Genomic DNA, 72,089 nt, shown 5'->3' with positions numbered 1-72,089 from the left:
AATAAATGAACGTCACAACGGTATTGTAAATTTGAATACGCTTATTTCGCTGTCTGAGTTTACTTGATCACAGATTGAATTAGACTGCATGGTTATAGGGTCAAAGGCACTGATTAATTATTAATAAATGTATAGCAAGTTTAATTCATTTAAATTTTGTTGACTATCTTTTGTTTCATATTTTATAAGCGTTTTTATAAGATAGCTAAGGTAGTGGCTTTGTTTAGTTTTGTTTTAAAACGAGAACTCTAATAATAAATGAGCTATTTTAACTTAAAACGAAACACACATCAGACTATTCATATGCCTATGTTTCTACAAGATGAAAGTGCAGAAAAGATCTCTGATATTAAATGGACAGACCCTAGTTTCAACCCGTGGAAATTAACACTACGTTTAGTTAATCTACAAACCTGTAACACATTTGGATAAAATTAAAATTGTAGTGAAAGATGAGTTTGACTTTGAAATAGTGAAATACCCTCTAAAATAGACTAAAACTCTCGAGTCCATAACTAATACTTCTCAGACGCATGTGCGTTTTTTAAAATATGAGAAATGCATTTTGTGATATTAAAAACACCAGGATGACTAAAAACACTTCGAATGTACGGAAATGGATAATTTAGACAGTAAAGTATGATTTCAGTTATCAAAAACGGCTCTAATAGAAGAAAAAAAATTGCCTTATTGTTTAAAAACTAGGGTAATCCCTTTAAGGAGAACTTTTTAGCGACAAAATAATATTCACCCGATATTTTTGGATTCTTCCAGTATCCTCCAATGATTCAAATATCGTTCAGTATTCTGTGTTGCGATGGCAATCGAAACAAATAAAGACGTATCGTGTTTCTTCTCTAAAAGTGTATACCATATGTCAGACAACGTTGTACGGTTATTGTCAAATATTCCTCTTCGTTCTGACTGTGTTTTGACTGACTGAGAGCAATTTCTCAAACCATTGGTGTTCAGTTGTTGATCCGCAGAGACAAGATACTAATGGCCTACAACGCGGGCCATTAGTGAAACACGCGAGAACAAATATCTAATGATAACAATGTCACTAAGTCGTGACAAACGACTTCAGATTGTTTACGATCACATATCTTACGACTACACAATAACAGACACGCACACACACAATGCGCCATAGCTCAACCTCTTGTCATCTGAAGTTGGTGTTAATGTCTTAACAGTCAATACCTTCAATGCTGGAACATGCGTCTGGAGAAATATGGACCAAAACAATTGACCGTCAGACGATTGACCAGTAGGCTGATAACCGTACGGTTAACCTTTGATTTTTCTTTTAAGTCTTGAAACAAATCACAATTTACAGACATACCACATAAACAATTTGCACAGTAATTTTCCAATGTGTACACAAATATTAGTTCAACACCCTGCCTATCAATTTAAGATCATTTCGTATAAATAGTTGACACAGACACCAGACACTCTCAAAGCATCATTCAGAAAGAGATACCATTTTGCTGAATACTGATAATCTACTGAATCTCAACATGATGCTGATTATTCTAGTAGGTCTTGTTGTCTCAACATACGCTTCAAGTAAGTTTTTCTACAAAACAATTACAATGACCAAATATTGATACAAATATTTACTTTATAAACAAGAAAATGTATGAAATTTAATAATGAAAAACAAACTTATAATACTTTTGAATGCATGTCACATTTTGTTTACAAACTCGGGACAGTCCCTTTTAGTTGATGGATATGCCCGTGTTGTGCTATGGTGTTCTACTAATAGACCGACATCCAAAAGAAACTATACTGAGAAACATTGATTTAAATTCCTTTGTAACTTGGATAAAGGAAACGAAATGGTGGTTAAATATGTTTGTGCTTTTATGGAATGAAATTGTCACAACATGCCAAAAAGTCTGTTCTCATGAATATATATATATATGTATATATTTAAACAAGCAACATATTTTGGTTTTTCTTCAGTAGTTTCTCCGAGTTTTGGTATAGATTCTTTTGGACGGCAGTATATTTTGTATGTAGTATTGCAACGACTATACAGGGCTTTTTGGGGTTGAGGGGGGTGGGGGGGGGCCTCGTTTTCATTTTCAATTTTAACATTATTCAGCAACTTCCAGATATTGTTGGAGAACTGACGATAATCGTGTTCAAGATTGCCTGGTTATATCAATAGGGTCTACCGGAATAACGTATGAATCAGATTCTCTGAAGAATTGGTTATTGATATATTCTATATCACAATTTTAAAAATACAAAGTATCAGCTGGAATGAATCGAACTTACCGCACCGATTCACATGGAACTTAACAGCACGCGACCTTAACAACTCGGACAACCAGGTCTTCCACTCAAAAACGGCAGCCCAATTAATCATAGTTAAGAAAGCGTGCTGGGAGACACTCGGTTGAAAACGAATGTAGCAATTTTTATTAATATACAGTAATTGTTTAATTGCAAAGACGATTAATAGCGCACTCGGGAACTAATAGTCTACCACCGGAAACGTCGACCCAGTAATTATAATATTTAAAACCACAGTGTCATCTGGCAGGATTCGAACCCACTGCATTATTTATTATTAGTATTTATTAAGGGTCTATGGATGTTAGCTTTTTTAATGCTTCATAATTGTTTGAGTATTGATGGGCATTACATGTATGTTTCTTTTCGTTTTTTCATTTCAGCACCCACCAACTGTTTAGATGGTCCAGATAACGGTAGGTACTGTTCGAACTGCTGAATTATAAAAATGTCAACTCTCACGACCAACGTTTAATATACTCGTTTATTTTAAAATATATAATAACTATTCACAATGATTATATTTGTGTTTCACAATAATGGAACGTACCATACGGCATGCAGCCAAATAAGCGTTAGAAGGATTATTATTTAAATTATGTTGTATTAATAATGTACACTAATATATATATATATATAGCATATAGTAATCACCTTTTAGAATTAAGTAACTTTGCCAATTAGATGTAAATTAATCGAGGTCACAGCACTACGTTTATTGACATTTAAGCAACCGTACTAAGGTGACGCTCTATAATTGACGTGTGCATTCATAGTAATCACACAAAAACATTCGAATAAAAACTTTACACTGAAAACTGTCCAGCGTTCTGAAAACAAAAAACGTTAAGCACTAGTTTATTTTTATGTAAGGATATCCATAATGATGTTGAATTCAGGTTTGACGTAATTTCCATTCAAAAAGACACCACGTCACATATTCTTACGGCATTTGAATATCGCGTAATACCTAACTGGAATTAAAGTTGCTTATACAGTTTACAAAAACATGTTGTATCAAGCTTGATATTATATGATAAAGAGATTATTACACTGTGTTTCGGTATCGATAATAAAATATATTAGGAATAAAAACAATGTATTATGCTCGCCAGAGGCTTGCATAATACATTTTTTATTCCAAATATAGGGGTTTATAGAGGTGTCCGATTTACTGGGGTGTTAAGAAATAGCAATTGCAACCATTTTTATTTTTACTGTTGATTTAACAATCGTGACATTGTATTTAAAAAGCAACGGTATACTTGTTGAGCTTTTACGAACACATAACACAAACATATTTGGAACATATTACATGTACGTATGTACATATAACATTTTGAAAACTTAAGAAATGTTTGGGGTTTTGTTTTAACAGTTAAGCTTATCAAGGTACTAGTGTTCCATTGTTATCTGCCGAATTGTACATCGTTGACTATTGTAGCCTATGTTAAAAATTCCATATCTTGGACATGTTTTAAGGACCTTTCATCTTTAATAATTCAGTCCCAAGTGCGTTATGTATTGCAATTTGTACCTCTGAAACCGGACGATCAGACCGGTGTCGGTCATTATTGCGCCACTAATCGTTTCTTTATTGTCTCTTCGCTATCTTCTGCCAGATTACTTCGCTGCTATATATAAGATAAGACATTACTTTATATATAATAATACAAATGAATATTTAATGTGTTTATTTGTTATCTTAAAATTGACTGACATGAAAACATATATATGTCTGGTGTGTTATTTTGGCATGTTTAGTTCTTATTTACCAGTAAGACAGAACTAACACATATCTGTATCTGCTTGGGTGTTTCTAGGATGTGACATCGGTGGCCAGTGCCTTGCAACAGCGGCCGCGGGGGTGTCTAAGTGTGTATGTTACCAAGGTTACCAACAGTCACTTATCACCAGCAAGTGCATTGGTAAGAGCAGATATTTCTCCTTTACCATTTCTAGTAAAAAAGTTTATTTCATGAACAACAATTTTCAACTTCTTTATGCTGTTAATATCTAAAGTTATTTTTATAACACACATTTCACTCTAGTGTGTACCAAAATGATGCTTCTTTTGATCTTGCTATCGGTAGACATCGACGGAAATTATTGTAAAAATTAAATAAAATTAAAATATTATTTAATATAATAATATACCGTAATAAATAAATGATTAGCAAAATTAATTCAATATGCTGAATATATATGGAGATATTACATGTATTTTGGGGAACATTTTTCATAATAATTATCACACAAAGATGGAATACATTCCACTTGTAATACAGACCAAAAATACATTGGTTAAATTTAATGAAACTAGCTATATTGACATTCACACCTGGCCTCGGGGCCTGATCTTTTGTTATACAAATAGTCTTAGATATGGATAGCAGAAAGAAGATGCATTCAAAACATACATAGGCTTGTTTAACATTGAAATGACTAAACTTCGTGCCTTTTAGATGAATTCTATTTGAAAACTGTTAGGGTTTGAGTTTGTTTTCGTGTCTATGTAAAGAAATCAAGTAACGTGAAAATAGTTGTCCTCGTGGTCTAGGGACGTAGCCCAATGGTAAAGCGCTCGCTTGATGCGCAGTCTGTCTAGGATTGATCCCCGTCGGTGGGCCCATTGGACTATTTCTCGTTTCAGCCAGTTCACCACGACTGGTATATCAAAGTCCGTGGTATGTGCTATCCTATCTGTGGGATAGTGCATATAAAAGATGTGTTGCTACTAAAGGTAAAATGGGACAATGTGGCGGGTTTACTCCCTAAAACTATACGTCAAAATAACCAAATGTTAGACAACCAATAGCTCATGATTAATACATCAATGTCTCTAGTAGTGTTGTTAAACAAAACAAAATTTGGGTTTCGTGGACTAGTGCAGTTAACGAATTTAAGAATACAACGCAAATATAATACATACTATGCATATGAAGTGAATTTTTGACACTACCTGTTCGATTCACGAATTTAAGTACAGGTACACAACGAAATGTGTATTTTATCAAAACCACGAAATTTTAAGCTCACAAAAATAAAAGGATTTCTTAGTTTTGAATAAGAATTAAATATATTATTAGTAAAAAAACAACCTTAGGCTTTAAAGAATTGAAGAGGAAATATAGAATTTGATAATCTGGTTTCTGTTCCAGATGTAAACGAGTGCCTGAGCACGACGTCTCCGCTGTGTCAGTACGGCTACTGTCGCAACCTGGTCGGCTCGTACCGGTGTAGGTGTTTCCAACAGTACGGCTTCGTCGTCAGTCCCGACGGCAAGGCGTGTATCAAACGTAAGTACCTTTTGGTGTATGCTGACATCGAGTGGTCTCTCGCCACAGCTGGAGTTAAATTTAGGTGATTGTTGTCTTTGTTGTGTGCTTTAATATTTCAGGGTTTTTTTTTTTTTTAAACATTGCATATTCTATAACGTTACTCTTCTACCAATTCCTTGCTTTGGATATATTTCCCGACGAGACAACTGTCCTTGAATCTTCGGTGGATGTCATCACGTCTTTAACCGTTGACTGGTTGATTTTTTTTGTGTGAATTCTTAAGCGAGTTTGGTTGTTGGGGTTTTTTTTATCTTTTTTTCTGAGGTTTTTTTTTGGGGGGAGTGAGCTAGTTAAATTTAGGATATACACTACTATATAGATAGATAGATAGATAGATAGATAGATAGATAGATAGATTTTTTAAGCGAGTTTGGTTGTTTTTGGTTTTTTCTATCTTTTTTTCTTTCTTTTTTTTTTTTGGGGGGGGGGTTTCGGGGGGAGGGTGGGAGTGAGCTAGTTAGATCTAGGATATACACTATTATATATAGATAGATAGATAGATAGATAGATAGATAGATAGATAGATAGATAAAATACGACTATTTCTACGATACGTTGTTCAGTTAGTTAATAATATATTGTTAAACGTTTTACAGTTAGTGAATAAAATAACAAAAGGTTATTCCCTTTAATACTGATGTCATAATATTCGTATGTTTTATGTTAATTGTTTGAGGGTGTGGGGGTAAGAGGTTTTGTGCGGATCTTTTTCTCACAACACGACATTCGTAAGTAAATGCATAAATTAAACATCATCGACTATAATTGAAATAGCTTAGTTACAAAAAGACGAATGAATAAAACATATACATAATACATGTATTTTGTTACCAAAGAAATAACAACAAAAAACACACCCCAAAAAGAAGAAGAAACCCACAATAATACTAGTAATATTGCTTCTGACATTATGATATTTGTTTGTGTTTTATTCCTTCAGCTTACCAAGTCCAGCCATGGTATCAACGATACTTCATGCTCTCCATGCTGGGCGGAGGGTTGTAAGACAAACGTAACTTTCCGGTGTGGATACGTGACATGATCTTCGCGTTCTCATCAGATAGATGTCAGAAGAAATATCGCATCGATTAGGATTTTTTTAAATATAATTTCGTTAATAAAACGGTATGAACAATTATCACTGACTTTATTTTTTATATACAAAGGTTAGTATTATCATCCTAGCAGTCATCCATTAGACTAAGTCCCATAGAACTTTTGGCGGTAAAAGTTATGATACTGTCAGAAATAGCCTTTGGAGAGATATAAACTTGAATATGCTAATAATGTGTTTGTTGTTAAACGGATTGTCCCAAGTTTGCTACCACAGTAAGTTTGTTTGTTTTGTTTAACGACACCACAAGAGTACATTGATTTATTAATCATCGGCTATTGAATGTCAAACATTTGGTAATTTTGACATATTAGTCTTAAGGAGGAAACCCGCTACATGTTTCCATTAGTAGCAAGGGATTTTTTACATGCACAATCCCACAGACAGGATAGCTCATACCACGGCCTTTGATATACCACTCGTGGTGCACTGACTGGAACGAGAAATACCCCAATGAGCCCACCGACGGGCATCGATCCCAAACCGACCGCGCATCAAGCGAACGCTTTACCACTGGGCTATGTCCCGCCCCCACTACCTTACTAAGATGTTTATGGCTAATAAAGTTTGTTTTGTTTAACGACACCACTAGAGCACTGACTTATTAATCACCAGCTATTGGATGTCAAACATTTGGTTATTTTGACGTACAGTCTTAGAGTTAAAGTTTGTTTTGTTTAACGACACCACTAGGGCACTGATTTATTAATTATCGGCTATTGGATGTCAAACATTTGGTTATTTTGACGTACAGTCTTAGAGTTAAAGTTTGTTTTGTTTAACGACACCACATTGATTTATTAATTATCGGCTATTGGATGTCAAACATTTGGTTATTTTGACGTACAGTCTTAGAGTTAAAGTTTGTTTTGTTTAACGACACCACTAGGGCACTGATTTATTAATTATCGGCTATTGGATGTCAAACATTTGGTTATTTTGACGTACAGTCTTAGAGTTAAAGTTTGTTTTGTTTAACGACACCACATTGATTTATTAATTATCGGTTACTGAGATAGAGTCTTAAGAGTGGAAATCTGCTACATTCTTTTCCATTAGTAGCAAGGGATTTTTTATATGCATCATCCCATAAACAGGATAGCACATACTATGGTCTTTGATATACCAGTCGTGGTGCACTGGCTGGAACGAGAAATAGCTCAATGGGTCCACACACGGGAATCAATCCTAGACGGACCGCGCGCGCATCAGGCGAACGCTTTGCCACCGGGCTACGTCCTGCTCCCTTTTCGGCTAATAAGGCCTTCATTAAAGGGACATTCCTGAGTTTGATACAATTTTTAAGATGTTATTGACTAACAGACTTTTTAACGACTGTAATTACATATCAGCTATATTTTTCTGCATAAAATATTAGTGGCTGTATATTAAACGTGTTTCTGATCGTTCTAATATTTGTACTAGGTTAAATTTCATTTTATTTTCTAAAATATTGTTTTTTCGTACGTACGAAATTATTTGAAGACAAAATCTATTTTGGGCTTCTTATAAATACTAATACGACCAGAAACACATTGAATATACAGACACTTATATTCTAAACAACAAAATATATAATATGTAAGTTTAATCGTATAAACATCTTACAATGCAGCAAACTCAGGAATGTCACTTTAACGACCAAAAGGGGCGGGACGTAGCCCAATGATAAAGCGCATTGATGCGCGATCGGTTTAGGAACGATCCCCGTCGGTGGGCTCATTGGGATATTTCTCTTTGCAGCCAGTGCCCCACCACTGATATATCAAAGGCTGTGTTATGTGCTGTCCTCTCTGTGGGATGGTGCATATAAAAGGTCCTTTGCTACTAATGGAAATATGTAGCGGGTTTCCTCTATATGACTGTGTCAAAATGTTTGACATCCAATAGCCGATAATTAATAAATCATTAATAAATGTGCTCTAGTGGTGTCGTTAAACAAAACAAACTTTTAACAACCAAAATTACATATTAAATAGATATTCTTATTCCGAACATCAGTGCCTGTAAACACAGCGTGTTTCGTATCGTCCTGATGTTTGTAGTAGCTTAATACTTGTTTTAATTTCCTAATATAAATATTTTCGTACATACAAAATTATTGGGAGACAAAAATCTAATTTGGATTATTACAAACATTAGAACAACCAAAAAACACATTGACCATACAGAGACAAATATTCTAAACAAAAACATCCTACTAGTCGATAACATGTTACAATAGCAGCAAATTTAGAACAGTCTCTTTAAAATGTTTGTCAAATATACTGGCCAAAGGTCATACTAAAAAACTATTTTGGGCTGAATTAGCAAACGCTAGCTTTTGTCTTACTTGCATGTAACTACACGCATTTACACTCGTTAAACGTAAGTAATTAAACACTAATTACGGTTTAAACGGCGTGCGGTCACCGACCATCTGGCACGAGGGTAATCAGGGTCAGATGAGAACCAGCTAATCAGATGGCGGGAAGCTGCGATGTCCTGGCATTGGTAACATCTTGGACACTGTAGACGCAGCCAATCGGAGGCCTGGTATACGGCGTGGTAACTACATGTAAGATAGCACGACTGCCGCGCTTAGTCTTGTGGTATTTAGCGCTAGCATAGAATGAAGAATATTTAATCTTAGAATGAAGAATATTTAATCTCAGTTTACTTTATTTTTAATTTTTAATCAACATGGTGGATGATTTAGAATTTAGTGAATGGGCACATTCATTGGGGCTTAAGGCAGAAAGCCTTGATAAGCTTGAGCAGATTGGTTGCGCTGAATTTCGCGTAATACAGTACATGACGGATACGATGATAGACAGTGTCGGTTTGACCATGGGACAAGCCATTTTACTAAAGGTGGGCGTTAAGGCATTTTGCAAGAAGACACCACCTTCAAGTGGAGATCCGCTCTGGACAACATGGAAGCTATGTCTCGAATGGCAACGGGGTTGACGTTCGACCAAGTCCAACAACAGCAACAACCTTCTCAAATCGGACAGACACCAGTAATGAACACATCAGCAGTTGGCAGAATGGATCAAGATCCCACCGTGTTCCTTCGAATGGATAAAGGTGAGAAACCTTTAGAAATTATAGACTTCATCAAGCCATCAATCACCATAAAAAAATTAACAAATTCTTTCAATCCAAAACGGCTCTAGAATTGTTCTTGAGGCAGGACCCAAACGACCCCGCCCAGAATCGGTGACGCTAGAACAATGGGGGGCCGCCAACACAAGAATTATGTATGCCTTGAAAAACGAGGGGAAATTATCTGGTCTTGAGATGGACAATTACATGGCATATACAGTAAAAATATTCGAGCTCGCCGAACGCTTTGAATGGCCCTCTGTGTTACTGTATGACAGAGAATACAGATATCTGCAGGTGAATTATAAATTTCCCTGGGGTGCAGATTCCCAACATCTGTCTACAATAATATTGCGGAACAAGATGTCGACGCATGCACGTGTGGGAGGTTGTTTACGACCACAATACGCGATCGGTAATCAGTACAACAGGCGGTTCCAACAGACTGATGAGCCGTGCCTGCAGTACAATATGGGTACCGGCTGTACGTTTGGTGGACGGTGTAAATTTAGACACGTGTGTTTAATTTGCAAGGTGGCAGGACACCCTCAACATCAGCACAACACTGGAAATGCCGAGCCAAAACACGCATTAACCCCGCGGATCCAGCATTAAATGTCTGTCAATTACGTAATTGTTTAGATGTGTGGGACACAGAACTCGAGAACGATGCAGATAAGGATTTTATTATTGAGGGTGAAACATATTATAGTGAGTGCCCTGGGAGCCATACCAAAACCTGGCACAACAGAAATACGCATTATTCATGACTGTTCAAGACCTCTAGGAAATGCTGTCAATGATTATGTCACAATAGAAAAACAAACTTTCCAAACAGTTGAACAAGCTACTAAAGAAATAAAACAAAACTCTTTTATGGCAAAAGTCGATTTAAAAGCAGCATACCGTTCAGTTCCGATACACCGAGAATGTTATTCTGCAACAGGTTTAAAATGGAAGTTTTCAGGCGACTGTCATACCACCTATATGTATGACATTCGTCTACCCTTTGGCAGCAGTGCGTCACCTGGAATATTCCATCGTATCACCCAGTCTGTACGACGCATGATGATCAAAAAAGGATATACAGGATCTGTATGCTATCTGGACGATTTTCTTTTAATTTGCGAAACGTACAACGAATGTCAAGAAGCCTTAAACATCCTCCTAGCCCTCCTTCGCAAACTGGGTTTCTGATAAATTGGAGAAAAGTTGTTGGTCCCACCCAATGTATAACTTTCCTTGGCATTGTTCTCGACTCTAAAACCCTCACTATGGAGTTACCTGGCGCAAAAATTGAGGATCTTCAGCAGTTGCTCAGTGACTTCTTTAACAAGAAAAGAGCAACAAAAAGGCAACTACAGAGTTTGGCAGGAAAACTCAACTTTGCAGGCAACGTGGTCCGCGGGGGGAGAACATTCCTTCGGCGCATTCTCGACGCTATCTCAAATATGCAGCAACCTCATCACAAGGCAATTTTAAGTGATGAATTTCGGCGCGATATTACTTGGTGGGAAAAGTTTTTAAAACGTTTTAATGGGAAGAGTTTTTTCCTGGACAATAAAGCGGTAATAACAGTGCACACGGATTCTTGTTTGGAGGGATGTGGTGGAACATATAATAACGACTGGTTTTACGTAAACTTTCACAAAGATTTGCCAGTAGCTTCCACACTCCATATAAACAATAAGGAAATCCTAGCAGTACTGTTCTCGGCCCGAAGGTGGGGCCACCTGTGGCGCAATAAGCGGGTGATAATATACACAGACAGTGTTACTGCAAGAGCGGCAATAAATAAAGGAACTTCAAAGAACCCTAATACCATGCATGCTCTAAGGGAGTTATTTTGGTTGTCATCGTTAAACAACTTTTATCTAAAAGCTATACATATCCAGGGAAAACTGAATAGACTTAATATCTAGCATACATAGCCCAACAAACGTGTTCAGTTGGTGTAGCCAGTTAGTAGGGCTGTCGCATGTTCAGCCAATAACACCAGTGCATTTATTATACAATCACATGTCCTCTTCTACTCCGAGTTTTCTCCTTTCACAGGTGATCAAGTGTTTTGGAGAAAGCATTGGATAGCGAACTCGCAAACTTCAGAGCTTCTGCCTTCTCGAATAATACCAAAAAGACATACGGCACCTATCGACGGGCGTACTATAAGTTTTGCTGTCTATTAGGGTATGAACCAGTGCCGGCGTCACCGGTACTCGTGGCTAGATATGCCACCTTTCTAGCTCGAACACTGAAGTTTTCCTCTATCAAACAATATCTTAATATTATTCAACACATTCATAAGGAATGCGGGTTTCCTAGCCCACTGCAAGATAACTATATTTTGAAAAACGACCTTATCGGGCATCAAACGACAAAAGGGTGATGCGGTGTCTAGAAAACTACCTATTACCCCAGCTATTTTGTGCCAAATTTATGAAAGGCTTGATATGCAATGTTTGGATGATGCTATGTTCTGGGCAGTGTGTCTCACGGCGTTTTATGCACTGCTACGGAAATCTAACTTACTACCGGAAAAGTCCGAAGATTTTAATCAATTACGCCACCCAACCAGGGCGGACTTTACCTTTTATCACTGGGGAGCTGTTATGTCAGTGCGCTTAACAAAGACTATACAGTTTAAGGAACGGGTCCTCTCTATACCCTCCCCTATTTGCCGAGTCACCCCCTGTGTGCGGTATCTGCGCTGATGCGAGCCTTCTCTTTGGCCAACGTACCAAACAGTCATGTTCCAGCTTTCTTAAGCCACACGTCCACTGGAATTAGTCCCTTACTATATAGTTCCTTCTTGGGCAAACTTAAGAAGGTATTAACGGATATTGGATATCCAGGGGATCAGTACACCGGGCATTCATTTCGCAGGGGTGGGGCAACTTGGGCCCATTCAAGCTGGACTGCCTACTGAATGGATCAAAATGTTAGGTGATTGGAAAAGCGATGCCTATCTGGCCTACGTGGAGGTGCCGTTCCAGTCCCGACTCGCCGCTATGACTGTTTTAGTTAAATCTCTACCTTCAATGCCATAGAATAACAGTTTAGATATACACAAAAACTATGACCTACAACGTAATAAGTATTCTAAAGTACCCCTACTGGCTACTTGTTTGTGGGTAGATTGGGAGCTTAGATTCCTACGGCATCTTTTTGATGGGCAGTATAATGCAATGGGCTTTTATGCCGGGAATAAAGCAACCAGTTTACCCATGAACATCTTGTTGTTGTTATTACTGCATTAGACAAACATAGTTTAAATCTGCATTTAAGAAAAACTGGATTTTTATGGCTGTCAGAACTGCAAGTGTATATCCCTCCCAACACAATAAAGATCTGCATCTCTTACCTAAATTGTTCAATACTGGGATAGGTTCAGGTAAATGTCATTTTAGTGTATTTAAACATGTTTACTCAATTTTGTTTGGACATATTCACGATAAACCGGCCTCGGTGGCGTCGTGGCAGGCCATCGGTCTACTGGCTGGTAGGTACTGGGTTCGGATCCCAGTCGAGGTATGGGATTTTTAATCCAGATACCGACTCCAAACCCTGAGTGAGTGCTCCGCAAGGCTCAATGGGTAGGTGTAAACCACTTGCACCGACCAGTGATCCATAACTGGTTCAACAAAGGCCATGGTTTGTGCTATCCTGCCTGTGGGAAGCGCAAATAAAAGATCCCTTGCTGCTAATCGGAAGAGTAGCCCATATAGTGGCGACAGCGGGTTTCCTCTCAAAATCTGTGTGGTCCTTAACCATATGACTGACGCCATATAACCGTAAATAAAATGTGTTGAGTGCGTCGTTAAATAAAACATTTCTTTCTTTCTTTTTTCACGATAATATTTAGTGACGGACGTACGTACCAAAATGATGTACCAGAGGCGGATATTGGGGGGGAGGGGGCATTTTTTTTACGATCTCCCTCCAAACAACCCCCAAAGTTCCCTTGGCCATCCACTTCATGGCTGACCCGTTCATGGAATTGCCCTTTAAAAGACTTGCATTATATATTAAGTGTATGAAACAAGAGCTGTTCACTGACGAAGATGAAGCTATCGTTGATCTGTGTGGTACTTCTCGGTGTTTGCTTGTGTGCTCAGAAGCTCACATAGGCTGGTGTTGGCGTCTGGGCTGGGGTCATCATGGTGGACGCAATAGACAGTGCCAGAACAGGTAAACTCACTTTTCAAATATATTCTATTTTTTCAAACGTGATTATCCTGTTTCTAACGCAAGAGACGAATATGTTGTAGACAGTGACAGAAGAAGTATAACACCGTTTAAATCTATACTATTGTCTTTTCAAAGTTTTAATTAGCAGCAGGCGTCAGTTGGGTGCTATACAAACTCTGTATCTTCTGTGAACGTGGCGATTGTTTTGAAATCTAGCAGCCAGATGTATCACACATGTTGCTATCTTCCATCTCACATCAAACTGTGATTCTGTGATGTTTCTCAGCGTGTGTGAATTGGTTTTAATTGCATTTTACAAGACATCCCGTATATAAGTGTATCAGTAAGACCGGTTGACAATCTACAACAAACGCTGTTCACCGACGAAGATGAAGCTATCGTTCATATTTGTGGTACTTCTCGGCGTTTGCCTCGTGTGCTCGGAAGCTCATGGAGGACGCAACAGACACTGCCAGAACAGGTATAATCTCTTTTTCAAATCTATACTATAGTCTTTTCAAACTTGATTGTCCTGTTTTTAACGCAGGAGACAAAAGAGGTTGTATAAAGTGACAGAAGGGGTAAAATCAATTTTCAAATCTATACCATTGCCTTTTCATACTTCATACTCCCGTTTCTAAAGTAGGACACAAAGGGGTTGTATAGAGTGACAGAGAAGGTAAATTGGAAAGAATAATATAGATTTGAGATGCAAACTATATGGCATGTTGTTTGCTAATGCAGGCAACATACAATTAGTAGGGAGTTCCATACACGGAAACATAGCATCCAAATTTGACTCTTATACTAATAATTAGTAGTTTTTCACGTTCCAACTAGTGCATCTCGCACTGGTCAAAGGCCGTGGTATGTGCTTTCATGTCTGTGGGAAAGTGCATATAAAAGATCCCTTGCTTCAAATGGAAAACTGTAGCGAGTTTACTCTGATGACTATGTGTCAAAATTACCAAACGTTTGACATCCAGTAGCCGATGATTAATTAATCAATGTGTTCTAGTTGTGTGAATGGTGATCACAATGCTCAATGTCGGTGTCTTTATTTTTATTTTTATTTGATGGAAATGACGTCAAACTCTAATGCCGTTGTTTTGGATGTCGCTGGACAGACTTCAGTGTAAATTTGCTATTGAAATGTTTTTATTTTATGACCATGTATGCGCACGTCAGTTATTGGAGTGTCACCGTAGAACGTTTGTTTAAATGTCAATAAATGTAGTGTTGTAACCTTGGTCACAACCAAATTTTATTAAAATGTTTATTAAAATATTGCGTATATATTTTACTCACAGTGGGGCAGATATTTTTGTGCGCAGTATAATACCAAGGTTGTGTGGTTGTTTTGTTTTGATCCGCACGTGCATTACATGCACTGTGTGTGCAGTCCGTACTGTTAATTGATAAAAACAGCATTCTCTTGGTAATCTGTCAGTTGGAACCAGAGTTAACTACAATCTTTACACGTGTCGGTATGCTGATATTTTATAGTGCAGAAATGTAGGAACGTGGTGTGGACAGCTGGGGTGAGTACTGGTTTTTGTAAATATATTTTGGTTAAAATACACTTCATGATCAATTTGCTTAGGTTTCGATTCTATAGTTGCCGTTTCCCTAGTTAACCTATACTCACGTTCTTTTTTCTCTTTCAAATGCTTGTTCCTCACGTTGCTTTGCCTGCTGCTCTTTAACACATTCCCTAAACGATTTACTCTCGTGCCATAGTAGCTCTCCTTGCTCCATTAAAAGAATTTAAACACTCCATGATAGTTTAGCTATTTGTATAATGTAGTACTAATTATATAAAGTAGCCCTTTCCCATCAGAAAGATTCACCAGTGCCTGTTTAACACAAATGCCTAAAATAATGATACTAATCTCCCTACACACTTACATAAAATTAAACAATGTGATGAAGACTGCACGATACTTTTCTACAACAGTAAATACATATATACTCGCCAAATACAAAAACAACCAAGACACAGCAACCTTTATAGAGATGAGGAATCGGCGCTGAACATCAGGCTCCATATTCATAAACGTACTTGAGTCAATGTATGATACTTATCTATGTACTTTAAGTATGTATTTAGGTATCATACATCGACTTAAGTATGTTTATTAATACGGAATCTGGGGTTTAACTTAAATGCGACTTGCTCAAATCCCTTCAACTAACAATCAGAATGACAACAATACATGTTTGTAAAAGAGTATACAGGTAGAAATAACTAATCCAATCCCACTTCTGACACATCAGGACTGACCGAGGGCTTGAATTACTACACTATCTCAATCTACTACACTATCTCAATCTTCTAAACAAATCTGAATCTTTTAAACAAAACTGACAACAAAGTAAAATAAAAATCTAAAAGTGTAAATCAATGAATTGCGATTCTACTTTTATAACAAACAGTGATCAAATAACAAATTTAAATTTGTCAGTTAAATTAAATCTGTTTCAGTCTCCGAACAGTTAACTAAACCGTCCCATCCGACGTAGATGGCTTCCGGTTCTGTCCTGCATCAAAGGTAGGTTTATATCGGCAACGATAACAGGATCTCCCGTGGTTACTTCAGATTCCTATACTATCCAGTCCTTAGTCATTGCCATTACGCTAGCTAGTTGTGGTTCACATCTCGTGACGTCGGTCACCTCGAGCCTTCCATATTAATCAAACATAAAACCTATAACAACAAATGGGCCAACATAAAACATGGTACTTATTACCCCGTCGTCGCATAAACATGTACTTATTACCCCGTCGTCGCACCTTATGTGTCGACAAAACCAAGACCCTTTTGGACAACAGTCTATGACTTAATGTAAAGTGCACCTCAAATTGAAATATCACATTTCACCATAACTCTTTAAGTCTCTACAGACTAATATCCCTGTGCACATACAAACTATTCAATAGGCACCCCAATGGCTAGCGCTATCGCTACCCCAAAACTAACCACAATCTAACATCATTACAATAATCAAGTCACTAGTGGTACCCTAAATACTAAATCGGTACATTCGCATTTCCAAACCATCAACTTAACACTTCGCCAAAACATTCCAATAATTATTCATTTATAATACTTAATATTCTAGCTTACAACATAAGAGACCAAATATACAGTGTTTGAAATTAATAATGTACAATATATTCCCAAAGACTATACAACATTACTATTGATAATTACATTTTCCTACTTCTGACCATCTCTAAAATACTACAAAATATACATGTTGCAGTTCCGACTATATTATATATTTTAAAATGTATTTTAACCAAAATATAATATATTTACAAAAACCAGTACTCACCCCAGCTGTTCACACCACGTTCCTACATTTCTGCTCTATAAAATGTCAGCATACCGACACGTGTAAAACGTGTAGCTAACTCTGGGTCCAACTGCCAGATTACCAAGAGAATGCTGTTTTTATCAATTAACAGTACGGACTGCACACATAGTGCATGTAATGCACGTGCGGATCAAAGCAAAACAACCATACAACCTTGGTATTATACTGCGCACAAAAATATCTGCACCACTGTGAGTAAAATATATACACAATATTTTAATAAACATTTTAATAAAATTTGGTTGTGACTACCTCGATTAATTTACATCTAATTTGCAAAGTTACCAAATTCTGAAAGTATGTGATCTGAAAAATAGCACATAGGCATATAGATAGATATAGATAGATAGATGCAGATAGACACAGACAGACATGTAGATATAGATATATACATGTAGATAGAAAGATATAGATAGATAGATATGACCTCATATTTAATAACTGGTCCCTCCGATATGCCCCTACCCCCCCCCCCCCTCCCAGTTACAGGCATATTCCGACGTATACGACCTGATAGTTGTACGTAGCCCAGTGTTTGAACGATCGCCTCAATTTGCACTCCAGTGCTATTAGCCTGACTGTATGCCTCGCTGTACATAGGTTGCTTAGTACCATACCAAAGAAGAGTTCCGTGTCAAAGTTCGAGGTGCACCGTAGGTTGCATAGTACCATACCAAAGAAGAGAGTTCCGTGTCAGAGTTCGAGGTGCACCGTCAAATATTTACGGAGTAAAAGCAGATGTGGGTGTGATTGGTAGTAATATGTGATATTGATTATTTGTGCAAATACTATTATCCATTGACAATAAATAAATACTTTTATTTGTTATACAGTTGTTGTGCAGTATATACCAGAGGTTGAAACTAATGCGGGGTACCCCCAAAAACGTAACTGCAATTTTCAGCAAAAATGACGGTTGCTGTTAAAAACATTAATTAAATCTCTTATATGGTTGATACGCTGCTTATATCAGGTCTATTAGAACCTGTGAGGGAAATATTTAAGAAACTGCAGTTTGACGTACACGTATAATATAAGTTGTAGAATCATCTCTCGGGGTATATGGCTTTTTATGTACCCTCTGTGTGTTCTTTTACCCCGAGCCGAACGAATTTATCTTGCCGACATGTTAAACCATATAGCCAAATAATCAAAACAACGCCAAACAATAATTGTTAACAATTTATTAACGGAGCCGTACCACGCGGACGCGAACGAAACCACTTGCCAGTGACGAAAAATAGTTCCATGGATAAACGAGTTTTTAACTTCAAATGTTTGTAATATAGTGAAAATAAAATTAATTATGTATACTTGATTGATTATAAGTGTTATTTATAATCTAATTATTGCTTTAGCATTAACTGGGGTGGCTGGAAACTGTTGGAAATTACAGACGGGGTATAAGAGAATTTGGCTCCGCCCACAGGGGTATAAGGGATTTGTCCAACGGCAAACAACCAATGAGATTAAAGAATTTTACATGAAGGCGAGATAAGTAATTCTATTTTATTTTGTTTGTAGAATTAACAGGATGAAAGAGGAACTAGAATGTTTGAAGACCCGGCTCAATGACTGTAAATCACAAAGTATGGGTTTTTTTGTTTTCTTTTTAAAGTGTAAATATCGAAGTGGTCTCTCTCTCTCTCTCTCTCTCTCTCTCTCTCTCTCTCTCTCTCTCTCTCTCTCTCTCTCTCTCTCTCTCTCTGTCTCTGTCTCTGTCTCTGTCTCTGTCTCTCTGTCTCTCTCTCTGTCTCTCTCTCTGTCTCTGTATGTTTGTCTGTCTCTATCTCTATCTCTATCTGTCTCTCTCTGTCTCTCTCTATCTCTCACCGGCCTCGATGGCGTCGTGGCAGGCCATCGGTATACAGGCTGGTAGGTACTGGGTTCGGATCCCAGTCGAGGCATGGGATTTTTAATCCAGATACCGACTCCAAACCCTGAGTGAGTGATCCGCAAGGCTCAATGGGTAGGTGTAAACCACTTGCACCGACCAGTGATCCATAACTGGTTCAACAAAGGCCATGGTTTGTGCTATCCTGCCTGTGGGAAGCGCAAATAAAAGATCCCTTGCTGCTAATCGGAAGAGTAGCCCATGTAGTGATGACAGCGGGTTTCCTCTCAAAATCTGTGTGGTCCTTAACCATATGTCTGACGCCTTATAACCGTAAATAAAATGTGTTGAGTGCGTCGTTAAATAAAAACACTTCTCTCTCTCTCTCTCTCTCTCTCTCTCTCTCTCTCTCTCTCTCTCTCTCTCTCTCTCTCTCTCTCTCTCTCTATATATATATATATATATATATATATATATATATATATATATATATATATATATATATATATATATCTATATATATATATATAGATCTATCTATCTATCTATCTATCTATCTATCTATCTATATATATAGTACGTGCGACTCCCGAACTAACTAGGTCAGGTCACGCTGTAGTAAATACACGCCACCGACCGAATCGGGTCACGAGTGCTTGTAACTTGCGTATCGTCGGTGAAATGACAAAACCTCGTAACTACACTTTTCAAAATTTTACAGGAGAGCAAAAAAACTGAATATTGTTGGAGAAATACGTTATTTTGTTATAGTCGTTGTTATGCGAACATATTAACAGTTAATAGTGATAACTACTTAATAGTGGGTGTACCATAGTTACGGCTACGTCCGAAATTAGGACGTTTTATCTTGTGTGTCAGGTCTACAAATGTACTTACGACATTTTATACCTGAAATGTTGAAAATGTCAGTTACGACATTTTGATCTAGAATTTAACACAGGTTGAAGGAATGAGGCAAGTTCTATACATGGATTAAATACACATACAATCAGGTGTAATTAACTGGTTTTATTTACATGTAATCCATGTAATGTGTGAACATAATGCAATGCTGAGCGTCATGTCCACACTCTAGCTTCCCGCTTTGTAGATACGACGTTTTGTCATTTTGTTTCTTGGACCAGTTATAATACGACTATTTGTCATGTGACAGTCAACCACTTTCTAATAGGCCGATAGTTACGATCTTTTGACAAAAGCAGAATATGAACATTCTAACTCTGGAAATTCCAAAAAGTTATTTCTCGCCAAAAGCGTAATTACGACCTTTTGTCATTTCGCCGACGGTATGTTGTTTGACAATGGCTTCCCAGATAACAACCTCGCGTCTATAGATGTTTATCTATGCATCATTTTATACAGATAACGGATAGAAAGACATGTGGCGCCTAATGTAGAACTCTCATTTCCTATTCAACAGTCAAGTATTGTTGCAAATATTGAGGATTCACAAGCAGGACAATGGTGTGCTCAAAAGCCCGTACACATTCACCTAGCGTTAGGGGTAAAAACCAGTCTGAACAGGTAAACTGCGAACAGATTGACTGGTACCACCGTCTTCTATCATATCACATTCACCTAGCGTTAGGCGCAAAAACCGATCTGAACAGGCCACTGGTTATGTCTTCTAGTTTCGAAAATAAGAGTAACCCACTATTCATATTTTTTTTGCATAATATATTGTTTTCTCTGGTGAAAGTGCAATAGGCGCAATTCAAAACTATACAATTGGAAACAAACAAATAAAATAGCTTTCTTTAACGCTTTTTTATAGAATTTTTAAAACTTGTTTTTTCCGACAACCATAAGTTTGCAGTTCTGGTTCTGTTTGACAACACTCGATAAAATAATTGTTTTCTTATATATTTTCATTTTCAGCAGCAGCGCCAACAACCAGTCCAACTACAGAAGCGCCTACAACTTTAACATGTAAGCAATGCGATTATTCTTTTGTTAATCTCTCTCCTAGTTGGAGATCCGCTGTTCATGCTGTTTTATTATGAAATGCATAGATCTGCAAGGGAAGTCATATTTTCAGTGTAAAAGTAATGTTCAATGTATTTTAGCTAGAGAGTTAACGTAGAAATGACATTTATATTTTTTTGAACGAGGTCATCCTTCCATTACCTCCCATGCAAACTTCTGGTGTAATTATCAGAGTATTGAAGTCGCTGTGGCTTTATCGCTTTTCACTTTGATGATTACCAGAGCATCAGATTGCATTTTGAAAAGTTTAAAATTTCTTTTATTTAACGAAACCAGTAGAGCACATTGATTAATTAATGACGTTTTTTCATTTTGTTTCTTGGACCAGTTATAATACGACTATTTGTCATGTGACAGTCAACCACTTTCTAATAGGCCGATAGTTACGATCTTTTGACAAAAGCAGAAAATGAACATTTTAACTCTGGAAATTCCAAAAAGTTATTTCTCGCCAAAAGCGTAGTTACGACCTTTTTGTCATTTCGCCGACGGTATGTTGTTTGACAATGGCTTCCCAGATAACAACCTCGCGTCTATAGATGTTTATCTATGCATCATTTTATACAGATAACGGATAGAAAGACATGTGGCGCCTAACTACCAGCTGTCAGCATAATTTTGAGAGCTCTTACAACTCGATTATCGACGTATAACCCATTCGTTGTTAATCTGAGCGCACACATCGTAAGTCGGGACTTGGGAAAATTTTAACGCAACCGTTGAGTCGGGCAAGTGTCTGCTGACAATTGTCAGTCAGACGCTAGCATAACAAGTATATTCATTAATAAATGAACAGTATCAGTATAGACAAAAGCAGGATTATACCACAGATTATAACCATAGACAAAATCAGGATTATACCACAGATTATAACCATAGACAAAAGCAGGCTTATACCACAGATTATAACCATAGACAGATTCCCTGTTGCAAATAAATGAACAGTATCAGTATAGACAAAAGCAGGATTATACCACAGATTATAACCATAGACAAAAGCAGGATTATACCACAGATTATAACCATAGACAAAAGCAGGCTTATACCACAGATTATAACCATAGACAGATTCCCTGTTGCAAATAAATGAACAGTATCAGTATAGACAAAAGCAGGATTATACCACAGATTATAACCATAGACAAAAGCAGGATTATACCACAGATTATAACCATAGACAAAAGCAGGCTTATACCACAGATTATAACCATAGACAGATTCCTTGCTGCAAAAATGTTATTGAGGACCGTTACGCTACTGATTCCCGCAAACACGTCTAAGAACACGTGGTGCTGTATAATACAGGTATATGACGGGGGGGGGGGGGGGGGGGGGAATCCGTCTCATGTCCTAGCCAGGATTTTGAGAGGGGGTGTCGTTTAGGCTTAGGGTGAGGCACTTCGTGCCTTACACGAGGGCGCGAAGTTGGTTATTGAAAAGTCCCCGACCCCCTCCCCATTGGCTACGGGCCTGCGTCTACACCCCCCCCCCCCCCCACACCCCCAATATGGATGCCTAAAGACTAGTAAAGTGTTGAAGGATTTAAAAGACAATGCGTTGCAACTGAACTATTTTCAACAACAAATTTTAATTGCCCCAACCCCTCTAAAATTGACGTTTTCCATTAAGGGAAAATAACTCCGTTTAGCAAAAATGTACAGCCTAATTTTGCGTTTTTAACACCTAGCATTTACCCTATACATATTTTCACTAAATGGTCTTTAAAATAGTCCCAAATGTTTTTTTCAATCCCAAAAAAGTTCTTGCCTCAAGAATATGGTACACTAATTCAGTTCCAGTATATCTCTGTTTATTAAGTTTTCTAAATTAATTAAATGAATATAATTTGACATTATATACCATAATGTATATAATAATCAACCACGGATCCAAGGGAATGGTTCTAGGGGGTGTACTCCCACTCCCATTTTAAAATGCCCGAAAAATCCACTGTTTAGTGTTTAACAGATAAACACAGGTACAATTTAAAAATAATAAAATTAGTGGAGTTATGTAATATCTTGGTCAGCTGGATGTTTTTGCAGAAGTTTATTATGTAATGTCGGTTACTGTAATTTTGACTTTGTTGGATGCTCTTTTTCTACATTGCATCTACACTGAGTACTATAGCTGCCTTTTTTAAACCTTACAACCTTCCCTAAAAAAATCATGGATCCACCCCTGATAATAATGAATGTACATAACATTATGTATATGGTCCTGGCCATTTCAAGAATACAGTGACTGATATTACTAACATTTTAATATACTTTAAAGTACAGTTGAGGTCAACTGCAGATGTTTAAACATTGAAGATAAAAATGTCTATTCACAATAGCTCATATTGAAATATGTACGCTGACCCAACAGGTTTTGTTAAAATAGTTCATTTTTGAATGGTTAACCTCATCAGATGGATAAGTTACTTGAAATTTAGTACTTAATTAAAACATAAACAAATGTCTGCCGTTTTGGACCCACAGAAAATGCACCAACAGGGAGATGTGTTACATGCCATCAAAGTTATCTAATAATTCTAAACATCTAAATTTTGTATTGCAGTCAATCAGCAATGGACTAACAACAGTTATATCACAAAACTAGACACTTGTCACGATGAGAACACCACTATTTTTCAATAACAAGAGGCGGGCTCCTTAATTTCTGACTTTGCCACTGAATAAATTTTTTAAAATAGCAATTAAAATGAGTTCTGTGCTTTGCATAAAGTTATTTCGATGTATTTTGTACCAGTTACACCTACTGATATTTGTGTAATATTACAGATAAATGTTGTAATTGTCGCAAAACAACATCATGTTTTCAACCAAAGAAACACTGCAATGGACTGGTGGCAGTGTGTGGCGCTACCAGTCTTCCTATGCGGTCTGCAGTGGACTGGTGGCAGTGTGTGGCGCTACCAGTCTTCCTATGCGGTCTGCAGTGGACTGGTGGCAGTGTGTGGCGTTACCAGTCTTCCTATGCGGTCTGTGGGCGGGACGTAGCCCAGTGGTACAGCGTTCGCTCGATGCGCGGTCTGTGTGGGATCGATCTCCGTCGGTGGGACCCATTGGGCTATTTCTCGTTCCAGCCAGTGCACCACGACTGGTATATCAAAGGTTGTGGTATGTACTACCCTGTCTGAGGGATGGTGCATATAATGGTGCTATGGAATTTTTGAAGGAGCAAAGTATAATGCCAAAGAGAAAAAGGTGCGCAATTTTGATTTTGAGGAAATTTGGCGCAATTTTGAACGGTTTGTCAAAAAGAAAGATCAAGGGCTAACATAGGTTTTGAATTTTAGAGCGTCGAGAGTAGCCCGTTAATTAGACGTATATAATGCTGGGGTGTCTCCTTAGGTTGCCCATAGGGCCCTTAAAAAGGGCGTGACCGCTTCTGGTCGTGGCATGTCAACCCAGGGGAGACTCGTGCAATTTGTGTACATACACCGGTAGGTAAGGCGCCGTGTTGTCCCGGGGGTTTTGTTGGTCATGTCTTTTTGAAGGCAGCCTCCTCTTCCGTGTCACCAAGTGCCCAAGGAGTCCACCAGCAGCAAATATTTGGGATTGGGGTAGGGGAGGCCGGTATTCTTTTGTCCAGCTTCTCCTAGGTGCATTGCAATTGTGTACTCGGAGCCGGTTTTCTTTTGCTCGGCTCCGAGCACGTGCTGGGCCATTCATTGTGGGCGGGTGCATTGTCATCATTAGTCAATGCACCCTCTGTACTGTTGCGGTTGTGCCGTTTGTTTGTAAAACCCTAGTTTGGTGTTAAGGTTGTTCCTAATGCCCGGCGCAGACGAGCGTTTTTTAACGCATGCGTCTGCGTTAAAAAAAACGCAGACTCAACGCAGACGGATGCGTCTCGTGTGCGCGTACCTGCGATGCGTTCCTGCGATCCACTGACGATTTCTTTTATTAATTAATTTATTTATACTTTACTCTAGGAAAAATAACAAAGATTAAATGTAATTTATTAATACATTTTAAAACATAATAAACTTTATTTAAAACATTATGTACAATATACTATTACGATATAAGTTTTTCTTATTTCACAATTGTTTGTTTTAATTATTATTATTAGGCATAGTACAATGACTGCAATAATATATATTTTTAAATTTCATCTATTTAGAAATGTCATTAATTACACATGCCTAGTCTTTGTTTCAAAGATGAGCAGTTGGAAATTATTTGAGTTGAAACATTTACATGTTAGTCATTTTTAATGGTCGGGTCTGTTTTCACAGTTCTGTTCATCACTGAAACCAATAATTGTTAATTTCGTTATATGCTGTTTCACACTGATATATGACATTGGCTTGGTTTTTTCCATAAATTGCAATACATTTCCTACGGTGGTATGCACGAAATACCGTGATTTTACTGAATCACTATTTTCACAATATGCTTTCGTAATATATGGCTATAAATACCCTAACTTCATAGAAAGTGAATTTGGAATAACACTTCGTTTGACATGTCCAGAATGGCAGCCATCGTAGATAACACGAAAGGCATGTTATTGAATAGACAGATGATTGGTCAATATAAAAATGTGAACGCAATGCAGACACAGGTAGGCGCACACGTACGTTTTTAGACGGATGCGGCAGGAGACGGATGCGTGTGTGCGTCTAAAATCAAACATGTTTGATATTTGAAAAATCGACGCAGCGCTAAAAAACGCAACGCAGAGGGTCGCACACGAGGCGTTTTTACTGCGTTCGTACGGATGCGTTTTTTAACGCAAGACGCATGCGTTAAAAAACGCTCGTCTGCGCCGGGCATAAGTCCCTATTCTAATGTAAACCAACGGCTATTGAAGGCCACACACCACACACACACACACACACACACACCCCATCCTTGGATTATAATGAAATACAAGGAGAGGGGAATACAAGGAGAGGGGAATTATACTAGCCTATCTATTTTGAAGGGTGTTCCCTTATAGTGTAGGTATTGGTTAAAAAGCCTAGTGCTTAGCATATCTTATTGGTAGCAGAAGCCCCTGCTTATATTGATGTTGATCATCACTTTGTTTGTATTACCATAGTTTGACACCCAATAACCGATGTAATTTTCGTGCTGGGGTGTCGTTAAACATTCATTCATTCATTGGTAGCAGAAGCAAATATCTATTAAGAAATAAGGCGGATAACTAACGTTAAGAAAAGTTTACGTAAGCAGTTGTATACATGTCGTGACTAAAGGAATTTTCCTGCTCCCACTAAGAGCCCCCCCCCCCCCCCCCCTTCCCCCGACTAAGGTTTCCCCACTTATCTGGTATAAAGATTACATGGCTGGTTAATATCTAATAAATTAGACTTACTTAATTTCTATCTGGTTTCCTATTTTCTTATCTTGTATCTTCGTCTGGAACCCTAAATAACTTACCTTATTTTTGCTGTAATGTATTTCCTAATTCATGGTGCAAGTGCAGAAGGCAAAGTCGTGGAGATTATTTACAGTATTGCGGTGTCCAATTAAGAGGATTAACCACAGCAAGAAATTCCTAGAAAAAGCATTTATATATACAAATTATAAACTATTTATGTTTTATATTTATACCAAAATAATCTAGTCGTTTGTCAATTAGTCCAAGCTTGCTGCCCCCCCCCCCCCCCCCCCCCCCCCCGTTGATTCCTCGGGATGGAATGCATAATCGAAGGTTGAGTGCATAGGGTCGCTGCTCCATCCGAGGAACTTACAGGTGGGGGGGATGCAAAAAAGGGGGGGGGGGTCATCCGTCACTAGTTTGGTTATGTTAACCATTCCACCGTTGACCCCCCGGAGTGAAGTACATAATCGAGGTCGAGTGCTAAAGATTTCCATTCTATAGCTACTATTTATAGTCCAGTTGCTCCATCCAAGGGGTGTACAGGTGGGACGGTGTTGCTAAAAAAAACTATATTTGATTGTGGTCATACATCTTTTAAATTACTTGTTAACCATCCCGCCGTTGGTCTCCCGGGCTGGATTGCATAATCGAGGTCGAGTGCTAAAGATTTCCATTCTATAGCTACTATTTATAGTCCAGTTGCTTAGCGACATAAATGGACGGATGTTGACAGGCCGGATAAAAGCATCAAATTTGTAAAAGGATTAAGCCATCGGACTTAAGGCTGTTAGATAAGGGTTCGCAGCCCGGTACTGGGTCCCACCCAGAGCGAGTTTTACCTACTCGATGGGTAGCTGTAAGACCACTAAACCGATTTCTCTCACTGACAACTAACCACTAACCCACTGTCCTGGACTGATGTGTGCCCAGGACAGTGTGAGCAGCACTTGAACCTTAAATGGATATGTGAGTATATAAACACTAAAATAAGTTAAAATGAAAAAGAAATATATATTTTATAGGGCTTGATCTATGAGCTATGAGCTAATTAATCAGTGCTTTTGTACTAATTATATTTGCTGTCAATTACATAGTACAAAATGTACACTTCGCCGCCATTACAAAAATCATGTTTTTAAAACCGTTAATGTCAAAATTGCACGAAACTATGTGGAGATATTCATTGATCCTTAGCATTTCAGGGGCGGATACAGAATTTGAAAAGGGTGGGGTGGGTGGGGTGTGAAATTTAAGATTTATTTTTTATAAAGGTGTGCAAAATCTTTCGAGTAAATAAATGAAAAGAGTATGTGTTGTTAGAAAGTGGTGATTCAGTAATAGTTTTGCTTATGTAGGTACACGATGAAGTTTCTACCAGAGTTTCAAAAGTCTGACCGATTTATTCACCCCCACCCCACAGAGATATGGGCACTCGTCATTCAGGGCCTAGAATTGATCCCCGTCGGTGGGCCCATTTGGGCTATTTCTCGTTCCAGCCTGTGCACTACGAATGGTATATCAAAGGCCGTGGTATGTGCTATCCTGTCTGTTGGATGGTGCATATAATAAAAAAAATCCCTGGCTGCTATACTAATGGGGAAATGTAGCGGGTTTCCTCTCTAAGACAAGACGTCAAAATTACCAAATGTTCGACATCCAATAGCCGATGATTAATAAATCAATATGCTCTAGTAGTATCGTTAAACTAAGAGGACATGCTGACATGGGCACGTAATCACATCTACATCCCTAACTTGGATTTCTGAGCCACAATAGTACAATATGTTATGCAGAACTGCCACCCACCCGCTCAGTGCTGACATCCTTACTCTAGGCACACTCCGGTACCGCACCTGCTGTAGGTCGTCTGCTACTACATTGGTCTTGGGTAAGCCTAGTCCCTTGTGGTTTAACGAATAGATTGATCACCCACGAGAACAACCCATCATCATGAAGTTTGTTTTTGTTTAACGACACCACTAGAGCACATTGATTTATTAATTGTTGGCTATTGGAAAGAAATGTTTTATTTAACGACGCACTCAACACATTTTATTTACGGTTATATGTCGTAGGGCATATGGTTAAGGACCACACAGATATTGAGAGAGGAAACCCGCTGTCGCCACTTCATGGGCTACTCTTTTCGATTAGCAGCAAGCGATATTTTATATGCACCATCCCACAGACAGGATAACACATACCACAGCCTTTGATGTATCAGTCGTGGTGCACTGGCTAGAGCGAGACATAGCCCAATGGGCCCACAGACGGGGGTCGACCCCAGACCGACCGCGCATCAAAGGAACGCTTTACCACTGGGCTACGTCCCATCCCTCATGAGAGGAAACCCGTTACATCATTCCTAATTCAGCAAGGGATTTTTATATATGCACTTTCCCACAGACAGAAAAACACATACACGGCCTTTGACCATTTGTTGTGTCGTTAAACAAAACAATCAGTAACTTTGACCCAGATATGGGTTGATTACTTGACAAAAGTAATCGATTACGAGTACTTGAGAATGTCACAATGACGATTACAATTACAAGAAAATTGAAAGTAATCAATAACGATTGCGAATAAATGTTTCAGTAATCATCATTACATTTCCACAAATATACACAAATAGTGAAATACCAACATGAAATTATTCATTTTATTTCACAGCCATACTGATTTCATTCATTGAAAGACATAATGGATAATTTTGGATTATTTATTATATGATTTCCAAAAAAATATGGACGTATGTATACTGCAAGGAAGGAATCAGTTTCCAAAACCATATTTATTATGCTTAAATTTGAATTATTGACGAAAAGGTACCCATAACCATAGGTATAATTATTGTAACAATCCATAAAAAATATCTATTATTTGTGTATTTTTTAACTAAGCCATAATTAGTAACTGCAAACTGTCTGATCACTATTACTTGTTGCTTTGTATTGTTTGTAGAACGTATACATTTAATACCATCCAGAAATTAAAATAAAAATGATTTTTTTAAATAGTTAAATGAAGAAATAATGAAAGAACGAAAGAAAAGAACAAGTAAATAAATAATGAAACTGATATCTGTATACATGTACATGTATATGTGCACAAGTTGCTAATTGCATCTAATTGTTGACACTTTAAAATGACTATTATTAATCAATCGATTATATTAACAAGTTTTGGCAGTAATGCTTTTATTAAATTACACATTTATACGTACATACGTACATACATACATAAGTACATACATACATACATACATCAAGTAAACAGTGTTGTTAGTTTGCTTTGTGTCATCTTATAAGGATCGGTGAAAATTACAAGTATCTTGGTCTGGGTGTGTTTATTTTGGTATCATTAGAAGCATCGCGTTTCGTAGAACATCCATTAAAGGGACATTCCTAAGTTTGCCGCAATGTTTAAGATGTTATTGACTAACAGACTTTTTAACGATTGTAATTACATATCAAATATATTTTTTCTGCATAAAATATTAGTGGCTGTATATTAAACATGCTTCTGATAGTTCTAATATTTGTACTTGGTTAAATTTCATTTTATTTCCTAAAATATGTTTTTTTCGTACGTACGAAATTATTTGAAGACCGAATCCAGTTTGGGCTTCTTTCAAATATTAAGACGACCAGAAACACATTGAATATACAGACACTGATATTCTAAACAAGAAAATATATTTAATGTGTAAGTTTAATCGTAGAAATATTTTATTAGTCGGAAACATCTTACAAAGCAGCAAACTCAGGAATGTCCCTTTAAAATCATCTTTAGGGAATTTTTATCAGATGTGTTAATATTTTAAGGTAAAATAAACCAAAGTTTATCTTGATGGACTACTTTCAACTGGGTGTTTGCTTAATTAGTTACGTTATTAATAATGTGTGGTTGTGTCTGTGACAGAGTGATGATGACTGCCCATGGAATCAAGTTTGATACGACTGGCTGGCTGCCAGTTTGCAGTCGTAACCACGAACAAAAGAAAATACATCTTGTCACGATACCGTTAGTGGACTTTCACACCTGTGACAAAACGAGGTATTGTCAAGGTATTCTCAGGCAAATGATCGTTCTACCATGAGAGTAGTAGACAATGTCCTACTGATTGACCAGTACTGCTTCCAACTATACATTCCCAGTCTGTAGCTCCACGCGGTAAGACGTGTTTGTTTCGCTGGTGCACACTGCACGTGCTTTCATGTGCTCGACTTGGGGATCCTTCATTTTGTTGTTTTTGTCAGCGAAATGAAGTTTTCTACTGGGATGTATGCGGCCATTGGAACTGGTAGAACGCTGGAACGCTTCTCGTTTCGACAGTCTGCACCACCAGGTTGGATTCTTTTTTAGCGAGATTCCTCGCCTCCACGTCATTTCTCCGTCTAACTATGTTGACTTGTTTTTTCGTGACTCGTATGACGGCCATTCTGCAGAACGCCACGGTTGTTCGCGTTTAGTCTCTACATGTCCGAGCCTGTCCTAGCAGCACTGGAAGATTGACCGCCCCACTCTAAGAAGAAATAGGAAGCGGGGTCGGCCCCTACTACTCTTTTTCTAGACTTTATTTGCTTTATAGTGATACCATCTCGTATCCTCCGGAGTCGGGCCCGTCCGCACCACTATACCAACCCATGACGACTGGACTATACCCTAGTCTGATACTCTCTCTCGTTCAGACGGATCCGGCTTCTCAAGATCTGTATTTCAGCACAGCACTACACCTTCAACGTCTATCGACTGTCAATCTAGGGGTTTTCTTGACGGGATGCAACCCATCTCGTCCCTATAAGCTGTGCACCCAAACGGCCTTAACGAGGCCACTCACGTGGACATATCGATCGGACTTTAAACTTTTAGATCTGCGTTCAAAAGATTATGTCGAAATTACTCTCTCTTTTTTTAAATTATTATTAAATAGTCCGATCCTCTCTTCTTTTTCTTATTTAATTTTGGACCGTCCTTCTAAAATGCTCCAAATTATATAAATATTATTCGGCCGAGCAGTCAGTTATTTTTATTTTTGGCTTGTAAGTTGTTTTTTTTTTAAATTTATTCTATTAACTTTTTTACTAATTGCTATTTTCAAAATTCTGCCCATTTTCAACTCTACCCCCCCCCCCCCCCCCCCCCCCCCCCCCATCCCGAGTCAGGTCACCGATCTTATCGGAGGTCGGACTCGGGATGGGCGTGTTCGAAACCCTAGTGGTATATGGGCACGTTAAACAAGTTGTCATCATCATCATCATCATCATCCAACTATAGGCACTGTTACGGGAGTTGATGCTAAAAATATCTAAGTTTACAAAATAATTATGAGTAATCATGAAAGTAATCGCTGATTACGATTACATTAACAATGTAATCGATTACGATTGCGATTACACGGCATTCTCAAACATTGTAATCGAGTACGATGCGATTACATGAAAACGTTGACCAGTTGGGTATACTGGTTGAAAGTAGAAAACGCCCAATCAGTTGAATAGATCCATAGAGGTGGTTCGATTCTGCGACGCAAGCAACTCAAACGAGCACTCAACCGACTGAGCTACATCCCGTCCCAACCACCACCAGTACCACACACCCCCCCCCCCCCCCCCCCCCCCTCCTCCCATCACATTGTGTCCCAGCTAATTAGGGGTGTAGGCTAAATGTTTGGGCGAACCCCATCACTACACACACACGCTGAAGTTACAAAAATACGAGGGTTTTTTTATATAATGAAATATTCTTACTTTAATAGGTTATTTATATAGGTGTCTAGGGGAAATTTAAGACAAAAGTGTCCATTCGGCTCGTGTCCCCCTCCCCAGGATCGGACCACGCTGTGGCCTTGGTTGATTACATTGGCAACGTCCAACTGCAGCCGCTGATACACTGTGCTATCGCTAAGGATATAATATAAATAGTGGGGAAAAGATTTCGGTCTTACGATATCTTGAACTCAACCTATTTAGAATTATTTTGCATATCTTAAAATTGTAAAAACAGCATGTACGTTTTGACTGTCGCTATTTTCACTATTTTCATGTGATCACTTCTAGAGTGAAATTGCTGGTTGTTGCATGTGTATGCGGTTAAAGTGCGACAAGAAAAAAATCGCAATCAGACCACATCGGCCTCGGTGGTGTTGTGCTTAAGGCTGGTAGGTATAGTGTTCAGGGTTCGCAGCCCGGTACCGGCTCCCACCCAGAGCGAGTTTTAATGACTCAATGGGTAGATGTAAGGCCACTATACCTTCTTCTCTCTCACTAATCACTAACAATTAGCAACTAACCCACTGTCCTGTACAAGCAGCCCAGATAGCCGAAGTGTGTGACTAGGACAGCGCGCTTGAACCTCAATTAGATATAGGCACTGAAATGAAATTAAATCAGGCCATTTATATTGTAATCGACAAGTTGCAAAGGTCGGGGCAACGTAAATCTAAGACTAAACCCAGTTCTCATTACTATTATAGTATAAGAAATATAGCTAGAAATACAAATACTTCATTTTCGTTTGTTCCTAAAATGCTCCAGTTTCCTTAAAGGGACGTTCGTGAGTTTGCTGCATTGTAAGATGTTTCCGAAACTAAACTATTTCTACAAATAAAGTGTCTGTATATTCAATGTGTTTCTGGTCGTCTTAATATTTGTAAGAAGCCCAAACTGGATTTTGTCTTCAAATAATTTTGTACGTACGAAAAAAATACATTTTAGGCAATAAAATGAAATTTAACCTAGTACAAATATTAGAACGATCAGAAACACGTTTAATATACAACCACTAATATTTTATGCAGAAAAATATATTTGATATGAAATTACCATCGTTAAAAAGTCTCTGTTAGTCCATAACATCATACAAATTGCAGAAAACTCAGGAATGTCCCTTTAATGATGTATTTTCTTCGTGAAATAGATGCTAAACACGTGTATGCCCGGTATAACTGCTAGTAGCAGAAGTAAACTTGCGATATTTTGTAAAATTGTCGCCTGCGTTGCGCTTAGCGAATGACAAAATATTAAATACGTATGAGTAGGCCTAATTATAATCCCTTAAATTAAAGAGGCCATCTTAAGTTTTTTTACGATCGTTAAGATGCTGTCGACTGACAGAGAAGTTTTAACGACTATAAATATATATTAAATACATTTAAATACATATTATTCTGAATAAAATATTGGTGGTCATAATTTAAACGTGTTTCTTGTCGTTTTAGTATTTGAATTGGGTCAAACTTCATTTTATTCATTAAAAATATGTTTCGTACTTGCGACATTTCTGGGATACCAAATTCAGTTTGAGATACTTACAAATATTAGGACGATCAGAAATGAATGCAGTAAATTAATTTATAAAATTAAACAGCATCCCAGCGGAATAGAAATATATTTTTGTGGTTGTTCCAAGGCCAACTCCATTATTTTAAAAGCGGCTTTCTACAAGATATATATAATACATGTATGTGTATATATATATATATATATATATATATATATATATATATATATATATATATATATATATATATATATATATACATGTATGTATATATATATATATATATATATATATATATATATATATATATATATATATATATATATATATATATATGTGTATATGTATATGTATATGTATATGTATATGTGTGTGTGTGTGTGTGTGTGTGTGTGTGTGTGTGTGTGTGTGTGTGTTTTACATGTATATATACTCTTCAAAAAAAGAAACGCAAAAGGGTACAAATGGGTTATAACTCCGATTTTATGTTTCCTACCGGTTCATGCTTTGTGAATATAAGGTCATTGCATGTCCCAAGCACATTCCCACGGTTACATTCGATAAAACGCAGCTACTGTACAATAAAGTTCCAAAATGTGAATATTCGCAAAAACGCAGCCACGTGCAAACCATGTCACCACTGCACGTGCGTTGTCTGCACGTGCAACATGAACACCGACAGTATAAAAGTGCAGGGTGTTCGCTTGCCTGGCCTCTGTATCTGGCCGACAGTTGACAATCCAGGACATGCCACGTCTCAGTGAACCGCAGAGAAACAATGCCATCGGCCGACTAGACGCAGGCGAATCCAGAACGGCCGTTGCCAGGGCATTCCATGTGTCCCCAAGCACCATCTCCAGACTGTTGGACCGTTACCAGCAACATGGATCAACACGTGACCTCCCTAGATCCGGTCGACCACGGGTCACTAACCCCGGGCAGGACCGCTACATCCGGGTACGCCACCTTCGGGAACGATTGACTACTGCCACCTCCACAGCCGCAGCAATACCAGGTTTGCGCAGGATATCCGACCAGACCGTACGGAACCGCCTACGTGAGGTAGGAATTCGTGCCAGACGTCCAGTTCGAGGTGTCATCTTAACACCACAACACCGTCGACTCCGACTGCAGTGGTGCCATATTCATCGACAATGGCCTCAACTGCGATGGAGACAGGTGTGGTTCAGTGACGAGTCCCGATTTCTGCTCCGACGTCATGATGGAAGATGTCGCGTGTATAGGCGTCGTGGTGAACGTTATGCGGCAAACTGCGTGCAGGAAGTGGACAGATTCGGCGGGGGTAGTGTCATGGTGTGGGCAGCCATCTCACACACTGGCAGAACTGACCTGGTCCACGTGCAGGGCAACCTGAATGCACAGGGCTACATTGACCAGATCCTCCGGCCACACATCGTTCCAGTTATGGCCAACGCCAACGCAGTGTTCCAACATGACAACGCCAGGCCTCACACAGCACGTCTCACAACGGCTTTCCTACAGAACAACAACATTAATGTCCTTCCTTGGCCATCGATATCACCGGATTTGAACCCAATTGAGCATCTATGGGACGAGTTGGACCGACGCCTCCGACAGCGACAACCACAGCCCCAGACCTTGCCCGAGCTGGCAGCAGCCTTGCAGGCCGAGTGGGCCACCATCCCCCGGGACGTCATCCGTACTCTGGTTGCTTCAATGGGCAGGCGGTGCCAGGCAGTTGTCAACACACGCGGAGGCCACACCCGGTATTGACTCCAGATGACCTTGACCTTGGTGGTGTGTCCTATCACTTACTCACAATGGACTAGAGTGAATTGTGAACAATCCTGCAACATTTGGTAATTATCGGACTCACCATTCAATAATGAAATCAATTCTCCAAATGTTACGACAATGTGGTTTTGCGTTTCTTCTTTTGAAGAGTATATATATAGAGGCAATGTCATGGTGTTTTTAATACGATTTTGATTCCAATGACAATGCAAAACAATGATAGAAAATATGATTTTCACACAAAAATCGTAATCGAAAAAAAAACCCACCATGACATGGTCTATTTATTATATGCATCTTTCCTAATTTTTGACAATATCTTTCACTTTTTTTGTTAATACCTTTCGCTCATCCTATCGAAAACACGTAACGCTATGATATATTTCTTCCTGTTGAACTTTTATTAAAAATTTACTTTACCATGGTATTTTTTAAAGAAATACGAATAAAAAATATCTTTATTGAATTAATAATTACTTAATACTGCAAACATATGTGACAAAATGATCCTCACAAAAAAAAAAATACAAAACGAATGGGACGGCAAGATTAAAAACCTAAACAGGACAGGACATTGTGTCATCATTATTTAGCTTCGTATTCAGTCAGTTTTAGATATTTTAATATAATTGCACTTTATATCTATGTTTATAGGTACCATTGTTTAAATTACAAATTTTGTTTTTAAATACGACCAGATGCATGGGTAATCATCAAACTTAAACTCGAAATAATTTACAAGGGAGATAATGTTCAAAAAACTAATTAAATATGATTTCTGTATTTTCACTGTAGTTATTCAGCTGCTAAGTCTGCTTTGGATTTGCCTCATGCCAGGGTTGGTGTACCGTATACTGATTTTAAACATAGTATCAACCAATTTATCTTTTCGACTTGGCAACATGATTGGGACGGTGCGGTTGCGAACAAGCTTCATTCTATCAAGCCAGTCTTCGGAGACTGGCAGTCCTCCTGTAGGCAGTGCAAAAAAAAAAAGACGTTTTATTTAACGACGCACTCAACACATTTTATTTACGGTTATATGGCGTCAGACATATGGTTGGTAGGCAGTGCAGGAAGGATGAAATAGTCTTGTGTCATGCTCGCATCGGCCATACTTAATTGACAACACTCAGACACATTACAATGTGTAACAAGAGGACATTTTCAAATACATAATTAACATACATGACAAGAACAGGCGTCAACATAGAAGTATCTATAATTAACAGAACACAAGATATGCAAACAAAATAGCTAAAATGTACGGAAGAAACGTCAGTTCACAAGACAAGCTAATCTTTTAATAAATATAGCTAGGTTTTTTAATAATGGTGCATTACATAATGACAGCATACCTTTCATTTTAAAAACGCTAGGATTAATTCCATAATATTGTTTTATATATTTTCTTCTAATGTTTTCAATATTATAATTTTTACAATTAAATAAATAATGGTATTCATCTCCAATATCGGTATTACAAAGTTTGCATATTCTATTTTCTCTAGGAACGTTAAACCATCTGCCAGTTTCGATTGGTAATCTTAAATTTGACGTACGCAATTTAGTTATCCAGCATCTATCTTGGTATGATAATCTCGACAAATAAGTTTCGAAATAAAATTCTGTTTTAAATAATGTATAAAACTGACCCCTAGAAGAGTTTGTAATTTCTGAGAACCACTGTTGTATAAATTGATCACAAAGGTTTTGTTTTAATTCTTGTTTATACGATTTGAAATCATTATTTTGATTGGTATAGATGTACCCCATTCCCGAGTTATCGAACATACTTTTTATGAATTTCAACCATTTAAATTGATTTCCTTCACCACGAGAACATTAATTTATATAAAATACTACTAAGTTTATTTTCGTCTTTAACCAGTTTACTCCAAAATGACACCATTCGTAACTTTACTTGTATTTCTAAAGGGAACCTTCCTAATTCTCCATATACCATAAAATTTGGGGTACTTTTTTTTACCTTCAAAATCCTGGAGATGAATTTTTTCTATTATTTGTAAATTTTCATAACCCCAAATTTCTGATCCATATAATAAAATCGGTTCAACCATTGAATCAAAAAAGTTTTAATTGTATATGAACTGGTATGCTATTGTTCCGTGTTTTTTTTGTACATGGCAAAATGTGCTTTTTGAGCTTGGTCTACAAGATGTTGCTTTGCATTAGAAAAATTCCCATTATATTTAAAACAAATTCCTAAATAACAGTAATAATCAACAATTTCCAATCGTTCATCTTGCAGCATAAATTCAACATTAGACCTCGACTTTCTATTGCTAAAAATCACAACTTTTGTTTTACTCACATTAATGCTAAGATTCCAAGAATTACAATAGTCATATATTATATCTAAAGCATGTTGCATACCTTCAGGAGTTTCGGAGAAAATTACAATATCATCTGCATATAATAGTACGAAAATTTCAATAAATACATGTAATTTGTTTTGGCAATTTTCTTTAATTATTTCCAGAGGAGATCCTTGAAGCATTTTTTTAAAATCTTCAAGATCATTTAGAAATATTGAAAATAAAAATGGTGATACATTTTTCCCCTGCCTCACGCCTGTTACACAAGGAAAAAAATCAGATTTCTTATTATTAATTTCAACGCATGATTTAATGTTTCTATACAAATCCAAAATTATTTTGAAACATTTACCTTTAATCTGACATTTTTGTAATTTTCTCCATAGCCCCGTACGCCAGACAGAGTCAAAAGCCTTTCGAAAATCAACAAAAGTACAGTATAACGACAGATATATCGACAGTAAAACATGCATACAATATATGTTATCGCTCGTTGAGTGACCTTTGCGAAATCCAGCCTGATTCCTGTTTATTAAGTTTACTTAAGTAGCAAAAAGGTTTAGTCTGTTATTAATAATGGCAGTAAACAGTTTACTAACACAACTGATTAGAGTTATAGCTCTATAGTTGTCGGGATCCTGTGGGTTACCGTTATTTTTATATATTGGTTTAATTATTCCCACTGTCCAGCTGTCTGGTATGATACCCGTGTCTAATATAATATTAAACAACTTAAAATAGACTGGGATTAACAGAGGAGAAGATTGTTTTAGATATTCGTTAAGTATTCCATCAGCACCTGGAGCTTTGTTATTTTTTAACTTTAAGATTGTTTCAGATATTTCATTTTCAGTTATACGACCATTAAGAATGTTGTCAAACAAGGGATGTTCACACAATTCGTTTATGTTTATATCGTCCGTTATATCATCTATATCAACATGCGTATCTGCATTTAACGTTTTAAAATATTCATATAATGTATTTATTGCAATATCATGTTTTTTACGCTTATTATTTGAAAATTTATTCAAAGTATTCCAAAAGGCTTTTGGGTTAGATTTTGATAATGAATTTGGCACATTTTTCTTGATGTTTTTTATGATTTAAATTAAGCTCTTTCTTGTATTCTTTGGATCTTTTTTTCAATAACATTTTGACATCATTAGACTTATTTGCTGAGTACCTGTCTTTTATTTCATGAAATGCATCTCTCTTTATTTTACACTCCTTTTTAAACCATGGCTTCGAATTACCAGAATTATATCTATGTTTTGATAAACCAAACACACTGGTTGCTGAATTGATAAATAAACTACCTAGATCGGTTACAATATGATTTACCTGTTCAGTTGTAACACTATCACTGTCAATAAGGCTATCCAAAGCTCCATTAATTTTTACTAACAAATCATCGTCAGTAAGTGTCTGTTTAAATTCGTCTGCTTTATTTTCATCTCATCGTATTTGGTTAAGGTGTATGTCAGGGTTATCTGCATGAAGTTGGGCACAGTTATTGGAACTTATTACAAAGTGTAACTGCCTGTGTATATCGGAGAACATCGGGTTAAAATCAAGGATTTCAAATTTAGTAAGTAATTTAAAGGCATCTGGTGCAAGTATTAAATAATCAACTAGACTAGACTCTTTACACGTAATACGTTCAAAATTTTGATCTTTAAATAACCGACCATTGGCAATAAACGAGGCACAACGTTTACACATTTCTATCAATTTTATACCATAGTTATTGTGTCTTGTACTATCCTCACTGGTTCTTTCTAAAGGAATATTTAAATCAACAAGTTTTTGAAATAAAAACATATTTTCCAAAAGTAACTCATCACTAACTACTTCTAACATTTCTATTAAGTGTTCATCAGGCATAACAAAGTCAAGCATTGTAGACGTTCTGGAATTAAAATCACCAAGGAGAAAAATATTGTTAGTATCACTAGAAAACATAATCATTTCGTCTTCTAATTCATAAAAAGCATTATCAGAAGAATATTTTCTGGCGGAATATAAACGCATCCAAATAATATTTTATCATTCATAACTGGCAAAATATTTACAATCTCAAACCATAGAACATATTCTGATTCAGAATTCAAAAAATTAATACTTTTTGCTCAAACCTTTTTATAAATAACAATGATTCCACCAGATTTCTTGTCACAAACTTGTCTGTTCTTCACATGATATTCATAACCGTTAGGTAACTGCAAGTCATCATATTTGTCCAACTTTGTCTCCGCAAAAACTAAAATATCATACTTTTGAATTAAAACATGAAAATCAGGATTTAATCATTTAGATTTTATATCACAAACGTTGAGAAAAGTGATATTTAAAGTTTTACTGGTGGTGCACCCTCCACCCTCAGATGTGACTGATGTGTTGTCCTATTTACGGATGGTGTTTTGTGGGTTGAGGGGTGAACGAGTCGCGTCATTCGTATGCTGTTGTGCAGGTTGCGATGGTTCATATGGACGACCATTCACCATAATTTGGTCATAGACCAGCTTTGCCCTGATGCCCCTTCGTTTCAGTTCTTGAAGAAGGATCCTCCACCTCAGTATGAGCACTGTCAGTGTACTCTGACGGCACGCCACATTTTGGAGGAGTGTAATCATCGCAAATAAACTAGAAAAGATATACGTATTTGGTCAATGTTACAATTTTTAAATATTACCTATCTGCGATTTTTTTTTTTTTTTTTTGCGCAGTTCTTTACACTGTTTTTTTAATTTAACTGTTGAATGTTTATATTGATGGCTATCATCATAATTATTATTTTGCATTCACCGTGATTTGACACCCAATAGCCGATGCATTTTTCTATTCTATCCTATTCTATTCAATTCTAAAATACAGGGAAATATAACTTGTCCCCGAATATCACTCTTATGATTTCTGTAAATCTATATATTTCATTGCTGTGTATATAATATATAATATCTTACATTTTCAGTGCAATCAAAGTATGTGATATTTTGCAGATCACATACTTCAAGAATTTGATAACTTTGCAAATTAGATATAAATTAGTCGAGGTTACGGTATTAGGTTTATTGACATTTAAGCAAACGTACAAGGGTGACACTCCATGACTGACGTATGCATTCAGTCATCAGATAAAAATATTTCAATAGCAATTTTACACTGACGTCATTTCCATTCACAAAGACACCGGGCCACATATCCTTACGTCATTGGAATATCTAGTAATGACGGACTGGAATTAAAGTTGCGTGTACAGTTTACAAAAACACGTTGTATTAAGCTTGAGATTATATCATAAAAAATAGTACCCTCGTGTGTTTCGGTATCGCCAATATCATATATTAGGAATTAAAATAATGTATTATGCTCACCAGAGGCTCGTAGAAAACGCTTTGATAATAAAACACACACACACACACACACACACACACACACACACACACACACACACATATATATATATATATATATATATATATATATATATATATATATAATACAGTTCGTTGACTCTTGTTTTGTACATAACGTCATAATGATATTGCAAGCGATGCGGAGTGGTTGTTGTGTGTGTAGTGGTATAGTTAAGGTCATCAATAAGTCGACGCCTGGAGGCAATTTCTGCTTGGACATCGATTAGCTCCCTTTGATCAGTTTGCATCAGTCATTGTAAACAGATTCATGTATCGGTAAATAATCTATTTGACCCATATGCATATATCTATAAACAAAAATATGTTATTGAAAAATTACGTGTTTTTGTTAGGATTGTTTTGTTTTGTTTTGTTGGGTTTTTTTGTTCTTTCAATGTAATGTAATAACAAAAATATGTTATTGAAGAATTCCATAGCCTGCTATTATTTGTAAGGTTTTTTTTTCTTTGTAATGTTTTAGTATAAAAGAGACGATGATTATAGATGTGTTGTATTCGTTTTAAACTGTTCTGTATCTGTATTACTTTTTACTGTCTCAGCTGCTTGTGTTATCGTCTGCTACGATCATGATGAAGTCGCTTTTTGTCTACCTGGCTGCCACGTCCGTCATACTCGTGACGAATGCTCAAAGTAAGTTCTATAACTATATACTTTAGTAGTTTTGGGGGGTTTATTTTTTTTTTTTTTTTTTTTTTTTGGAGGGGGGGGGGCTAAACGACACACCTAAAGCACATCGGTTTATTAATAATGGGCTATTGTATGTCAAACCTTTGGTACTTCTGACATATAATCTTAGAGAAAGAGTTTGTTTTGTTTAACGACACCACTAGAGCACATCAAAGGCCGTGGTATGTGCTAGCCTGTCTATGGGATGGTGCATATAAAAGATCTCTTGCTACTAATCGAAAAGAGTAGCCCATGAGGTGGCGACAGCGGGTTTCCTACCTTATTATCTCTGTGGTCCTTAACCATATGTCCGACGCCATATAACTGTAAATAAAATGTGTTGAGTGCGTCTTTAAATAAAACATTTCCTTCCTTCAATTGACAAATGTATGTACGATGATGATCTCGTCTTCTATTTAGCCGACGCTGAGATTCTGTAACATTTTAATTTTATAATGCTCTCAGTTGTCCTAATTCTCCACACACAGTCCAACCCCACCCCCACCCCCCCCTCTCCCCGTGCTGTCTTATTTCAAACACGCCATATTTTTTTCTTACCTGGTCATATTTCGTCTAGCTTGCTATTTGTTAAAAATAACACCTGGCCATATTTTACTATTTCAAGCCTTGTATAACATTGTCCAGCTTTTCAATATATGTGTTAATCTCTTCTTAAAAATTGTCTTCGCCTTTCTCTTGGTGATCAGTACGCTAATTAAAAACATTTGTCTAGTAGATAAGCTGCTGGACAATCAAGCTGACGACAGTGGTTCAAATCCCGTCAAAGCTGGCTCACACATTCATTCATCTTTCTCATCTATCACCCTCCGCCTATCATCCTCATTATCTTAATATAAAAAACTTTCCAATTTCTACCACGATTTCAATCTGTTTCGATCCTTTCTGTCAGTTTCCTCCGACTCTGTCTTCTAAGCTGTCCACACCATCGCCTACCTGTCTCAACTTCCTCCACGGGTGCAGTCGCTGTGTATTTCCCTGCACCTACCTGGCATCCTCGTTCTCTACCGCTAATGAAGCTGGTCTGACCCACGGCAATATCTAACGACCGCCGGTAGTAGGGGTACATAGTAGGTGGTTACAAGTGCCTCTTAACAATGCCAGAAGTAACTACTGAACACTCCCCGAAGTGGTCAGACTAAGTCCACAGCTAAAAGCTGATGGGGATTGGCAGGTGTGTGGCACAGATAGCCACAAGAGACAAGCACCTGTCGCGATTAGAGAGACAAGGACTGGGATGTGGAGATGGACAGCGAAAGAAGTTGAAAGATAGGAGGAGTTGCCCGATCGGGAAGAAATGAGACGGAATTCAAAGGAGAAAAAGGAAAGGGGTCAGTGGGGAAAACCCCCAAAACCCATTTGTTTCTATACGATAATTACATGTTGTTATGATCATTATAATTTACCCCAAATTAACGTATTGAAATTATTATAATAGTGAAACAAAGCAGAATATCTTGTTTCTGCTGTTAAAACATATTTTATATTATATCGTTTTCTTTTCTTTTCTTTTTACAGTTTGTGACTGAACGTCAAATGTATTTAGCTATTTTAGTTACAAAATACCAATGGTCTCTTCTGCTAATGGTTTTGCGAAGACAGATCTAACGGGTTTTCAAAATCTTGACTCACTGAAATTAAGCTCGTCAATTTGATAGGTGTTTTTGTGTGTGTGTGTGTGTGTGTGTGTCCTGCTACGTTTCTGGGTTGGTTTCATCGAGTGAATGATGGTGAAGCGGTAGTACTTTCCACTGGGTATGGAACTACGTGAGAGGGCTGTGCTCAACGCTTGCTGTCAGTTTAGCTCAGTAGGAACGGGATTTTGCTCAATCGGTTGAGTGCTCCCCTGAGGTGCTTGCCTCGCAGGATCGAACCACCTTGGTGAATCCATTCAATTGATTAAGTTTTTTTCTCGTTCCAACCAGTGCACCACAAAACCTGTTTTGTTTAACAACACCACTAGAGCACATTGATTTATTAATCATCGGCTAATGGATGTCAAACATTTGGTAATTCTGACATATAGTCGTAGAGAGGAAACCCGCTACATTGTTCCATTAGAAGCAAGGGATCTTTTATATGCACCATCCCACAGACAGAATAGCACATACCATGGCCTTTGATATACCAGACGTCCGACGAGGATCGATCCTAGACTGACCACGTATCAGGCGAACGCTTTACCACTAGGCTACGCCCCCCCCCCCCCCCCCCCCTCCCGTCAGCTTGAAATGCAAAGAGAATTGGTACAGAAGTTTTAAATCTTGTCAATATACGCGTTTATGTTATTCCAATAGTTACCATATGCAAGTCTTTCGCGCTGCTAAAGGTATATTGACGACTGAAAGATGATTACATCTTGTTAGAATAAAAGCACCTGTATAAAGTTAAGAAATTTGGTGGCAAGGGAGACCAGGGGACCTACCCTAAAAATATTTAAGTGCCCCCTTTTCGTCCTCTTTTATTATTATTTTTATTGGTATGTCATTTTAAATAATAATAATAATAATAGCAGTAGTAGTAGTAATAGTGGTAGTGGTAATGGTAGTAGTAGTAGTAGTAGTAGTAGTAGTAGTAGTAGTAGTAGTAGTAGTAGTAGTAGTAGTAGTAGTAGTAGTAGTAGTAGTAGTAGTAGTAACAGTAACAGTAGTAGTAATGGTAATAATAATAGTAGTAGTAGTAGTAGTAGTAGTAGTAGTCACAGTAGTCACAGTAGTCGTAGTAGTAGTAGTCGTAGTAGTAGCAGTCGTAGTAGTAGTAGTAATAGTAGTAGTAGTAGTTGTAATCGTAGTAGTAGTAGTAGTAGTAGTAGTAGTAGTAGTAGTAGTAACAAAAAATAACAATAAACAAACAAATAAATTAAAGGTTTTAAACAAGGAACTAAGTTATGGCAACAAATGCCATACATGTCAAAGCACATTTATCATAAACAGTACGGTAATAATTGTTACTGGAGTATTGTTATTTTTAGCTCCATCGTGCGACACAGTGAACTGCTTCAATGGAAAATGTGAGATGATCAACAACCTGCCCAAGTGTGTCTGCACCACCGGCTTCCTCAACAGCATCCTAGACGACACCATATGCATAGGTAATTAAAGGGACCGTCTTCAGTTTTCGGCCTTAAAGTCAAATACCCTAGTTTGTAAACACTAAGGCATATTTTTCACTATTAGAGCCGTTTTTCGATAATTGAAATCATATTTTATTTAGATTTTATTGTTTAGATTATTCATTACCGTACATCCGAATTGTTTTTGGTATTTCTGGTGTTTTTAATATCACAAAATGCATTTTTCATATTTTTAAAAACGCACGTGTTTCTGAGAAGTAACGGTTATGGAGTCGAATTCTAGTCTATTTTTAAGGATATTTCACCGTTTATACGTCACAGACTCTTTGTTTCACTCTGTTGTAACGTTATATAAATGTTACATGTTTGTAGATTAACTAAATTTAGTGACCATTTTTACGGGTGAAAACTAGGGTTTGCGCCTTTAAGATGATGTCGACCAACAGATACTTTTTATCTACTGTAGTTACATATTAAATATATTTTTCTAAATAAAATTATACTGATTGTGCAATTAAACGTGTTTCTGGTCGTCTTAGTGTTTGTACTATGTCAAACTTCATTTTATTTCCTAATATATAAGCTTTTCGTACGTACGAAATTATTGGGATACCAAACCCAGTTTAGGCTATTTACAAATATTCGGACGATCAGAAACACGTTGAATATCCAGACACTGATATTCTAAACAAGACTATAATATGTTTAATATGTAACACTAGCAGAGCCGTACCCTGATCTAAATCCGGGGAGGGGGGGGGGGGGGGGCACTACTTTTTATAAACAAATGAAACACTATACAAATTAAACGCTGATGTGTATGCTATTTTCTGGAGTAAAAAAAAGTGAGATTCTCAGGGAGGCAACTTCCTTTACTTAACGGCTGCTCTTATTCTGACGGTACGAGTGCTAGACGGACACTTGGACAGTTACTATGACCCCTATATGTTATATTATCGTGAGTATTATAACCCCTAAGAGAGCGTGATAACTGTAACTGTCCGTCTAGCTCTCTCACCGTCACAGTACTCGGACTAGGCTGCATTGCAGCAAATCACAGTTCCGCTACAAGCCGTGAAATACGGAGTCAAGTCATCTGCAGCTCTGGGGTCCTTTCACAAAACATCGTACGTTTAATCTGCGTATAGTCGTTATACCGGCAATGTGTTTACACGTGTTTGAAATCTATTTCACACACAGAAATTATACCATTACGGAAAAATTGAGCATTTTAAGTACAAAAGAAAATGAAATATGTGAATTTGAAACTATATTAGTGGTGCTATTAGTAGTGATAAGAATTGTGGTTTAGTCGTAGATTTACGTTTACGTGTGAAACTAGGCTTACGATGTTTTGTGAAACTGGGCCCAGATTGGTATTAATATGTGACATTGATTATTTATGTAAATACTATTGTTTACTGCCAATACATTACTATACCTTGATTTACTATACATTTGTTATGCTGTGTGCATTAGAGGTTGAAATCACTGAGGGCTACCAAAAAATGGTTATTCGCTTTTCGGCAAAAACAAAAGTGATAATAAAAACATTATTTAAATCTATTAAAAGTCATGTGACGCCCGGACCTCTGTTTTGTGCCACACTTGTTATTGGTCTACTGCTTGGATGAACTGATACCCTTCTTATACATCAGTTTCATTAGACAATGTTAACATTATCGGCAATGTCAATTGATTTGCTCCAGTAGAACCTTAAAGTGTGTGTTCTTTCAGATATTGACGAGTGTATCAACGGCACGACGTGTCGGCCCGGCGGTCGGTGTGTTAACTTACCGGGTCGTTATTACTGCATGTGTTACGCAGGATACCAACCAGTCGACGCGGCTTCCACTTCCTGCATTAATCCCTACATGTTATATTATCGTAAGTATTATAACCCTATATGTTATATTATCGAGAGTATTATATAATCCCTATTTGTTATATTATCGTGAGTACTATAATCCCTATATGTCATATTATCGTATTATAACCCTATGTGTTATATTATTGTAAGTATTATATAATCCATATTTGTTATAATATCGTATTATAACCCCTATATACATTATATTATCGTATTATATAATCCCAATTGGTTATATTATCGTGAGTATTATAATCCCCATTTGTTATGTTATTGTATTATAACCTCTATTTGTTATATTATCGTGAGTATATAACCCCTATGTGTTATATTATCGTGAGTATTCCTGTCCACATTGTTATACATTGATATTCATCTTTGCAATATATTTGCATTTTTGTGTGCAATATATTGATATCCGTCTGTGTAATATATTAATATTCTTCTGTATAATATATTGATATTCGTCTGTGTAATATATTGATATTCGTCTGTGTTATATATTGATATTCGTCTGTGTAATACATTGATATTCGTCTGTATAATATATTGATATTCGTCTGTGTAATATATTGATATTTGTCTGTATAATATATTGATATATTTGTAATATATTGCTATTACACCTGTAATATTCCTTCGTGTAATATTTTTGTTATAGAACGGTCACCATACATGTCACCCTGGTGGTCGCGTATGATGCGGATGATGTCGCCGATGATGCAAATGGGATCGCCGATGATGCAAATGGGATCGCCGATGATGCAAATGTTTTCGCCGATGACACAAATGAATTCGATGATGCAGATGCGGTGGATGATGGAAATGATGGATTAAATCAGTCTAATACTGGAATTGTTGTGACTAGACTTGTTTTTTCAACGTCATCCACCACAGGACCATTTGATTGCTGTCAGAATGCAAAGTAGAAAAAGAAAACCACAAATAAATTAAATCACTAACAATCGGAAACAGAAGACGTCTTTCGCCTTTCCGAATTGAAAGTATCATGTGTTGAAGATACATGTTTCTGTTCTTCATTATATTGTACATATACTGTAAGGTAAAATAAACTTATTTTATACTCTACCTGTTTTGTTTTTTGCATTGTTGTTGTGATGTTATTATTGGTACTAATTTCATAAGTCTGGGACCAATTTCACAAAACATCGTAAGTTATACCGGCCAATATAATACGTTTTGTGTTACGCGTAGAAAATGGCATCTATGTTACGAAAAACTGAGTTTTTTAAGGACAAAAGAAAATGTTCAATGTGTATTTCAAACTATATTAGTTCATTTCGCTGTACTTTTAACAGTAAAGAGAATTGTGGTTTTGTCGTAGATTTATGTTTACGTGCAAAACTCTGCTTACGATATTTTGTGAAACTGAGCCATGCAAATTAAGTAATGGTTTACGGAAAATTTCAGGACTAATTAGTAACATCTATTCAAAGAGTAAGAAACATGAACATTAATTCATGTATGTTAACGAAATGATCCACGTATATCGTCCGGTTAATTGTGCATTCTTTCCGGAGTTTGGGGCCAGCCATTGCACCACGACTGGTATATCAAAGGTCGTGGTATGTGCTATCCTGTCTGTGTGATGGTACATATAAAAGATCCCTTGATACTAATGGAAAAAATGTGGCGGGTTTCCTCTCTATAACTGTGTCAAAATGACCATATGTTTGGCATCCAATAGCCGATGATTAATAAATCAATGTGCTCTAGTGGTGTCGTTAAACAAAAGAAACTTTTCTTTTTTTTCTTTACGGAGTTTGGACGGTATTTAGCTCAGTCGGTTGAGTGCTCACCAGAGGTGCTTGATTCGCAGAATCGAACCACCTTCTCCTTGCTGCTAATGGAAACATGTAGTGGGTTTCCTCTCTGAGACTCTATGTCAGTTACCAAATGTTTGACACCCAATAGCCGATGATTAATTAATCAATATGCTCTAGACGTGTCGTTAAACAAAACAAACTTTAACTTTATCTTCCTTCCGGAGAAAGTCTTGATGGCCGAACGGTTAATTTGTGTTCTACGAACTGCGGACTAATCAGACGAATTCGTGCCATACGTTGTGACGTTGTGATGCCAGAAAGGAGTTTACCCTGTGTGCCAGTTCATTAAAATTCATACTATGTATGTACCAGTCAAACTTGACATACATACATGCTTACTTCCCAGTCCCGGGTTTGCCAACAGATTCATGGGTATGTCGTCCGTTAACTCGATGTCTCGGCAGCAGAACGATTTTAACGTGATGGTCTGAGAACTGCTGACGTATCGGGTCGAGTGACAGTAATGGCATGACACGTTTTGTAAGACCAGAAACGATTTTAATACCCCCTGTTCCAGTGCGTTAATATGTCAAACTTCGTTACTTCGGTGTTGAAGGACCGGACCAACTATTTCGCGATATCGGTAGTTCGAGATAAACATAATAATTATGCGGAAAATTATCCCAGACATAAATTTATGTTTGCAAACTTAACAACACTATAGTCTCTTTTTTCTCTGTCTTTTTTTGTATTTTAAAATAACCCTTTTGTATGTGAATTTCTTCATGCTGACATAGTTACCAAGTATACCAAAATGTGCCAACATACTAGCGAACAATGATACAAGTCTCGACTAAGTGAATGAAAGCGGCATGTTAAATCAGTTGGTCAAAATACCGTTGGACTATATGACACTTCATTGCCGGCTTTATTCGATGTACCGTTAAGAACTTCTCTTTTTTTTTTCTTTTTTTTAAACTTATTTTCGTGTTTATATCCAATTAAGGTTCAAGCACGCTGTCCTGGGCACACACCTCAGCTATCTGGGCTGTCTATCCAGGACAGTGGGTTAGTTGTTAGCTGGTTAGTGAGAGAGAAGAGGGTGTAGTGGCCTTACACCTACCCACTGAGTGGTTCAAACTCTCTCTGGGTGGGAGCTGGTACTGGGCTGTGAACCCTATACTTACCAGCCTGTAGACCGATGACCTAACCACTGCGCCAAAGATAATCCCCGCAATGGCTATCTAAACAGGTGGATTAGTCATTAGTAGTAACGCGGCAACTTTCAATTCAAAACTTGAATTGCCCGATGGAGGTCATATTTCATTGGATAATCATACCTATCAAGCAGCCACGTTCACTGACCGTAATGAGACGACCTGGTTTGTTAAATGAAGAAGAAGAAAAAACCCAAACAAACAATACAGCAAAACAAACTATGGTCTCACTACACAGATGTCATCTGCCATTGAAACCCATGTTAAATTGCCCAACTTCAAACGAAGATGGCCAATAGAACGGGTTCTCGTTGGCACTAACAACATACACCATTGCGAACATACATATATAAGCATTTATTTTCACACCAAAATTTAGAACATTTCCGTCTCAGTTTTTTGCTACATGACCGCATCTGGCTGTAGTACCGGTCCGAACAGGGGGTTCATTAACCGATTCACTCCGGCTGTCTCTTGCGCTGTACACCCATGTCCCAAAAGGTCGATGCACAATATTACAAAATAGCATGAGTAAAATACAGCCAGAAGGCTTACCATTAAACATACATATTGTTTTAATTCTTCACCATTTCCTAGAAGTGAATATGTGAACCATAACATGTGTCACAATTAGGAACTATAGTGGACCGTGATGAATGATCTCTCACCCGGAAGTGATCTGTGTAGTGAGACCTAAAATAAATATTGGAAGCTATCGATACGAGAAACAACAATATTATTGTTTAATGCAACAGTGCTGTTTACTAAGTGGCGGAATTTAGGGACGAAAGAATAAATACCCTAAACATAAGTAAAAAAGGAGTCATTTACTTTCACTTTTACTTTTTTTATATATATATATATATACTTCGAGAAAAAAACAACCCAGGAAAGTGCACCTAGTGACACCAAAATATGCTCGAGATAAGCATGTTCGAGATAACAGTGTTTTGTTTTGTAACATTACATAGGAAAATTGCCGGGACCGGCACTGGATCTCGAGATATTTTGGGTACTTATGTTTACAGAGGTCGCGACAACGATATATGACGATATACTGATACATGTTAAAGGAAATTATATATATTATATATATACATTGTGTCATCACAACAGTGGGCGCTTCCATGGAGGTTTACATTATAGAATTTATGTTTTTACGTGTGTGTGTGTGTGTGTGTGTGTGTGTGTGTGTGTATAGATACACACACACACACACACACACACACACACACACACACACACACACATATACATATATATATATATATATATATATATATATATATATATATGGGTAGTTATGATGGAGCAGAAATTTGCGAAATTGTCGGGCTCTTTCTTCTTTCAGAACTACAAGCCAAATACGGCAACAATATAGGGCTATATCGCGACGATGGCCTAGCCGCATTCAATGAGTCACCGAGAACCATAGAGATAATCAAAAAAGATATTTGCAGAATATTTGCAAACCATAAACTCAAGATCACAATAGTCGCCAACAAAAAATCTGTAGATTACTTAGACGTAACTCTAGATCTTGAAAAGAGCTCAGTCAAACCCTATATGAAACCAAACAACACACCTTTATACATCCACAACAAGAGCAACCACCCTCCAAATATCATCCGCAGTATACCAAAAACAATAAATAAAAGACTTTCTGATATATCTTCGAATGAGTGCATCTTTGAAGAAGCGAAACGCCCATATAAGGAAGCCTTACTCAAGAGCGGATATAACTATAACCTCAAAGACACCCCAACAGCAGAAAACAACAGACGCAGAAACAACCGCAATAGGAACATCACCTGGTACAACCCACCATATAGCTCCAACGTGAAAACCAACGTAGGTCACCAGTCCCTCAGATTACTCGATGAGTGCTTTCCCAAAAGCAACCCTCTCCACAAAATTATAAATCGAAACACCGTTAAAATTAGCTATAGCTGCATGCCTAATGTTGGGAAAATAATTTCAGCGCATAACAAAACTCTACTTCAACAACACAGAGACAAAGACGCCGTTCCCTCCAGAGAATGCAACTGTAGACGAAAAGCTGAATGTCCACTTGGGGGTAAATGCTTGCAGAAAGGAGTAATATATCAAGCTACCGTTAATACACTCGATGACAACAAGCAAGAAACATACGTTGGTTTGACCGAGAACACATTTAAGACGAGATATACCGCGCACACGAGCAGTTTTCAAAACGCAACACAGAAGAACGCAACAGCGCTAAGTCAGTACATTTGGACACTGAAGGATAGATGCACACCATTAAGTGGAAAATTTTATCTAAAGCAAAGCCATACTCTCCAGCGAGCAAAAGATGTAACCTCTGCCTGAAGGAAAAACTGTTCATAATGTATAAACCTGAAACCAGCCCACTAAACTCCAAGAATGAACTCCTAACAGCATGTCGACACAGACGCAAATACTTTCTGTGCGCATACCACACATCACCTATAGACCTGCATAGTGACGTAACCTCGACGTCACAGAGTCCATTACGTCATCAGCTTTCCGTTGACGGTGTAATTAAATCTACATCTGATGAGTGAGAGCAATTCAACTCTCTCACGAAACAAGCCTGTCATGTAGAGATAAACATACACTTTTAACGATATATATATATATATATATATAGATAGATAGATAGATAGATAGATAGATAGATAGATAGATAGATGGGTAGATAGATAGATAGATAGATGGGTAGATAGATAGATAGATAGATAGATAGATAGATAGATAGATAGATAGATAGATAGATATACATATATGTATATTCATTTTGCATATTACACGTGTGAGTGATGATACTTATTTTACATTAAACATCATGATGAATTATTATTCTAAAACAATCACATTTTTGAGAATCCTTTTAACACATTAATTCTGACCCTCGGTCATTTTACACATAACACGTTTTGTTATTTTTTTCTGTTCTTTTCAATTTCTTATGACATAGAAAGCACTGCGTGTGGTTTGTACAATATATCACTGCCACGGTTAAGACAATGGGTTACTTGAGGTTAAATTGTTACAAGGCCATCATAATCACCTGCTCTCTATTTCAAAATAGCTCTGACAAACTATTACAATAATATGGATACTTTAGATATTTGCATTTTCTGGGGATTTAATAATTTATTGCTGTGGAGGAAAGGAATTTAGTAACCACCATATAAAAGGGGTAGACGATATAAACAAATAAAAAGACACAAACGAATTTTATCGAGATAACCTGCTTAGATTACACAGTGGCAGCCATGTTGCAATTGGTAGTTTTCGTCATGGTGGGAGTGTTACTGCATTTCTCAACACAACAAATAGTGCCTCCAGGTAAGATATTTCAAATATTGTTTAATTTAGCAGGATAAATTCTGTGCGAATATGGATAATTTTATTTTAAATGGACTGTCCGGAGATTTCAACTATTGTAAGATATTTACGACCAGTCAGAGGCGGATTATGCTTTAGGTAAGGTGGGTGGTTTCCGAAACAATTTGAAATTATAAAATTTTTGGATATCAATTTAGATCTACGTGGTGGGATGGGGTTTTTTATCAGATAATAATCAAAAAAAAAGAGCCTTTACACTTATTTTAACGTTTGGTTGTATATTTTTAAAACTTTTAAAGATGTTAAGTGTATCATTCAGTGATGGTTCAATACGGCGAAGTTTAATCGATATGGCAATGAGACGCTACTGGCGTCTTTTGGAAACCGAAAAGCCAATATTACGTTTGCCTATTTTTTATTTTACTAAATATACGGTTTTAAAATCAAATCAAATTCAAACAATAGAAAAACAGTGGATTAATTTTCACATTTTTTTTTTTTAAACATATTTGTTAAGAGAAATTTTTATTTGCCAACCGTACCCAGTCATATGTAATGGTGATTACACATCTAATGATCGTACATATTGCACTAAATAAAGAGTTTGGGGTTGAATTATTCGTCCTGTGTTCAGTTTAGAGATGTTTCCGGTTTAGAGCGGTAAACTTTAGTGTTAAAAGATGCGTAAATCACAGGACCGTGGGAAATAGCCTATCTTGAGAGAATTCCGGTTTAGAGAGGGGCCGGTCTTGAGGGTTTCACAGTAATACTAACGAAACAGATGTACACACTTGGTTGTTTCTTTTTTTCTTGGTGGTGATATAGTTTGAAAATATATTCCGACATGTAATTATTGCGCCAATCCATAGGACGTATTTTTCGCATTTATATCTAACTATAAATAAAATGTGTTGAGTGCGTCGTTAAATAAACCATTTCCTTCTTTCCTTATGTCTTGCTCGCATTAATTTCATTATTTACTGTATCTGTATAATTAAAGGGGCATTCCTGAATTTGCTGCTACTTTTAAGATGTTATCGACTAACAGATAGTTTTTAACGATTGTAACTACATACCAAATATATTTTTCTGCATATCATAGTAGTGGCCCTATATTAAACGTGTTTCTGGTCGTTCTAATATTTGTACTAGAATAAATTTCATTTTATTTCTAAAATAAAACATTTTCGTACGTACGAAATTATTTGAAGACAAAATCCAGTTTGGGGTTCTTAAAAATATTAAGACGACCAGAAACACATTGTATATTCCGACACTGATATTCTAAACAAGAAAATGTATTTAATATGTAAGTTTAATCGTAGAAATATTTTATCCAGTTTTCTTTATTATTACTTTTGTCAAGATCAATAGTAAAAATCGAGGATAAGCTTAGCCCCAAGACAATTAACACCTGAGTACAAGATGCAATTTAGTTTAGTTGTTAAAAAGATTATGTTACTCGGAAACGTGTTACAAACTCAGTGTAGTCTCTTTAATACTTGATTGATACATATTTAAATAAGCAACAACAACGAAAAGAGGGGGCGGAATTTAGCTCAGTCGTTGGGCGCTCGCTTGCGTCGCAGGATCAAATCACCTCGGTGGATTCATTCAACTAATTGGGTTTTTTCTCATTCCAACCAGTGCAGCACAACTGGTCAAAGGCCGTGGTATGCGTTTCCCTGTCTGTGAGGAAAGTGCATATGAAAGATCCTTTGCTGCATTAAAGGTACATTCCTGAGTTTGCTGCAATTCTTAAGATGTTATCGACTAACAGGGATTTTTTAACGATTGTAATTACATATTAAACATATTGTCCTGCATACCATATTAGTGGCTCTATATTAAACGTGTTTCTGGTCGTTCTGATATTTGTACTAGCGTAAATTTCATTTTATTTCATATATATATATATATATATATATATATATAGAGAGAGAGAGAGAGAGAGAGAGAGAGAGAGAGAGAGAGAGAGAGAGAGAGAGAGAGAGAGAGAGAGAGAGAGAGAGGTTATTACCAGAGTGTTTTTCGGTATCGTCAATATCATATAATACTCTTCAAAAAAAGAAACGCAAAAGGGTACAAATGGGTTATAACTCCGATTTTATGTTTCCTACCGGTTCATGCTTTGTGAATATAAGGTCATTGCATGTCCCAAACACATTCCCACGGTTACATTCGATAAAACGCAGCTACTGTACAATAAAGTTCCAAAATGTGAATATTCGCAAAAACGCAGCCACGTGCAAACCATGTCACCACTGCACGTGCGTTGTCTGCACGTGCAACATGGACACCAACAGTATAAAAGTGCAGGGTGTTCGCTTGCCTGGCCTCTGTATCTGGCCGACAGTTGACAATCCAGGACATGCCACGTCTCAGTGAACCGCAGAGAAACAATGCCATCGGCCGACTAGACGCAGGCGAATCCAGAACGGCCGTTGCCAGGGCATTCCATGTGTCCCCAAGCACCATCTCCAGACTGTGGGACCGTTACCAGCAACATGGATCAACACGTGACCTCCCTAGATCCGGTCGACCACGGGTCACTACCCCCGGGCAGGACCGCTACATCCGGGTACGCCACCTTCGGGAACGATTGACTACTGCCACCTCCACAGCCGCAGCAATACCAGGTTTGCGCAGGATATCCGACCAGACCGTACGGAACCGCCTACGTGAGGTAGGAATTCGTGCCAGACGTCCAGTTCGAGGTGTCATCTTAACACCACAACACCGTCGACTCCGACTGCAGTGGTGCCAGATTCATCGACAATGGCCTCAACTGCGATGGAGACAGGTGTGGTTCAGTGACGAGTCCCGATTTCTGCTCCGACGTCATGATGGAAGATGTCGCGTGTATAGGCGTCGTGGTGAACGTTATGCGGCAAACTGCGTGCAGGAAGTGGACAGATTCGGCGGGGGTAGTGTCATGGTGTGGGCAGCCATCTTACACACTGGCAGAACTGACCTGGTCCACGTGCATGGCAACCTGAATGCACAGGGCTACATTGACCAGATCCTCTGGCCACACATCGTTCCAGTTATGGCCAACGCCAACGCAGTGTTCCAACATGACAACGCCAGGCCTCACACAGCACGTCTCACAACGGCTTTCCTACAGAACAACAACATTAATGTCCTTCCTTGGCCATCGATATCACCGGATTTGAACCCAATTGAGCATCTATGGGACGAGTTGGACCGACGCCTCCGACAGCGACAACCACAGCCCCAGACCCTGCCCGAGCTGGCAGCAGCCTTGCAGGCCGAGTGGGCCACCATCCCCCGGGACGTCATCCGTACTCTGGTTGCTTCAATGGGCAGGCGGTGCCAGGCAGTTGTCAACACACGCGGAGGTCACACCCGGTATTGACTCCAGATGACCTTGACCTTGGTGGTGTGTCCTATCACTTACTCACAATGGACTAGAGTGAATTGTGAACAATCCTGCAACATTTGGTAATTATCGGACTCACCATTCAATAATTAAATCAATTCTCCAAATGTTACGACAATGTGGTTTTGCGTTTCTTCTTTTGAAGAGTATATTAGGAATAAAAATTGTATTATGCGAGCCTCTGAGAGAGAGAGATTACCTTTTGTCGCTACACATAACTCCAACAATGCTGGATTATGTCCTTACATCAAAATAAAGTTATGCCTAACGTTTTTTGTTTTCTGAACGCTGGACAGCTTTCAGTGTCAAATTGCCATTGAAATGTTTTTATTTGATGACTATGAATGCATACGTCAATCATGGAGTGTCACCCAAGTACGTTTGCTTAAATGTCAATAAACCTAGTGCCGATACCTCGACTAATTTACATCTAATTTGCAAAGTTATTAAATTCATAAAGTATGTGATCTGAAAAATATCACATACTTTGATTGCACTGAAAATGTAAGATATTATATGATATATATGTATATTCACGCAACAAAAAGTCCCTGTGACGTTGCATAGGGTATATCTCTAGCGGTAATGAAGGAAAGATCAAATCGTTTTCCAGAAATTATTTATTGGTTATCTGTTACGAGACGTTTGTAAAATAATGGTGTACATTTACAAACTGTACCATTGGCGTGTGTGTGTGTGTGTGTATGAGAGAGAGTACTAGTCTCTCTCTCTCTCTCTCTCTCTCTCTCTCTCTCTCTCTCTCTCTCTCTCTCTCTCTCTCTCTCTCTCTCGCACGCGCTCTGTACACACACACACACACACACACACAAATACACACACACACACACACACACACACATATATATATAGAGAGAGAGAGAGAGAGAGAGAGAGAGAGAGAGAGAGAGAGAGAGAGAGAGAGAGAGAGAGAGAGAGAGAGAGAGAGAGAGAGAGAGAGAGAGAGAGAGAGAGGGGGAGAGAGAGGGGGAGAGAGAGAGACAGATTACCTTTTGTCACTACACATAACTCCAACAATGCTGGATTATTTCAAAAGACATACGATAAATTGAATATTTTGCAACAAAGTTTCTTTGTTTTGTTTAACGACACAACTAGAGCACATTGATTTATTAATCATCTGCTATTGGATGTCAAACACATGGCCATTTTAGCAGTCATAGAGGAAACCCGCTCCATTTTTTCCATTAGTAGCAAGGGATCTTTTATATGCACCATCCCAGACAGGATAGTACATACCACGGCCTTTGATATATCAGTCGTGGCGCACTGGCTGGAACGAGAAATAGCCAATGGGCCCACCGACGGTGATCGATCCCAAACCGACCGCGCATCAAGCTAGCGCTTTACCACTGGGCTATCTTCCTCCCCTCTTGCAACAAAACAACACTATGAAGAAAATTCTAACTAAATTCACCATAATTAAAAGTAACGACAACCTGCAAACTTAAATAAAGAAATTAGCGAAATATTGTGGACACAGCCCCCAGAGTTACACACTATTACAGACCCACGGTGTGGTACTTGCTAGAAGGTTGAACATTTAATGTAAATACAAAGGAATTTGCTGTGAAAAGCAATATGACTTGTTTATCAACAAATGTAATTTATGTTTTCAAATGTACAAACTGTGATGAATTTTATATCGGACAGTTAGTTCATCTCCGAATAAAAGAGTAGCTGTTCACAGACAACATACTGCCCATGCAGAACACAAACACCTGAGTGTTTCCCAAATATATTCATTCTGGTGCGGCTGATAATTTATAGATATTTCCAATATGCAACATATTTGCTAATCTAGAACAAAATATTAATGTACTTATGGATTCCAAAGAAGTGCATTTCATTAAAGGGACATTCCTGAGTTTGCTGTAATTTTCAAGATGTTATCGACTAACAAAATGTTTCTACGATTAAACTTACATATTAAATATATTTTCTTGTTTCGAATTTTAGTGGCTGTATATTAAACGTGTTTCTGATCGTTCTAATATTTGTACTAGGTTAATTTTCATTTTATTTTTACGAAATTATTTGAAGATAAAATCCAGTTTGGGCGTCTTACAAAAATCAAGACGACCCGAAACGCATTGAATATACAGACACTGATATTCTAAAAAAGAAATTGTATTTAATATGTAAGTTTAATAGTAGAAATATTTTATTAGTCGACAAAATATTACAATGCAGCAAAATCAGGAATGTCCCTTTAAAACGTTTATCCCTACAATGAATCGAATTGGCATAGGCTTATGTTCATTCATTCATTCAATTGAATAAATTTGAATGTAGATGGTTTCTTTCAGTAATGCGTTTTGATATATTTAACCCGCAAATCAGTGTCATGTCAATTGCGTGCAACTCACAAGTTATATTGTTTATTTGTAATAATTATCCGAGTTATAATTCTCTGGCACACACACACACACACACACACACACACACACACACACACACACACTATATATATATATATATATATATATATATATATATATATATATACAAACAAACAAACAGACAATCGGCTATTTGGGTATCAAACAAAAGTAGGTATATGAAAAGGATTAAATTAAAAATCAAACATACATAATTATATACCAAACAAATAATAAAGTGTAAAAAGATGATATAATTTGTAAGAAATGACAATACAATACGAATATAAAAGGTACACTTTGTATACAAATCAAAGTGTTTTAAAAACGGAGGATGTGTCAAATGTGACCGTCGCCTGCACGACACAACGTCACAAGGCCATTTCACTCTTTCTGCTCCGCCTGATTATTTCACAAAATCTCTGTGGTGGGTCCAGAAAATTAATTTGAGAGATCAAGCTTTTCGCAGATTGAGTTATCTGTTTGAGTTTGACCGAGAGTCTATATATATATATATATATATATATGTATATGTATATGTATTTGTATATGTATGTGCATGTGCATGTATATGTATATGTATATCTATGCGTGTGTGTGTGTGTGTGTGTGTGTGTGTGTGTGTGTGTGTGTGTGTCGAATGACAATATGGCCGTAATAGCTCTACACTATAGAATTGGAGCATACATTGATTGTACCCAGGTTATAGCCTTAGTTTGCCGTGACTAAGTTACGCTTTCTGGCGTTACTCTGGCTGAATGTTACTTTTTGTCCTGCGTTTTTATTACCATGATCACCCTCACTACCACAAGTATGACCAATATTACCACTATTATTATTATTATTACTACTACCACCGTAATCATTACTGTCATAATCATCATCACCACCAGAACTATGACCATTGTGACTTTAATCATCATGCCACCACTAGTCTTCGTCATCGTCGTTATAACGTTCAGATTTTTTGTTCTTTTAGGTACAGCAGGTTGCGTGACGACAGACTGCAAGAACGGAGAGTGTATCAAAAACGACCCACGGTACCCAGAAGGCTACTGTCAGTGCAACTGGGGCTACAAGCTGTCCACACTAGATAAAAGCGTGTGCGTAGGTAAGACAGACAGGCAGGAACACATATCATCTTACACACCCGTTGGTGAGAACACCATGCGTTATTTTTGATAACACATAGTTGTTTACACATGTACGTGTGTTAACAATTTCAAGACATACGACTGGCTGCTCCTAGGTGATGACCAGGTCACCAATGCTATACGTACCATACAAAAACAGCACTGTGGAAATCTATTACACGACGAAGTATAGTTAACCTGGCAACCATGTGTCTGTCAAGCGTAAGTCAGCAACAAGTACAAAGCGCTCTAACTATATTTTAGTCGATAAAGATGTTAAAATGTGCCTAAAACTTGGTTTTTTAGGATTTGTAAGAAACAGAATAATACATGAATGGCCGTTAGATATCATTTATCTCACAACTCGTTGTTCTAAAACGTTCCTGAGTTTGCTGCAATTTTTAAGATGTTATCGACTAACAGAGACTTTTTAACGATTGTAATTACATATCAAATATATTTTCCTGCATAAAATATTAGTGGCTGTATATTAAACGTGTTTCTGATCGATCTAATATTTGTACTAGCGTAAAGTTCATTTTATTTCCTAAAATATTTGTTTTCGTACATACGAAATTATTTGAAGATAAAATGCCATTTGGGCTTCTTACATATCTTAAGACGACCAGAAACACCTTCAATATGCATACACTGATATTCTAAACAAGAAAATGTATTTAATATGTAAGTTGCAGGGTCTGGGACTGTGGTTGTCGCTGTCGGAGGCGTCGGTCCAACTCGTCCCATAGATGCTCAATTGGGTTCAAATCCGGTGATATCGATGGCCAAGGAAGGACATTAATGTTGTTGTTCTGTAGGAAAGCCGTTGTGAGACGTGCTGTGTGAGGCCTGGCGTTGTCATGTTGGAACACTGCGTTGGCGTTGGCCATAACTGGAACGATGTGTGGCCGGAGGATCTGGTCAATGTAGCCCTGTGCATTCAGGTTGCCCTGCACGTGGACCAGGTCAGTTCTGCCAGTGTGTGAGATGGCTGCCCACACCATGACACTACCCCCGTCGAATCTGTCCACTTCCTGCACGCAGTTTGCCGCATAACGTTCACCACGACGCCTATATACGCGACATCTTCCATCATGACGTCGTAGCAGAAATCGGGACTCGTCACTGAACCACACCTGTCTCCATCGCAGTTGAGGCCATTGTCGATGAATCTGGCACCACTGCAGTCGGAGTCGACGGTGTTGTGGTGTTAAGATGACACCTCGAACTGGACGTCTGGCACGAATTCCTACCTCACGTAGGCGGTTCCGTACGGTCTGGTCGGATATCCTGCGCAAACCTGGTATTGCTGCGGCTGTGGAGGTGGCAGTAGTCAATCGTTCCCGAAGGTGGCGTACCCGGATGTAGCGGTCCTGCCCGGGGGTAGTGACCCGTGGTCGACCGGATCTAGGGAGGTCACGTGTTGATCCATGTTGGTGGTAACGGTCCCACAGTCTGGAGATGGTGCTTGGGGACACATGGAATGCCCTGGCAACGGCCGTTCTGGATTCGCCTGCGTCTAGTCGGCCGATGGCATTGTTTCTCTGCGGTTCACTGAGACGTGGCATGTCCTGGATTGTCAACTGTCGGCCAGATACAGAGGCCAGGCAAGCGAACACCCTGCACTTTTATACTGTCGGTGTTCATATTGCACGTGCAGACAACGCACGTGCAGTGGTGACATGGTTTGCACGTGGCTGCGTTTTTGCGAATATTCACATTTTGGAACTTTATTGTACAGTAGCTGCGTTTTATCGAATGTAACCGTGGGAATGTGTTTGGGACATGCAATGACCTTATATTCACAAAGCATGAACCGGTAGGAAACATAAAATCGGAGTTATAACCCATTTGTACCCTTTTGCGTTTCTTTTTTTGAAGAGTATATAATGTTTATATTTCAAAGCAAATTTTAACAAATAATTTTGTCGCAAAGATAGATACTTTGTGATGATTAAAATTACATATTAAAGTTATTGTCCTGCTTAGAATGCCAATGTCTGTATAACAAGGTGTTTGTTGTCGTCCTAATGTTCGTAATATCTCAAACCAGATATTTTTTACCTTCCAAATGTTTCGTACGTACCCAAAAATATATATTAAAAAGAACATGAAAAATATATGACCGCTACCAACATTAACACACCACCGCAAACACAGTTTATATACAGACACTGGTAATTTTATTCGCCAAAAACCACACATTATTATTGCATTTACCATGTATTTTTCGTGCTGGGTGTTAAACAGTCATTTATTCATTCATTCGTTCTTTCATTCATTCATTCATTCGCCAAAAATCGAGGTCAGCGCTTTAACGTTTAATTTTCCTTTTCCAGATCGTGACGAGTGTGCTTTGGCGGACCGACTGGTGTGTGGGGGAGGACTCTGCAGGAACACAATGGGGGGATTCTACTGCGACTGTTTCCGTGGTTACACTCCTACTATGTACAGAACGTACTGCCAGTGTTAGTACCCAGTTGTTAGGTTCCACACACACACACCGCGTACATTGGTTATGACACACATACACCCCGCGTACACTGGCTATCACACACACACACACACACACACACACACACACACACACACACACACAGACACACACACACACAGACACACAGACACACACACCGAGTACATTGGCTATCACACACACACACACACACACACACACACCGCATGCTGGCTATGACAATCAGCGTACACTGGCTATGACCATCAGCGTACATTGGCTATGACCATCAGCGTACACTGGCTATGACCATCAGCGTACATTGGCTATGACACACATACACCCCGTGCACACTGGCTATACACACACACACACACACACACACACACACACACAGACCGCATGCTGGCTATGACAATCAGCGTACACTGGCTATGACCATCAGCGTACATTGGCTATGACCCCCCCACCCCACCCCAAGCGTACACTGGCTATGTCCCCTTCTGTGTACACTGGCTATGATATACCGCGTAGGCTGGCTATGACCACCAGCGTACACTGGCTTTGACACCCGCGTATACTAGTATTGGCTATGACCACCAGAGTTCACTGGCTATGATTCCCTGCATACACTAGCTTTCACATACACGCGCGCGCGCGCGCACGCACACACACACACACACACACCGTGTACACTGACTACAATTCCCTGCGTACACTGGCTATGACCACCAGCTTTCAATGGCTTTGATTTCCTGTCTAGACTGGCTATGATTCCCTGGGTACACTGACTGACCCCTGGGTACACTGACTGACCCCTGGGTATACTGACTGACCCCTGGGTACACTGACTGACCCCCGCGTACACTGACTGACCCCGGGTACACTGGCTATGACTCCCGGGTACACTGGCTATGACCCCCGCATGCATTGGCTGTAAACCATACACGTTTTTGCTCCTACACAGAGAATGCTTGTAACAACCATGGTTCACATTTTCCAGATTGGCTTATGGCCCAAAACACACCGAAGTTTGGTCTGGGTCTGGGTCTGGGTCTGGGTCTGAGGAATGTGGAAAAGACCCCATGTCTCATGTATTCTGACGTCTGGGTATATAACTGTTACGTGTTATCAATATAATATTTAACTGGGTTCATGTTTTCTTTTTTGTTTGTTGTTGTTTTTTGTTGTTTATTCTGTAAACATCAAAAATAATTACAAGAATTCGAAATTGATTAGTATATACCTTTCCTAATGTATATTAAGAAAAATTGAAGTAATGTTCGAATATTATCGTCTGCTGCCAAATAATCTGAAGTACCTGCCAGTTAGCACAGATGGTAAATACTGTCACGTTCATTTTCGACTGGTACCATACTCGCTCGACGGAGACACAGACCCAGCTTCGGTGTGTATACACATGCACCATAACACACATTGTAAATCTAAATTGTTTTCAGTAGCATATTTCACACCCATCCCTTAAATGTGTAACTACGGGTAACCGTGACGTGTTTTTTTTTTTGTCATTACAGCAAGGTATCCCCGCGCTCAATCCTCTATGGGACAGACGATGATGAACATGGCATTTCTGAGGAGACTTCTAGACATGTAACTCGGACATGAATATCGCGATTGGACAATTCTACTTCATTACATGACGACTACCAAGATGGCGGATACGCTGTGTGGACTGGCACATTCCAACCATAGTTCATAAACTAAATATAAACGATATTTAACATTAATTATGTTTGTTTAATGTATTAGAATTAAATATAGGTTCATTCAAAACACATGTTTTGTTTTCTCTTTTTTTTTTCTCTCTTTTTTCTCTTTTCTTTTTTCTTTTTTTTTTGTTGTCTGGGTTTTGGTGGGCCTTCTTTTTGTTTGGGGTATGTTGTTTTTGTGGAGGGAGGGTGAGTCATATCTTCATCCTGGTCCCGTACTTATAAAAGATCTATTTCGAGACTGGGCGATTCCGCCTTGTGCAGCAGTTACAGGGGTCGTCTCATAAGAGGAGGCAGTACGTAGCACATACTTTTGCCGTATCCTGTCGATAACACCCCAAATGTATCCTTCAAATTCAAAATGGAATCAATAATGTGTAATTGTTTTGGTTTAATGACGTAATGAAATCCAAATTCATCCAAAACGGCATTAGCCAACTCTTCCATGTTGTAACTTCGCTTGATATGAGACGGCCCCTGTAACTGCTGCACAAGGCGGAATCGCCCAGTGCGCGATCACGTGGTCTACGTCTCGAAATAGATCGCCGAGCTTTGCAATTGTTGCGACGGAGTGTCACGAAGCGTAGCTAAATGTGGGTGCTGTCGGGTTTCTTTCTGTAGTAAGTGTATTAGTGATTAATATGTGGATTTTTTTGTATCACTTAACTCGAAAATGATTGATGTAAAGGTATTTGACGTCAAACATAGGATTGTTGTGGTATTAGAGCGGGACTCGTTGCCTACCGTTTGGTAGTCAGGAATTGCCAAAAAAAAGACATAGGCTGGTCTCTGACTGTAATGAGAGCGTGTTTATGTCCAAATGTCCGTCTAGCTCTCTTACAGTCAGAGTACTCGGGCTAGTTTAGTGGGTGTGTTTGTTCAAACCAATATTCTGGGAGAAAGAGCTGGACAACAGGGGATGTCCTTTTCAGGGTATGTTTCCCCCAGGCAGGCAAAGGTACATACCAAAATCGATGGGCCTGCTGCTATTAATACAAAAATGTTATAGCCACTAACGCTATATAGAAACATATAGCGTAATTAATTATAGTCTGTGACCATCTGACGAGCTAGATACAGCCATGGTTACATTATATTATCATTTGAAAAAATTATTGATTTTCACAAATATATCCAGAACACGGATTAACATATCGATCGTTCGCCAAATACAAACTGAAGTTCAGTTAGTCGAACATATTTCACAATATATTCCACCATAGGTCTCACTAGACAGAAGCAATCTGCCACTGAAATCGATGTAAAATTGCTCGACTTCGACTAAAGTTTGCTAATAGAATGGCTTCTCGTTGGCACTAGCGACATATTTTCATTCTAAAACTGAGAACATTTACGTTTCAGTTTTTGGCTATATAACCGCATCTGGCTGAAGTATCATTTCGTACGCGTGTTGCAGGAACTGATTCACACGGGCCACCTGTTCCGCTATACACCCGTGTACCAAAACGAAGTCAATGCACAATATTACAACATAACACGGATAAAATCTAGCCAGAGGTTTGTTTTATTTCTTCCCCAAAATCTAGAAATAAAGATGTGATTCACAACTTTTGAAACATTTCGGAACTATTGTGTGGACCATGTTGAATGAACACCCACACGAAAGTGAACTGTGTAGTGAGACCAAAATCTCAAACAGCGTAACTGTCATGTAAGCATCATTATAGTAATATTTCCAAATCGAACTTGAAATTTATTATTAAAGTAGTGTTACAAATAAACTGTCCGGGGTTGTTTTGTTTTTTTGTTGTTGGTTTTGTTTTGTGTTTTTTTTGTGTTTTGGGGGGGGGGGTGGGGGGTGGGGGGGGGGGGGGGGGGTGTTTTTTGGGGGGGTTGTTGTTGTTGTTGTTGTTTTTTGTGGTAAAGAAATATGCAAACACTATTAACCTTTCCTTGGCATAAATTTTGTCTTCTGTGTTGGTCGTTTATACTTATTTTCGTGTTTACATCCAAGACTGCCTTTCCATTAGTGCGGTTCTACCCGCAAGTAGACATTGGGAGGGTCGGGAGAGTGGGGGCTGACTGAGATCGAGGGCGCAAAGCAAAGTTTCTAGGGGCTTCGGGGGTATGCTCTCCTTCGTAAATTTTGAAAACTAAATGTCCTGAAATGCAATTTCATGCATTCTACAAATAAAATTAATTTCTGTCTTCAGATTACTACCGTACTAAGCATTTGTGTCCCACTTCCCCCGTTCTGCGGTCCTGCTGGCACTGCCAATACTTACGTACCATCCACTGAACATAAAATAATATAAAATGGACAAATATTTTTTTTAAATAAATATAAAATAAAAAACAGCTTTGCATAGACAGAATTATTTGGTCTGTCAATGATCTTGATAAACCAGTGGCGCAGCGTGGGTTGCCAGCGACCGGGGCAAGGCAAGTATTGCGCCCCCTAACCAGTGGACCGTTAGCACTCCTCGAGTCCCTTCCGCCGGTCCAGAATTTTGCGCCCACGCTACGCCACTGTGATAAACAAACAATGAAATAACAAGCATGGGATAGCAAACACTTACCTCTACCCATGGATATATTCACTGAACACGTAGAAACCATCACCACAGAACAGCGCAGTAGCTAGCAGTCGGCATTAGATAGTATTAGATCCATGCACATTTGACGTAAAACCACATTTAAAATAAATATCCTTATAAATGTCCAACAGTGATTCTATTCGCACATTTGTGAACTTTAAAAAAATATTCCGAAGAATGTACGTAGTATCGCTTGGGCATCAATAATCATATTAAAATGCCAAAGCATTGTTGACGTCATGTGAAAGCATTGTTGACGTCATGTCAAAGGCCTGTTGGCGTTTATATGGTAACGTGTCCGGTAAGTTTCGTAAATTCACGGGAAATGTCGAAGTACCATTCAATGTGTGTGTGTGTGTGTGTGTGTGTGTGTGTATGTGTGTGTGTACGTGAGTGTGTGTGTGTTTACACGTGTGTGTGTGTGTTTACACATGTGTGTACACGTGAGTGTGTATACACGTGTGTGTGTGTGTGTATGTACCCGTGTTTGTGTACACGCGCGTCTGTATGTGTGTGTGTGTGTGTGTGTGTGTGTGCGCGCGCGCGCGCCTGCGTGTTAGTATGTGTGTATATTTGCGCGCGCGCGTATGTGTATAAGTGAGAGAGAGAGAGAGAGAGAGAGAGAGAGAGAGAGAGAGAGAGAGGGGGGGGTGAGGAGGAGGAGGAGGGAGGGAGGGAGGGATTTGGCAGGTATAGGCAATGGTGGATCCAGAGGAGGCGCCCCATTACACACAAACCAGTGTTTTAAATTCATCCACAATACTTAAAATTAATTTGCCTTGAAATAAAAGCGCGTTTATCAGCATCTTTATTTCCCGAAAAGTGGAAGAATACTACCATTGTGTTACAGAATAGATTGAATTGGAAATGGTTTAACGCGCGCGTTCAGAGCAAGTTGTTGTAGTGTACGCTTTTCTTCTTTTTTTTGGTGCAAGTTCTGGTGTGGGCCAGTTCTTTCGTCCAAGACAGGAGGAGAGTTGGGGGGGGGGGGGGGGGAATAGGAGCTCACAAGGTTTGAATTGAACTCGAGGTTTTGATTTTGGAATGGTCCTTTTAAATAGAGGGTTATGTGGAAGAATTCTAGCGCAGGACTATGTACAGTAATAATTTATTGTCAGTCACCAGCAGGATTGATGATGTGAAAACTATAAAGTACATACAACATATAATAACCAGTTCTTTGTTAAATTGAAAATGCAGCATCTTGACTTTCAGTCAGCGTTATTGGATGTTTCAATAATGCAAATTTTAAAAACTAGTAGTAAATGTACTATATGATATTATTTGAATGTATTTTTTTTTAGGGGGGGGGGGTGGGGGGGGGAGTAAATATAACTTAAAGTACATTGTATATTATTTTGGTCATTGGGCAACTTTGGGATAGTCGTTTTAAATGAATGGATCTTAAAACTGCAATCTCTATAGTTAATTTTCTGCATCCCCCCTCCAAAATATATATATATATATTAATATATATATATATATATATATATATATATATATATATATATATATATATATATATATATATATATATATATATATATATATATATATATATTGTTATCTATTTTAAAACCAATAAGTGTGCTGTTACTTGAGTTGTTTGTTAAAAAATACGAAAAACAAAAACCTGGCGACATATTTTTAGTAATAATGAGAACCACGTTATTTTCCGTACTGGACCGAACGTTAAACTAATAGTGGCTCAGTCTGTTGTGCATCTTTGTATCAGACATTATTAAGGGCAACGAGAGTCACTTTTTGCACCCTTGTTGTAGCTTCGTACACAATAAAAATAGCATATCTTTGCGTAATTTCACTTGAAATCCATATTTCGTAAAAGGTACAATTTTTTAACGACAAGATTTTCTTCAAATACTTTCAGGTTCATTAGTAATGTTCAAACAAAACAATTTCAATAGCAATTTTGCAATGGAATTTTTTCAGCATTCCTAAAACGGAAACGTCATGTCAGGGCCGTACTCTGATCAAAATTCGGGGGGGGGGGGGGGTAGGGCACTACTTTTTATAAACAAATAAAACACTATAAAAATTAAACCCTGAGATGCGTATGCTATTTTCTGAGTAAAAACAAGTGAGTCACCCCCCAAAGTGATGTCATTGGAATACAAACGTCATTCAATTCAAAATTAGCTATATTATTACAATGTTTCGCCACATTAAAATAAAAACTGGTCTACTAACCTTGAACCCTGTCAAATTTCTGATAAGGAGACAACGCTGTGTGTGCGGCTTTAAGATTATATGACGTCAGACATGGTTAAGGACCACACAGATATTGAGAGAAGAAACCCGCTGTCGCCACTTCATGGGCCTACTCTTTTCGATTAGCAGTAAGGGATCTTTTATATGCACCATCCCATAAACAAGATGTTACACCAGCTGTGGAGCACTTGCTGGAACGAGAAATAGCCCAATAGGTCCACCGACTGGGATCGATCCTAGACCGACCACGCATCAAGCGAACACCTTATGACTGGGCTACGTCTCGCCCCTAGTTGTCATTGATAATAGGAAGAGAGAAGTCGGTATATAGTGAGTGGTCTTACACCTCTTTGTTGAGCCGTTAACCAGGGCCAAGAATCCAAGAATAATGTTTAGAGAAGTCGGTATATAGTGAGTGGTCTTACACCTCTTTGTTGAGCCGTTAACCAGGGCCAAGAATCCAAGAATAATGTTTAGAGAAGTCGGTATATAGTGAGTGGTCTTACACCTCTTTGCTGAGCCGTTAACCAGGGCCAAGAATCCAAGAATAATGTTTAGAGAAGTCGGTATATAGTGAGTGGTCTTACACCTCTTTGTTGAGCCGTTAACCAGGGCCAAGAATCCAAGAATAATGTTTAGAGAAGTCGGTATATAGTGAGTGGTCTTACACCTCTTTTTTGAGCCGTTAACCAGGGCCAAGAATCCAAGAATAATGTTTAGAGAAGTCGGTATATAGTGAGTGGTCTTACACCTCTTTGTTGAGCCGTTAACCAGGGCCAAGAATCCAAGAATAATGTTTAGAGGGACTATGGGGGAAAAGGAGACATGGACTGGTGAATAGACCAATCCAATGAAAACAAATTAACAGAGGGGCAGCACTTCTCTATATTTAGAGGGGACGGGTCACTTGCTCCCCCACTGGATACACCTTTGTTAACCTCACTCTGGATGACAACCTGTACGAAATTGCGAATTTAGAGGGGACGGGTCACTTGCTCCCCACTGGATACACCTTTGTTAACCTCGCTCTGGATGACAACCTGTACCAATTTGCGAATTTAGAGGGGACGGGTCACTTGCTCCCCACTGGATACACCTTTGTTAACCTCACTCTGGGTGACAACCTGTACGAAGTTGCGAATTTAGAGGGGACGGGTCACTTGCTCCCCACTGGATACACCTTTGTTAACCTCACTCTGGGTGACAACCTGTACGAAGTTGCGAATTTAGAGGGGACGGGTCACTTGCTCCCCACTGGATACACCTTTGTTAACCTCACTCTGGGTGACAACCTGTACGAAGTTGCGAATTTAGAGGGGACGGGTCACTTGCTCCCCACTGGATACACCTTTGTTAACCTCACTCTGGATGACAACCTGTACGAAGATGCGAATTTAGAGGGGACGGGTCACTTGCTCCCCACTGGATACACCTTTGTTAACCTCACTCTGGATGGCAACCTGTACGAAGTTGCGAATTTAGAGGGGACGGGTCACTTGCTCCCTACTGGATACACCTTTGTTAACCTCACTCTGGATGGCAACCTGTACGAAGTTGCGAATTTTTTACAGGTGTCACTTATACTTTGCACTCCCCTGGATTTGCACTCCCCAGTCAAGATTATACGTAGAATAAGCACTCCCCAGTGCATATTATACATGAAATATACACTCCCCCAATCTATATTACATATATAAAATGCACTCCCTCTGAATAATATGCACTTCCCCAGTTTATATTACACGTAGGCTATAACATGTTTCTAAACACTCACATAATAATATTTTTGAGTGTTTGTATGGCCAGTGCATTTTGTAAAAGTTGATATAAACCTCAGTGGCCAATCTAGTTGGGTATGTGCATCAGGGGAGGACCCAAGGAGGCCAAAACGTTCCTAGATCCAACCTTGCAAATTTGCAGAATAAAAATAATAACTCATCATGTGTGGTGATCGGATGGATCCCAGAATATCTTCACCCATCCCTTGCTTCCCTTATGTCCGATTAATATGACAGGAATTATGTAGAGATAACATTGCAAAGCTTGGTCTTAAACAGGTTTATATTTTAGAAACAAAACAAATTACTACTTCAGATCCACCCTACCCTCACATCCTATGCCCAGCATCATTCCTGAATTCTTTGTTCATATGCGTATGTGAGTGTGCGACGATACTCAACGTAGAGACCCCCTGATATATGTTGTTTTGTTGTTGTTGTTGTTGTTTTGTTGTTGTTGTTGTTGCTGTTGTTTAATTACGACCGTACTAAGCAGGGGAGTGGGGAAGAGGGCGATAGTTGCACCCTCAGAAAAAAGAACAAGAGGGACTAGGCCTTTATTTCAAAAGTGCCCTTATGGCTACTTGGAGTAAATCATATTGCTGTCATTTATTTGTTGCACTTCTTTTCGTGAATATATCCAATTAAGGTTCAAGCACGCTTTCCTGGGCACGCACTTAAGCTATTTGGGATACCTGTCCAGGACAGCGGTGATTAGTGGTTAGTGAGAGAGACGTCGGTGTAGTAGCCTTACACGTACCTACCCATTAAGTCGTTAAAATAGCTCTGGGTCCACCATTTTATATCATTTTTGTGCTTATATCCAATTAAGGTTCAAGCACGCTGTCCTGGACACATATCTCATTTATCTGAGTTGTCTGTCCAGGACAGTGAGTTAGTTTTTAGTGGTTAGTGGTTACCGAGAGAGAAGAGGGTGTTGTGGTCGTTAAAACTCGCTCTTAGTGGGAGCCGGTACCG

The 72,089-nt window shown here is 38.2% G+C and overlaps 2 protein-coding genes and 1 long non-coding RNA gene across 6 annotated transcripts; all 3 read left to right on the top strand.

Annotated features, from left to right (window-relative positions):
* Window positions 1-4,164: 4,164 nt before the first annotated feature.
* Window positions 4,165-6,729, top strand: LOC121380663. Its single transcript, XR_005958989.1, has 3 exons — window positions 4,165-4,238; window positions 5,472-5,609; window positions 6,592-6,729. It is a non-coding gene; the product is annotated as an uncharacterized LOC121380663 (long non-coding RNA).
* An 8,729-nt stretch (window positions 6,730-15,458) lies between these two features.
* LOC121382090 (latent-transforming growth factor beta-binding protein 2-like) lies at window positions 15,459-48,158 on the top strand. Of its 4 annotated transcripts, none has more exons than XM_041511580.1 (7): window positions 15,459-15,581; window positions 18,946-19,010; window positions 21,158-21,205; window positions 41,984-42,074; window positions 45,100-45,219; window positions 46,939-47,088; window positions 47,733-48,158. In XM_041511580.1, exons 4-7 carry the CDS (start codon window positions 42,011-42,013, stop codon window positions 47,906-47,908), a joined length of 510 nt encoding a protein of 169 aa, XP_041367514.1. In that variant the 5' UTR covers window positions 15,459-15,581; window positions 18,946-19,010; window positions 21,158-21,205; window positions 41,984-42,010; the 3' UTR covers window positions 47,909-48,158. The 4 variants fall into 4 exon arrangements, with proteins under 4 accessions (XP_041367514.1, XP_041367511.1, XP_041367515.1 ...); XM_041511577.1 differs by having other exon boundaries at window positions 21,155-21,205; XM_041511578.1 differs by lacking the exon at window positions 15,459-15,581 and adding an exon at window positions 17,518-17,612 and having other exon boundaries at window positions 21,155-21,205.
* A 5,078-nt stretch (window positions 48,159-53,236) lies between these two features.
* On the top strand, window positions 53,237-64,610 carry LOC121382091 (growth arrest-specific protein 6-like). The gene is made up of 4 exons (XM_041511582.1): window positions 53,237-53,426; window positions 60,208-60,339; window positions 62,701-62,829; window positions 64,352-64,610. Exons 1-4 carry the CDS (start codon window positions 53,354-53,356, stop codon window positions 64,429-64,431), a joined length of 414 nt encoding a protein of 137 aa, XP_041367516.1. The 5' UTR covers window positions 53,237-53,353; the 3' UTR covers window positions 64,432-64,610.
* Window positions 64,611-72,089: the final 7,479 nt, after the last annotated feature.

Source organism: Gigantopelta aegis, chromosome 9 (assembly GCF_016097555.1).
Source record: "Gigantopelta aegis isolate Gae_Host chromosome 9, Gae_host_genome, whole genome shotgun sequence".
NCBI classification, from domain to species: domain Eukaryota; kingdom Metazoa; phylum Mollusca; class Gastropoda; order Neomphalida; family Peltospiridae; genus Gigantopelta; species Gigantopelta aegis.
This window is presented reverse-complemented; position numbering and strand designations above follow the sequence as displayed.

Bases quoted from the DNA above. Each gene is read 5' to 3' on its own strand.
- LOC121382091 (XM_041511582.1), top strand. From the start codon at position 53,354: ATGTTGCAATTGGTAGTTTTCGTCATGGTGGGAGTGTTACTGCATTTC. The intron at 60,340-62,700 runs GTAAGACAGACA...TTCCTTTTCCAG, and splicing joins AGATAAAAGCGTGTGCGTAG to ATCGTGACGAGTGTGCTTTG. The intron at 62,830-64,351 runs GTTAGTACCCAG...TTGTCATTACAG, and splicing joins GTACAGAACGTACTGCCAGT to CAAGGTATCCCCGCGCTCAA.
- LOC121382090 (XM_041511580.1), top strand. From the start codon at position 42,011: ATGATGAAGTCGCTTTTTGTCTACCTGGCTGCCACGTCCGTCATACTC. The intron at 42,075-45,099 runs GTAAGTTCTATA...TGTTATTTTTAG, and splicing joins ACTCGTGACGAATGCTCAAA to CTCCATCGTGCGACACAGTG. The intron at 47,089-47,732 runs GTAAGTATTATA...TTTTTGTTATAG, and splicing joins TCCCTACATGTTATATTATC to AACGGTCACCATACATGTCA.